General features: G+C 46.7%; 2 protein-coding genes across 2 annotated transcripts; both read left to right on the top strand.

The window, feature by feature from the left end:
* The first annotated feature begins 19,730 nt into the window (after positions 1-19,730).
* Positions 19,731-40,785, top strand: LOC308590831 (uncharacterized protein). Its single transcript, XM_081201077.1, has 9 exons — positions 19,731-19,827; positions 19,982-20,141; positions 33,633-33,774; positions 38,811-38,929; positions 39,042-39,191; positions 39,576-39,718; positions 39,872-39,986; positions 40,098-40,544; positions 40,678-40,785. The coding sequence occupies exons 2-8, from the start codon at positions 20,070-20,072 to the stop codon at positions 40,236-40,238; spliced, it is 882 nt and encodes a 293-aa protein (XP_081057203.1). The 5' UTR covers positions 19,731-19,827; positions 19,982-20,069; the 3' UTR covers positions 40,239-40,544; positions 40,678-40,785.
* An 850-nt stretch (positions 40,786-41,635) lies between these two features.
* LOC308590820 (uncharacterized protein) lies at positions 41,636-43,388 on the top strand. Its single transcript, XM_081201068.1, has 6 exons — positions 41,636-42,082; positions 42,190-42,294; positions 42,412-42,517; positions 42,773-42,835; positions 43,082-43,264; positions 43,354-43,388. The coding sequence occupies exons 1-6, from the start codon at positions 41,888-41,890 to the stop codon at positions 43,365-43,367; spliced, it is 666 nt and encodes a 221-aa protein (XP_081057194.1). The 5' UTR covers positions 41,636-41,887; the 3' UTR covers positions 43,368-43,388.
* Positions 43,389-70,831: the final 27,443 nt, after the last annotated feature.

The following is a 70,831-nucleotide window of genomic DNA, read 5'->3' as shown; positions in this document are numbered from 1 at the left end:
GCACGAAGGGTAGGCAATGAGTCAACGATGACAGCAAGGCAGTATGGCTGTGAGACATGAGAGGGGAGCCCCTCCAGGAATGAGTGGCCAAAGTTGCAAATCTCTATCGAGCAGCAGGTATGATATACACCCAAAGGAAATGGTGGTTGAACGCGCCCACATCCTTCCTGCGTAAGTGTAAGCCTGCATTGCTAATAGAATTGTTACGGCAACCTCCTTCCTAAACTAGAAAGGTGGAAATTAAGCAGAATCCGTGGCAAAAGGCAGTTTGGGGAGGCGGGTCTTAGCCCGACTCTGTGGTGGAAATGACCTTTGCGAAGCAAGTTGCTCCTTGGGAATGCAAAGCAAGGATGACTGCCTTCCGGCCTTCCCCTCCCTGCGAGAAGCCAAGTTTCAGGGAACCAGGCAGAGGGCCTGCTCAGTAGTGGCTCCCACCCTGTGGAACGCCCTCCCACCAGATGTCAAAGAGAAAAACAACTACCAGATTTTTAAAAGACATCTGAAGGCAGCCCTGTTTAGGGAAGCTGTTAATGTTTAATAGGTTATTGTATTTTAATATTCTGTTGGAAGCTGCCCAGAGTGGCTGGAGAAACTCAGCCAGATGGGTGGGGTATAAATAATAAATAATAAATTATTATTATTATTATTCCTCAATATTAGGGGGGGGGGGAGGGCTGAGTGTGATGGTGAACACAGCAGCCCAGGGTGCACCTGTAGCGTTGGAAGGCAACCAAAGGATAATAAAGCTGGATAATAAGGTCCAGCTCCTGCAGTGCAGGAATCACATACCCTCCAACTGCCCCATTGCAAGCGGGACACTCCCAGAGTCATGGAAGCATCCCAGCTTCCATTTGGATGCAGGAATGTCCCGCTTCCCCTCTCCAGCACCACTGCTGCCAAGCTCGGAGAGGAGGATGAGCCGGCCAGCCAAGCCCCTCCATGGACGCCACTGCCAGCCTCCTCCCTCGAGTAGCTCATAGCACCTCCTGGAGAGTGGGAAGAAGAAGAGAGGCAACTGCTGCCGCAGCCCAGCCCCACAGCTCCCCTGTGTTGCAAGAATCTATGTATAGGTTTTTTTTGGGGGGTTGCCCCTCCAGCAGATATGATGCACATGCAGTCCACTACCACAACCAGCACAATCGCTTTTGTGACTTTTGTGATTTGTCGCCACAAAACACTTCATCACGGTTTCTTTCTATTCAAAGGGCCTCTGCTGCACGATACCAAATTTAACAATTCACTGATAAAGGTATCTATGCACTGGCTCACTGGGGAAACTTCAGAAATTCATATAGATATGTGAGGTCAGCTACTCAGCAGCCCCTCTGCCTGAGTGATAATTCCTGGCATCCTGACACCTGAGTGCCAGACAGGTAGCCATTCCAGAAATAACAAACCCAGATGAAGACAAAAGGGTGTGATTAACTTGGCTGGGAAACAGGGAAATGTAAAGATCTCTTTTTGTTACACTTGATGGGTGTTTGGTGGAGGGCAAGGGGAACCATGGGGCAGGGTCCAGGATGCTCAGATTACTGCCACCAGACCTCCCCTTTCAGGATGTAACCGTGATGTATGAGTGATGTAGTTTGGGGGGGTGTAACAGCTAATAAAAGTTTGGGGGCTCTTTTGTTCTGGGCTTCCATCTTGTTTCACCTGGTGGCAGTCCTGTCGCGACAGTCTTTAACAGTCTTCAACCAAGCCTACTGGCTTCTGTTTTGCTCTGGTATTCCTGGCTGGTGTCCTTGTTTTTTGTCCAAGGGAGCCCTCAGATTTCTCCATTAACACCTGCTATAGATGCTGCCAGTGATGCAAGGATGACCTCCCTTCAGGGGCCGTCCTTGCCTCCCGTGTGCCCAGCAGAGGAGAGTTGCAGCCTTGTTCCTCCTGCTGCTGCTTCTCCTTGTCGCTTCCGCCCCCAGCAATTTGAGGCAGGCATCATGCCCATGTCCCAAATCCAAAGGTTAACGGTAAAAGCCTGGCAAACTGTGCTGATCTTGCCTGTTCTCCTCCACTGCCAGCAAGTAGGAAGAAACAGCAAGTAGGAAGAAGGGACCAGCATTTATTTTCTTCAAATGAAGGTGGCCCTGTGTCCTACTTTACAGAGGGCAGTCCTCTATTTGAGGGCTTCCCAGTGCAAGTCTGGTTCAAAGATGAGGAACCGTGAAAGCGGAGAGCAGCTGAGACTTGAAGTGTCCCACAAGCGGCAAAACCTAGAGGGCATCCTGGGCAGCCCACAAGTCACCTGGGGTCTTCCTCGCTAGGGGGAGATGCATTAGATTGCTATTTAGATAGTAGCAACTCTCAGAACCATAGAATCTGCATTCGTGTCGATACCGTATTGGCCTGAATACAAGCCTCACTCCCCCCCCCCCAATTCTGACTCTGAAAAGTTAAAGCGGGGCTTAAATTCGCGACCTTACAAAAGTTGGCCTTTATGATATCGCTGCTGAAACAAATATACAGTAAAACAGAACGGGTGTGAGTGCATGTGGAATTTTAAAGGGGCGGGCTACATTCAGGTGGTATTGTCTTTTTTTCTTTTCCCCCCTTGAATTTTAAAGGTGTGGCTTATATTCGCGTGCAGCTTATATTCAGGTGCGACTTATATTTGGGACAATACGGTACATCTAAATCACAGTATGCAAATACTACGCAAGAATGTCATCTTTGTTGGTAATGCCTCATAGCTCAAGCAAATCGCAACCACTAAGCCAAGAGCAAAGCACAGCTGCAAATCATGGTTGGCTCAGAGCAGCACAAACCCAATGCTCAGTTTGGATGTGATGCTAAGCTCATGCTTTGTGTCTGCTATATGCTAACAGGGAGGAGCATTTATGGCAAACAGTGAACAGTGGATCTACCATGGTGTGCAAACAAGGCCCTTCTGTTAAGGCTGAGCTAAGATCAGATCGTGAAGCTGAGGCTCCAATACTTTGGCCACCTCATGAGAAGAGAAGACTCCCTGGAAAAGACCCTGATGGTGGGAAAGATGGAGGGCACAAGGAGAAGGGGACAACAGAGGACGAGATGGTTGGATAGTGTTCTTGAAGCTACCAGCATGAGTTTGACCAAACTGTGGGAGGCAGTGGAAGACAGGAGTGCCTGGCGTGCTCTGGTCCAGGGGGTCATGAAGAGTCGGACACGACTGAACGACTAAACAACAACAAAGATCACAGACTCATAACTCATGCTCTTAACCTCCCTGCGGCACCAGCTCTGTTGCTCAATGAAGTAAATAATCCCCACTGAAAAAAAGTACCAAGATAGGGTCCTCGCAGAAGGAAAGGGGAAGGAAGAGCCATCATGCTGCAATGACTGAAGCAACAGCAAAACATACCGGATAATTTGCTGATGAAACGTCTCCTGTGTGATCTCAGTGACACAGGCCCACACAAGAGAAATCCCATCACAAGATCGTAAGAGGATTCCCGCAAGCTCAGACCAAAGGCTTACCTCAGGTGTCGTCTTCTTCTTTGGCGATCCCTCGTAGCCGAGTAAGATTGCCTTCCATAAACACGGTTTTAACAAAGAGTCCGTAAGCGACTGTGGAGGCCAATTCTGGATCCACACGTCCTTCCACAGTGGGGACATTGGTTTCCAGGTGGGAGTTGATCACGGTGTGGATTTGCCAAGCGTGCCTTCCTCTTAGCATGTTTCTCCCTTGTGTCCTGAGTTCAAGTGTCTTCAAAGTGTACAGCTATTAACCAAATGAAAAACAACAAGGCCAGTGGACCTGATAGGATACCTGCTGAAATCTTCAAAGTGGGCAGAATTGAACTTACACAACAACTTCACAAGCTCAGCGAAAAAATCTGGGAAAGAGAAGAGATCCCAGCAGACTTTAGGGGTGCCAAAATTATCAATCTCTTTAAAAAAGGGCGAGAGAACTGATTGTGGAAACTATCATGGCATCTCTCTATTAGCTGCGGCCGGCAAAATTCTTGCAAGGATCTTAGCAAACCGTCTCTTAACAATATCCAAGGTATCCCTTCCTGAATCCCAAAATGGTTTTCGGCCTTCTAGGGGGACAGTGGACATGATTTTCACAGTTTGAAGGCTTCACGAAAAATTCAGAGAGCAAAACTAACCCCTGTATATGGCGTTTATTGACCTGACTAAGGCTTTTGACACTAAATTGTAACGCCCTGTGGACTGTCCTTCTGAAAATTGGCTGCCCAGATAAATTTGTGAACATCACCCAGCTCCTCCATGATAATATGACAGCAACAATTGCAGATAACAATGGCTCTCAAAGTGAACCATTCACAGTGGGATCAGGTGTCAAACGGGGTTGTGTTATTGCCCAAGCGCTATTCATTATTTTCATTGCCATGACCTCAGGTGTGGGGAACAGCTGGTCCTCCAGATGTTGTTGGACAACAACTCCCATCAGCTTCAGCAAGCTGAGAGCAAAGGATGTAGTAGCATCCTAGCAATATCTGGAGGGGCAAAGGTTCCCCACCCAGCCCAGCGTTCTGTTCTCATCAGCCCCCTCCCCACTTGGGATTGCCAACAACAGGGATTCAGAATCACCTTGATCCTGATGGAAGCCCCCAGCGGGCAGCCATCACAACTAGTAGCCACTGATAGATTTATCGTCCATGAATCTGCCCACCCCCACAGCCCCCACTTTGAAGGAATCTAAGCCATCAGCACATCCTGCAGCAGCCAATTTTGTGAATTAACGGCGGGATGTGTGAGAGGAAGAGCTTTGGCATCCGAAAGGAGCAGACAGACTCTGAGAGGCTTCTCCATTTCCAGCAGGGGGAACCACATCACAAAGCTATTCTGTGGAAATAACGGTTAAGAAAAGATTTTATTTTTTTTATAGCAGCAGAACTCCTACTTGATTTGTTCTAGTGTTTCATTTTCATCATGCTTTACATTGAAGAATTCAGGGCTGCAAGTTTGGTTTGTGGCTGGGCAAATCTTGCCTCCAAATTGCTCGACAGGAGCTATATGGGATTCAGTGTTTTAATTTCCCAGAAATGAAGTCAATTATTCTGCTGAAAGAGCCCGGGACCTCAGAAGACTCATTCATCACCCAGCACCCCGTTTCTCACAGTGGCCGATCAGATCCCTGTGATATATAAAAGGATGTCACATAGAGGAGGGAGAAAGGTTGTTTTCTGCTGCTCCAGAGAAGCGGACACGGAGCAATGGATCCAAACAACAAGAAAGAAGATTCCACCTAAACATTAGGAAGAACTTCCTGACAGTAAGAGCTGTTTGACAGTGGAATTTGCTGCCAAGGAGTGTGGTGGAATCTCCTCCTTTGGAGGTCTTTAAGCAGAGGCTTGACAACCATATGTCAGGAGTGCTCTGATGGTGTTTCCTGCTTGGCAGGGGGTTGGACTCGATGGCCCTTGTGGTCTCTTCCAACTCTATGATTCTATGATTCTATGAGAAGCTGCATTAAAATTATTATCAATATTTGCTGCATCTCTCTCCCACCTTTTTCTCTAAGGAGCTCAAGTTGGCACACATAGTTCTCTCTCCCTCCTCATTTAATCCCCACAACAACAACCCTACAAGGTTGGTTTGAGTGACTGGCCCAGTGAGCTCCATGGCTGTGTGGGATTTGAATCCTGGTATCCCAACCACTGGCGTATATACAGGAGGGAAAGGGCTCTGCTCCCCTGATAAACCACCATTTTGCATCAGCATCTACCTCCCAAGTCACCATTTCCCACCTAATCTCAGTTGCCGGGCCTCAGGATTCTAGTAAAAATAGAATCCCAAAGTAGATCCCACAACCTCGAAGTCTGTCCTTCTTTGGCAGAGGTGAGAAGCAGACAGTCCACGATCCAAGGCTCACAATTGCTGTCGTTCAGCAGATGGTCTTATATAGGTCTCCTCTTTAAAGATCACCTCTCTTGTCCTGGTGGAAAACAGTATGTGTGGTGCTGCTGAGAAGCAGCCAGCAGGAGGAAGAACAGAGCCCAGCGGGACAGACGCCAAAACCACACGTTTGTTTGTTTGTTGCATTTATATCTTTGCTAGCTTGGCCATGTCTACAGAATGGGAGAAGGCAGGATCCCCAAGGATGTGGTCTATGGGGAGCTGGCTTCAGGCACCAGGCCTGACGCCAGACCAACTCTATGTTACAAAGATGTCTGCAAATGAGGCATGTAGGCTGGCAACAGCAGCCCTGCCGTGTGGGTATCCCTTGCAGTGCCTGGAGACAGGCTGTCAGGTCATGCATCCACAGCAGTGAACAGAGGAGGAATGACCAATGGGAGGAGTGCAGAGAAAAGACACAGCACGGTGCATCGGACACCCTCATCTGCCCCAGCTGCAACAAAACATGTCTCGTCCGTGTCGGTCTCTACAGCCACAGCAGGGGCTGCAACCTTCCAATGGTTTGGCTTCACCTCCAAAGGCACACTCCTTCATTGTCTCCCAGGACAGATGAATGCCAACCAACCAGCAGTGGCGTCGCAACAGGGGGCAGAGAGGGCAGTGCGCCCTGAGTGCCATGCCTTGGGAGGGGGTGACGACAAAAAGGCACCTCGCGGGGGCTCGTGGCGGCATGAGCAGCCATCACGCCGCTGCAGCCACATGTGGGGAAAACTCCGTTTGCTACTGTAGCCGCAAGCAGAAGATCCCGGTGCTGGTGGCAAACCGCTATGTACAGCGCATGTGTGGCGTCACATGCATGCGCCATACATAATACCGCCGCACATGCGCTGTACATAGCGGTTTGCCGCCGGCGCTACTGGAGCACCGTACAGACGGCGGTGGGATCCCTCCGTCGCCGCTACAACTGTGAACGGAGGATCCCAGCACCGTCCATACGGCACTTGAGCACGGCCGCTGGCAAACCGCTATGTACAGCGCATGTGTGGCGTTGCTATGTACGCCACGCCCTGGGTGTCACGATGCTTGCCAACCAGCATTTATAGCCCACCTTTCCTCCAAGAGCTCAATACAGCATGCCTGATTCTCTTCCTCTCCATTTTATCTCTGCAACATTTTATCTTCGCAAGGGAGGTCAAGCTGAGAAGCAGTGGCTGGCCCCCAAGGCCACCCAGGAAGCTTCCTGGCCAAGGGGAGGATTCAAACCCTGGTCTCTTCTAGGCCCTGGTTTGACACCATAACCCCTAGGCCACACTGTCACCACCTCTCTCTCTCTCTCCCCCAAGTCAAGACTCAAGAAACAAGAGCCGCAGAATCTCTCTGGGGGGCGTGGGGGGGAATAGTTAATTGCTCGTGATATTTGGATTCTGCAAACTATTATTTGAACCAGAATTATTCCTTTGGCGGCCAGCAAACCAAAACCAAAACCTTTTGGGTGCCACTTTAGCAAACATGCAATTAAATGTGGGCATGCAGCGCTGTACCCTGTTCTTGAGCATCCCTTTAATGCTCCATCTCTGGGCCACATCTGACTTGAAGCAGCCTGCAGCCTTCTATTTCTGAGCCATATTTTCAGGCCTGGGAAAAAAAGCACATCCCTTGCCTCAAAGGTCCAGGGAAGATTCCAGGAACGGGGCTTATAAAACTGCAGAAAGAGAAAGCACACACACACACACACACACACACACCACGTTTGTTCAAGTGCTGTGGTTTGCTTTAATTCAGTGCAGGCCATTTGAGAGAGATGAAATTCCACTACCTGCTTGTGGGATTATCACCCAGCTCTTCTGGGGAACCAAACAATGCCAGATCTATATATTTTGCCATAGGGGCAGAACTCGGCAACAACAACACCCCCCACACACACACACACTCTGATGGTGAGCAAACTCCCACATAAACTTTTTACAATTGCAGCCAGTCACAAAGGATTTCTGACTCAGAATGGTTCCCAAACCTTTTCAGGACCGCTTCCCCCCCCCCCCCCCGGTTCCATGAACTCATCCCAAGTGCCCCTACCCTATTAAAAACATTATTCAGAATAGTGGTTTGTATGACCCACCAAGGAAGATGATAAAATTCAAAACAGTTACAATGAGTTGCACATTTATTCAACATCAGGTTAAAACCAAGTAATTTAATTAATTCAACTCGTTAACTTGGTCCAGTGAGACCATCTTTTCAAAGTCCGATAGTCTTTTGCAGTGCTCCCCCCCCCAAAAAAAAAAAACCTGTTTAGGGGCACTCTTATTTTGACTCAAGAAACTCTCCATTTTATAGTTCAAATCAGGGGAAATAAATACAGTAAATGGACAAAAGTACAAAGATTCACAAAGTCTTTAGGGGTATGCGTCCCCCCAGAACAAAAGCACTGGTCTTTTGCATCTCCAGCACCCCCTACCATCCACTTGCCTCTTACCAACTTCTCCTAGGTAATCCCACTGCCCACTTTGGAAACCACTGATTTAAATTAATACCTTCAATTGAACGAGGCCATTACCCACCAAGGGCTTCTGAAAAGGGCCGTCAGATTTAGACAGGTTTAGGGTGGGGAGGAGGCAGTTGCCAAGCTCTTCAAGGCTGCCACTTGGAATTGCGGCTGGAAATGGTCTTTGACTCCAAGACAGTTGGCTGCCTGAGGCCGCAGAGCAAATGGTCCCCCCTGTCCTCCAGTCAAGACTGCATTTTATTGCATTTATTATCTCCATGACCGTCCTCCTCCTCCTCCTCATTGTTCTCTTCACAACAACCCTGGGAGGTGGATTAGGCTGAGCGGCTGTGACTGGTCCATGGTCGCCCAGGGAGTAACAGAACTGAATGGGGATTCGAACCTTGGTTTCCCAGGTCCTAGTGCAGCAGCCTAACCACTACACCAGCCAGGCTGTCCTGGATTTGGTGGAATATGCCTTCTTGCACCCAAGACTGGCCCAGCTAGTCTGGCATCTGAAGCAGAAAATCCCATGAGTCGTTCTCCCTGGGAGGAATAAGAATAATCAACTAAAAGGACTCAAAACCAGCTACCTCACCCCATCTAATGGCAGAGCTGACCCTGAAGCTGCTCCCTGCTGAGAGGGTCCCAGTCTTTTAAACATGGCAGGTTCTTCTCTGTGCTTCGGGCAGTTGGGTTGATTCTGCAGCCCTTTTGTATTTTGCACAATTTCGGGTGCTTCCAGACAGGTGTTCATTGTGACAACTGTGCTTCTCATGCATGCATGTTGTGGTTTCAAAATACTGTATTCCACCCTGCCCCCACATTTAATCCCGATTTACCCTTTCCATGGGAAATCTGATGAGTAAAAACAAAACAAAAAACCTGTTGCCCCATATCCATTTGTGACATCTCAACAACCTGTTTGCAAATTAATCCCTTGCTTGGAAGCCTCCCTTACTCTGCTGCTTCCACTCATTACAGAGTTGGGGAAGGGCACTGTGAAATTTTATTCAGCAGCTCTTATATCCTCTGAGACCTTGCCAGGCATCATAGCAGTACAAATCCAGTGTGGTGTAGTGGTGGAGGTGTTGGACTAGGACCTGGGAGACCAGGGTTCAAGTCCCCACTCCGCCATTAACCACACTCGGGAACCCTGGGCCAGCCACTAAATCTCTCAGCCTATTCTATTTCAAAGGGTTGTTGTGAAATGAGGGGAGAAGCTGTGCTTGCCACCTTGAGTTCCTTGCAGAAAAAGCCGGGGTGAAAAGGCAAGAATTATAATAAATATTTTATTTAAAACAAAACAAAAGAGCTAAAAACTTGTTTTCAAAGCAAACATGAATGTGAAAATGCTCAGGAAACTGAATTCTACATCCCTGCCCCAGAAAAACACCCTGTGCCCTCTCTGTTTTTTGCTGACTCGTGGTGTGCACTGAACTCTGTTCCTCGCTGCCCACAGGAATATATGGCAGGCAGCCATAACTGGAGGAAGAACAGCTGTGAAGCCACAAGGGAGAAGGGGGCAGCCAGATCTGTCCATAGACAGCCTAGCATAACTGCAGGAGACTGGCGGAGGTGTACCGGGGCTGGATCCTTACGCGAAGGAAGGAGGAGCGACCCTTTGGTTACTCGCCACCACCTCCTCCTGACAGCTACCGGTCATTAGCCGGGGTGAGGAGTGGTCTAAATTAAGGGCCGTGAAGTCATTGCACCAGAATCCTGGGCATTTACTCTGTCTGGGGAGACACAGGCCTCCAGGGCTCCCTCTGGCATCGATTCACTAACTGCCTGGCCTTATATGGCAAGATGCTGGAACAAGTCCACCCCAAGTGTGTACAACATCCCATCCTTTAGGGCTGCAGGAAGCAACACTGAGCTGAACCTGAAGGCCTGCTGTTTGGTTCCCCCCCAAGGCAGGATGCTTGTGCAACTGGAGCCAGGCTCTCACATACTGTGCCAGGTGTTGAGACCCCAAGGCAAGGTGTGTGACAGATGACAGGGGCCAGCTTCTGAAGGCCATTATGAGCAGCTATTCAGACCACCTGGCTGCAGCTTCTGGGTTCCTGCGACATCTCATGAGAGTTCCGCAAGATCTTGCCCAAACCTGGAAGTAGCAGTCGCTTCTCCTTGCCTCTTTGGTGGCAGCAGCAGTGGATGGTTAGGGCACCCCTTGCCACAGGAGAAGGGAGAAGTTGCAGCAGCTGTGGTGGCAGGGGAGGGTTTGTGCCACCCGAGGGGCTTGCCTCCATCCTCTTCCTGGGCGCTCCAGCCCAGAGTGTTGTTTGCCAGGACAAATGCATGCACAGATGTTAAATCTTGTATGCAGTCATCCACATGGCATCACAACAGACTAGGAAAATCCTTTAGATTCCAGGTTAAGCTCACAGCCTAGAGAGTTGAGATAATTTCTCCACAGTGGCTGCTGCAACTGAGGTGGCAGGGAGATTACTGGGCAACCCAGTCAGATGGGCGGGCTACAAATAATAAAATAATCATTATTATTACTGTGCTGTACTATTGTTAATAAATGATATAAATTGAGAGCGTAAGGAGTCAAACCCATCTTTCTTTGATATCCCGCTTATCGCCCTCTGATGGTGAGTTAGGCACGCCATAAATGCTGTATTCCACATTTATTGGGCCCAAGTTTCTGTGGGGGGAGGGAGTGTTTCTAACTGGAAGCAACTCCCTGCTGTGGTAAGTTTGCACATGAAAGGAATTAGTTTGTCTCCCCTGGGGAAAGCCTCCATCTGAAGTGCTGCTGTGCCCCTCAAGAGTTGCTTGTCTGGATTAGGCCATTATAGGATAAGTGATGCATCATCCACAACAACCAATTTACCCTGCAGCACAGGAATGACCAAAATGGTCAACAAACTCTGTCACCTGTGCCACGCTTAAAAAAATTATAAGGAATTACTGTCTGAGTTATTTTGTGGCAAAAAATCTACCTATGTAAACTAATTGAAGGAGCACATTCTTCCCGAGGAGGGTCCTGCATGGATAAATCCTGTTTCTGTGGGGTGGGGGCAGGAAGGATGACAGGCAAGGGGGGCACCGAAGGCAGGCGTCTCTGCCTGATTCATGGGCTCAGATTGCACATTTGGCCTGTGAGCTGCTTTTTCCAGCTAAGCCCTGGAAATGCAACCCCAACCGCCCCCCCCCCCAATCCCGCTCCTGTCTTTGGAACAATTCCTGGCTTACCTCTGGGGAGAAATAGCCGGGCTCTCTCTGCAGTCGCTGCTCACAGCAAGAACAGAGGAGCAGAGGAGCCCTGGATTTCCTTCAGGAAGCAGCGATATTCTGTGGGAAATAAATGGTCCCCTGAGTCACTTCAGTGAGGATCCTAGCGTCCTCAGAAACGCTGCTTCTGTGGGGAAGCATCTTATCTGCCGCACTTAACCTTCCTTTCCTCTCTTTCATAGAATTATGGAATCAGAAGGGACTCCAGGAATCATCTAGTCCCATCTCCTGCAAGGCAGGGATCACAGCTCAAGTATCCCTGACAGATGGCCATCATCCAACCTCTTTTCAAAAACCTCCAGTGAAGGAGGGTCCACCAGCTTCCGAGGCAGTTCGTTCCATGGTTGAACAGCTCTTACATTCAGAAAGTTCTTCCATAGGGCAGCCTCCTCTGGAGGGAAGAGCCTTGAAGTGAGACGACAGCCTGGTTGAGGGTTATGGGAGTCGAAGTCCAAAGCATGTGGAGACTGACAGGTAGGGAAAGCTGCCCAGTAACAGGTGCATGAAAGCCTCTCCCCAGGCATTCCTTAGCAGACAAATCAAGGTGGAAAGTGTTCTCTTACCAGAATAAGTGCTAAGAATACATCTTTGACCTGCAAGAAAATTCTGCCTTGTGTTCCTACAAGAAGTGTGGGATGTGAAACACAGAGCAGTCAAATACAACATTCCTAGAGTGGACATAAAAAGGGATGTCTGGACCAGCCAGTCGGAACTTCCTGTTTCCTCCTGGGCTGGGACAGACTTCCTCTGCATGTGACCAGAGGTGGGCGTGGCCTCACCTGTGCAGGTAACAAAATACCACAGGGGAGGCAGCCACCTCTCTCTCTGACTCCATTCCTCAAAGAAGGAACATCTCCTTAGCCTGAGATGCTCCCTTGGCTTCCAGCCAAGAGAGGACAAAGGAACTATCTCCTTATGGGATAGATTCCACATGTATATATTTTGTAACTTAAGTCTGCCTTCTGGGATCCATCTGTGAACAGGATGTGTGAGTAAACTATTTTATATACTTTTACACATGACTGTGTCGTGTCTATTCTTTAAGGAGGGAATAAAGGGGTTTTACCAGGAAACTTATTTTAGAGGCTTATGCAAGCCTAGCAAAGACGTTATCTGCTGTGTTTAAAAAGGGGAATGTTACTCTGCTAAATCATAGAACTTGTTAACACAAGTTGGGGAGGATATAATTAAACAATATATCTTCTCCTGCCTCCCTGAACATTCCCACAAGAAGAACCGGCAGGTCAATGGCCCATTAGCCCAGCATCCTATTCTCACAATGGCTGGCCAGATGGCTTTGAGGAGCCCGCAAGCAGGGCTCAAGAGCAACTCTCTCCTCCTGTGGTTTCCAGCCACTGGTATCTAGAAAAAGTGCTTTTATTTCTATTTTTAAAAAGTTTAGGTGTACTCTCATTATCCTACTCATATTGAAATATTGTCCCTCAATGAGGCCAGACTTAGATTCGCAAAATATTAAGGGGTGTGCGTCCCCCTGCGTCCCCCCAGGGAAAAAAGCACTGTCTAGAACAGGGGTCTGCAACCTTTAAGACAAAAAGAGCCACTTGGACCCATTTCCGAAGAAAGAAAAACTGGGAGCCGCAAAACCGGGAAGGTGACGTCAGGACGGTGCGTGACTAACACACGCACCGCCCCCATGCGACGTCACAGCCAGTACAGCGCCCGCCACAGTGGGGAGTGTCGGGGCACACAATGCGCCTCCTCCCCTCGCTAGTATCCGCCCCGGAGCCACGGCAAAGGTGTAAAAGAGCCACATGCGGCTCCGGAGCCACGGGTTGCAGACCCCTGGTCTAGAACCATTGCTGGCTCCAACTGTGAAGGCAGAGCATGGCTTTCATGGCTGGTAGCCATCAATAGCCAGGAATCAATAGCCAGGAATTGTAGCCACGAATTCTCAATTCCAGGGCCCAAATTCAAAGCACCCCCACCCCTGTGCATGTTACGTTTGGGCTGACGCTGATTCAGGGGTGAACAGAGGCTCATACCTTTCAGATGAGCTACTTGCTTCGTGTCACTCAGAAGTCTTCTGGTGTGGATTCCTGCTTGTTCCTTGCCAGCCTGTGGGGGACGGGAGATGTGTTGGGGGGGAGTGTCCAACCATGTGCCTTTCTCATGAGTTCAGTCTCCACAATTAGCAGGGTCACATTCCTGACCCCCGCGAACAAGATGACGACAGGCTGCTTGCATTTACCCCGGGACACGCGACTGAGGCAGCAAGTTGGCGTCTCCAGATGTCAATACAGCCAGCCAAAAGCTGACTCCTCGGATGGCAGCCATAACTTTGGCACGGCTGCAAAGGCTCATCAGCTGCCTGCAGGGGGAAAAGGGGTTTGAAAAAAGGATAAAACCTGCTTGTAAAATGTTTTCGGTGCGGCCTGTCTTTTGTGAACTGAATCACACAGGTGCCTCTGCCCCCCCCCCCCCCGGATGGCAGAATAAAACGCTCTTTCTCTGGATTAACCCCTTGGTGTCGTTTGGCTCCTTTTGTCTCTGCTCGGGTGCAACAATTATTCCGACTCATGGATTAATAAGGCTCTCAAAGATTGTGCCGCTGTTTGTTGCAGCACCCCTGGCTACAAGCTCCCCAGGTGAATGGTGCCTCTGGGGCTGGCCAGGGGGTGCTTCCCAGGCTACAAATAATAGAAAAAGTATTAAACTGTACATTTCAAAGAATATATATATATATCTCACCCTAGCGTTGCATGGCATTAACATAGTTCTAACCACTAGGCCACACGGACTCTCCTAGAACCTTGGGCACTGAGGCTGGGAATTCCATGCTCTCAACTGCTGTTGCCTAGCAACGGAGCTTGGGACCGTTTGAAGTTCCTCAGCCCTGGACGTTGGCAGAGGCCGGAATTCCATGCTCTCAGCTGCTGTTGCCTAGCAACGGAGCTTGGGACCGTTTGAAGTTCCTCAGCCCTGGACGTTGGCAGAGGCCGGAATTCCATGCTCTCAACTGCCGTTGCCTAGCAACGGAGCTTGGGACCGTTTGAGGTTCCTCAAACCACGTTGGCAGAGGTGGCGTGTAGTAGCCTTTGCTCTGTCACTACAGGAGAATCATAGAAGAGTTGGAAGAGACTACAAGGGCCATCGAGTCCAAACCCCTGCCAAGCAGGAAACAGGAGAGGATGGCGTCCGAAAGACCCGGGGAGGAAAGTGTAGGTTGCCATTGCCAGGGGACCTAACCCTGGGACCTACTTGTATGAACTTTATTATGGTCACAGACCAGGATATTATGACCAGGATATATATTGTATGAACTTTATTTTGGTCACAGACCAGGATATTATGGTCACAGACCAGGATAAAAAAAAAGAAAGAGCATATAAATAAAGTAGCAGTGAGGATTTTTTTTAAAAAAAACCGATAATTGTTAAAGCAAATGAGGACAAAGAAACAGGCATAGGCTAAAACTAAAAAACAGGCATAGGGAGGGCTCCCCCTGCTTCGGGCGAGTGTCTGCAAGCCTTGCGCACCCGGCAGGAGGTCCCACCGGGTGCGCGAGGCTTGGGGCGGCAGCGGACTGTTTGCGCACACCTAGAACAGTGTTTCCCAACCACTGTTCCGCTTTAAAAAAGTCAAATTTTCGATTGGAGTGCCGTCACTAGATGCCCCCTGGGGTTCCCTCCCTCCCTCCCGCTCTGCGCCTCCCTCCTCCTCCTCCTCCTCCGGGGAGGCCCTTCCTGGCTCTCGGCCAAGGCTTGGCGGCTGCCACTCACTCACTTGCTCGCCCACCCGTCCCTCCATCCCTGCACCCGGCCTCTCCCCCTCCGTCCCCGGCGCGGGGGCTGCCGGGATCCGTAGTCCCCTCGCCCTTGGGTTCCGCGCCCGCACGGGGTGCGCGAACTACGTTTCCCAGCGTGGCCTGGCGGGCCGGGCGTTTTGTTTGAAGCGCTCTTCTCCCGGCCATGGAATGAGCGCAGCGGTGGCGGCCAGGCGGGCAGGGGCTCTTCCGCGCAGACCCCGCGCAGCCTGCCTGTGCCCCCGTGGAGATCGGGCGGCAGGATGGAGCCTGGGGATCCCCGCGGAGGCGGAGCGGCGGAGGCGGAGGCTGCCCCCCAGGTAGGGCTGCGTCGGGGGTTTTTTATTTTTGCAATGCTGCATCCGCGCCAGAGGGGACGCATCGGACCGCGGGGAGACCCCTTGGCGGGCGTGCAAGGCAATGCATGCGTGCAGGCGTTGCATGGAGTGCAGTGCAATGCAATGGCAACGCGGCGCCCTGCATGCATGCATGCAACTTCCACCGGCACTCCGGACTTGGCAGGTGAGGGGGGTCCCCAGTGGGCGGCAGAGAGAGCCGGGAGGGCGAAGGGGAGCCGGGGGGAGCAGCACTGCTCCCCGAGCCGAGCCCGGGGGGAAACTTTGGCGTCGTTGCGCCGGGTGTTGGAAGCGGAGGCCGGCGGGGGCCCCTCACCTGCAAAACCTGGTTGCCTCTCATATATTTCGTGCATTGCATTCATCGCCCGCTTTCTCCTCCAAGGAGCTCCCGGGGGCGCGCGTGGTTCTCCCCGTGTTATCCTCGCAACAACAGCCCTGCGAGGTGGGTCAGGCGAGTGGCCCAAGGGAGCACCCAGGGATTGTCCTGGCCAGGTGGGGTGATTTGAACCCTGCTCTCTGCCCGGTCTTCGTCCTCATTTAGCCCCCACATGTGCATGACTGTGCATGACTGAGGTTTTCCCCCCTCGTCTTGGCTATGGTGTGAGTCTGTGCTGTTAATTAATGGGGTTCTGCCTTCGGAGAAGATGAGCCAGCCCTCAAGGAGGTGATTATGTAATTTGCTAGCAATTCATGTCCCTCCCGGCGTGACGCTGCGCGCTGACGTCACGGGGCTGTAATGGTGGTGTGCCTCGAGATTTTTTTCATGAAACAAGTGTGCCTTTGCCCAAAAAAGGTTGGGAAACACTGACCTAGAAGCTTGGGGCGCGCTGAGCTCAGCACGCCCCAAGCTCCTGGTGTAGTGCAGCGATCCGCTAGCCCTGGGAGAGCCCCGCGGCTCTCCCAGGGCTAGCGGACTGCTTGCCGGCACGCAGAAGTTTGGGGCGCGCTGACCTCAGCTCGCCCCAAGCTTCTGGATTAGCGCAGGGGTCCACTAGCCCTGGGAGAGGTGCCAGGCTCTCCCACGCTAGCGGAGACCTTGCCGGCATGCAGAAGCTTGGGGCGCGCTGAGCTCCGCACGCCCCAAGCTCCTGGTGTAGCGCAGCGCACCTGGGGGGGAAATAAAATTTTTTTCCTTTATTTCCCCCCCAAAAATCTAGGTGCGTCTTATGGGCCGGTGCGTCTTATGGGGCGAAAAATACGGTATATTTCTGAAAACAGCATACAAGCAAAAGACGTTGCTTGCGCAAAGTGGGTAGAGGAACGTTTCTCCCCAACTCTCATAACTCTGGAACTCATGGAAAGTCTGGTATATAAGAGAGTAGCAAGTTCCCGCCCTCCTAACATTAGGAGAGGAGCTGAATGTCGGAAGATTTGGGAGAGACAAAAGAGAGGAGTTCTTTGTGCAGCACGTAGTTAAACTATGGGACTCAGAAATCCATACAGCAATGCTGAAGAATTTTCATGGATTTTTAAAATTACAAAAAATAGCAACTTGCTTCAGAAATGTGGAAGAGCTGAATTTAATTTTGGAAAAATGAGAAGAATGACATAGACAGTTCTTAGACAGTTCTTTCATCCATAGCCACAACCTTCCCTGCTACAGTATTGCAGCTCTATTTAAATTAAAGCAACAATTTAAAATATCCACATAGCTATTAGCATATGCTATTTTTGTGTGATGCTCTGCCCTGGACCATCTTTCCCCAACCAGCTGTTGCATGAGGCTGGCAGGAATTGTGCTCCAAAACATCTGGAGGACACAGGTTTGGGGGAGGCTGCCTGCTGACGCACCCCTAATAGCAGAAGGCCTCTTTGCAGCGATTCTGGTCTGAACCCCAGCGATTCCGCAGCCTGGGGAGCCTTGTGGGGAACTCCTGCAAGGCTCCACACGCTGCGGATGTCTGCCTGGCGCGGGGGGTGCTCTGCTTCAGGGCGCGCCACCCGCCGAGCGGCAGGCTGCTATCCGCAGCCTAGACATCCCTGCCGGACCTCCCGTAGGGCTGCCTAGGCTGCGGATGTGTTCCTGAAGCCTGGAGAGTGAGAGGGGTCGGTGCGCACCGACCCCTCTCGCTCTCCAAGCTTCAGCAAAAGCCTGCATTCGCCCCATAGGACGCACCCAGATTTCCCCTTCATTTTTGGAGGGGGAAAAGTGCGTCCTATAGGGCGAAAAATACGGTAAGTTATTTTTGAGTCCCTTTTTAATGCATGGTCTCCCTAGCAAGCTCTCTGCAGCGCTACCATACTGCAAATAGCCAACAAAAATATTTGAATAAAATACAAGATTAAACACGGATAATGGATGGATAAAAACTGATAATTAAAACAGATAAGAACTAAAAAACAAACAAAGACACACAGTTAAAACAACTGTAAGAGCATAAGAACTAAAAGACTGGCAGTTAAAACAATTGTAAGAGGCTGCAGAGTAGAAGCCTCTGAAATAGAGGACAACTCACAACATTAGAAACTGCTGTGCAAATATGGTTAAAACAGACATTTGAAAACAATTCAAAACAATAAATTTAGAAACAATGTTGTAGTAAAGGGGCTCTGGCCACTCACCCCTCCCTCACCTGCCCTTACCCTCCACCTGGGTCAGGTTTCTGGAACGGAGGCCGGCAGCCACTTACTTTTTGACAAGACAAAACGCCACAGAAATGGTAATGCTGCCACCACTCCCTCGTCTCAGGGCACCCGGAGGCACAGTCCAAGGGAGAAGACTATGCTCCTTTGTTACAGGTTGCCCCACTCTGCAAGCTGCTTCCACAAATCTGCAGGCAGAAATTCATCAGGTATAGCGTAACCAAGTACCGTATTTTTCGCTCTATAGGACACACTTTTCCCCCTCCAAAAATGAAGGGGGAATGTGTGTGCGTCCTATGGAGTGAATGTAGGCTCCTTGGCTTCGCGGCAGCGCGCCTGAGGCCTCCAGCTTTGCTCAAGGGGCGCTGCGCCTTCTTCCTCTCTCCCTGTGAAGGAGGGGGTGCTGCACAGAGAGAGAGAAGGCTCAGCACCTCTTCAGCGATGTGCCTGTCCTGGCTTCTGCCTTAGCCCTGCGCAGCCTCTTCGGGCAGGGGGAGCCTTCATCCCGCTGCCCTGAAGAGGCTTGGCGCGGCTATCCCAGAAGCCAGAACAGCTGCACGGTATCCCAGAAGCCAGATCCCTCTTGCTGTTCTGGCTTCTGGGGTTCAGAATAATTTTTTCTTGTTTTCTGCTTCCCAAAACTAGGTGCGCCCCATGGTCCGGTGCGCCCTATGGTGCGAAAAATGCAGTAGTCAGGCGTTGAACTTAGATTTTCCCTCAGATTGGCACATAAGACAAAAGAAAGTTTCTATTTAAAAATTTTATTTTAAAAAACACAAAGTTAACATGCTTAAAAAGCAGGCACATAGAATAAAATATAGACATTGTTTAGTATAGCTAACTAAGATACTCACTTCTAAGAACAAAGACAGAGATAGGATAGTTTCAAAGTCCTTCAGTGGATCCGCATTACAAAGTCAACAGGAATCTCCATTACAAAGAGACACTGGACAGCTGCCAGCAAGGTGGTACGCGAATTGCAGGTTGCAGAGCGCGCTTTCTCAGTTGTTCTTAGGATCTTTATTCACAAATCTCACGTGGAACCAAATCTCATGTGGAACCAGCTCTGCTTCAGGGTGCCCCTCGCGCTGGGCAGCAGGCTGCTATCCGCGGCGTGGGGAGCCTTGCCGGGAACTCCTGCAAGGCTCCCCACGCTGCGGATGTCTGCCTGGCGCGGGGGGCGCTCTGCTTCAGGGCGCCCCGCCCGCCGAGCGGCAGGCTGCTATCCGCAGCCTAGACATCCCTGCCGGACCTCCCGTAGGGCTGCCTAGGCATTAGGGACTTTCTTGCATTTGATTTTATGGAAGGCTCTCTTGGAGCCTTTTTGGCTTAAGAGAGGGGTACAAATGCTCTAAATGAATAGAAGGATGAATAAGGTCTCTAAGGAAATGGAGGATAGAGATTTTCAGTTTGTTTCCCAACCTACCTCGTCGGTGCTTTCCTGATGAACACAAAAACATGAATGGGTCTGATCCATTCTTCACATTCTGACGTTCCTGTTTCTCTTTTCTCTTTTCTCATGGACAGGGAGTTGATTTTGAGGAAGAACAAAAATCGGAAATCAGTCTGGAAGATGGGGAGGATCGTCCTCCAAGGTAATCCTGTGCTAATCCCCTCCCCCATAATCTATTGCTTTTTTAAAAAAACACCCGGTCCATTATTTCTATGGTGGTGATGGTGCTTGGGGTCTTTGAAGGATGGGAGGCAATAAACCCTTTTGACAAAAGTGCTACTCCTGTCTCCCCTCAGCATCCCAACCACAGCTTCTCCAGCTGATCTTCCTCCTGAAAGCGACGAGGACCAGCTGAAGGACAGACTTGCGGATGTGGTCAGAAGGATGAAGAATGGGAGGATCCGAAGGAAGGCGCTCCAAGATCTTTCCGCCTTCCTGCAGAAGATCCAGGAATATGTGAGTTAAAAGTCTGGTAGTTTTTGTTGTTCTCTTTGACATCTGGCGGGAGGGCGTTCCACAGGGTGGGCGCCACTACCGAGAAGGCCCTCTGCCTGGTTCCCTGTAACTTGGCTTCTCGCAGTGAGGGAACCGCCAGAAGGCCCTCGGTGCTGGACCTCAGTGTCCGGATAGAACGATGGGGGTGGAGATGCTCCTTCAGATATACTGGACCAGTGCATCCCCCCCTGTGGAACATGCCCCAGCCATTTTGTTGGCTGGGACCCACTCCCCGGCAGCCCTGACCCCTCCCCTTAAGATCAAAATAAAATCTTAAAACAAAAACAAAACAAAACAAAAAACCCCAGGAAATAAAACAATACAAACAAAAAACTGTAAAAATTACAAATCCATCAAAATCAAACAAATTCCCAAGCCCAACCAAACATCTACCCCACCCCCCACATACAAAAAAGTCAAAAGGGAGACTTCTGGAACGCCGCAGCCACAGGAAGGAGCGCGAGCCTGCCCTTCGTGGGAGTCTCGAGCAACACGGAGGTCTAGAGAGGTCACGAAGGCTCCGTGAACCTCGTAACCCCAGGAGGATTATCCTGAGGGTCAAGGTACCCAGCGACGCTGTTTAAGCTCCCCTGTTTTGTCGGCGTTTAGCAGGGTTTGAGCTGTAGCACAAAGGGGATGTAACAGACTCCGTGTTGTGAAGCCTCAGGCTCCGTGTGAAAGCGGTGAGCCTCCGACAACAGTCTTAAAACTGGGAAAAAGCAAACCAGCTAAGCTGAGGGAAAGATTAACTAAAGAACCCAGCGTAAAAGGATTACAAGAGGTAAAAGGCGAAGGAATCCACTACCGGTGGTAAGAGAAAATGGAGTACAACGTAAGGCTGGGAGAGAGGGAAAAATAAAAAAAGCTGCTGCTAAGTGGCTGTAGAAGAAAGACCTCAGATACAAAGTATAAGGACTCTGAGGCAAAGTATTAAATGAAAATATCTTAAGGGACTAGAAAGAAGTGAAAGGAATTTTTCTGTTCAACTTGGCGAGATAACAGCGCTAACGACCGGGAGGAGATTGCAGGGGCGGTTTCTTGGCAATTAACCCCTTTGCATGCCGTCTGTGAACATGGTCTGAGTCAAGCTGCACATGCTTAGAGATTTTTATTATTTACTTCTCTTTGTTACTCACACCTCTCATATTGGAACAAAGGACAGAAACTGCTATTTTACTTGGGCCAGTTAAAAGAGCGAAAAACAGATCGATAGCAGGAGGAGGGAAGACACGGAGAGGCAGCGCCCTCCCAGTGACGTTTGGGAGGAAAAAAGAGATTTGTTTGTTTGGAGAAAGCAGTGAGTTTACGTACAAACACCTTACTTCCTGTTCTTCTTCACGATAAAAAGAGTTATAACTTAATATTTCGGCTGGAGAAGAGGAGGTTTACTTTACTTGTTAGATTAATTCACTGCTACAGCGGAAAGAGACTGAGAACGGAAAGCGTAATCAGGACGGCGGGTCAGGACTTTTTGATATACACAAAGCTTCTCCCCCCAGGAGATGTCCTAATTTGGGCTTGCCCCACACCCATATGCCCGTTTTTGGACTAAGCCTCACCCCACACTCTGTTTAAGTTCCAGGGGACTATTGGTCGATGAGATCCAAGCCAATGGTCTCAGCAATTTTGGCGGTTATTCCTATGTCTCTTATATAGTCCTTCTATGAACTCTGCAAGTTATTTTTCTTTGCTTTGTGCCACGTGTCGATATTTTGGTCACCCTCTTCCCCTCCCCATTGTTTGACTACCTTCATCTTGATCGCTTCTCCCTATCCTTCCAATAGGAAGTACGATACCTCCTTATTTTTTGCCCCCCCCCCAATGGCAGATAACCAGTAACTTATGAGAGCAGTTGTCGTGTGGTGCGGGGAGAGAGACAACTGGTCATGAGATCCTACGGAAGATAATAGATCTAGGACCTGGAAAGATTACAAGGCGCCACCGTGTGAGAGCGGAGGGGACTACTGTGGAAGGAATCTTCGGGAAGAAGAGAGAAAGCCAGCAGGGGGTTTCAGTGACTGCCAGGGGAGGGAGAGTTTTTCAATATGAAAAAGGGGGTGGGAACGCCATCAGAAAGGAGGCCATCCAGACAAGAAGATGGGAAGCAGGGGAGGGAAATCAAGGACTATGACAGTTTAATGGTTGAGATAAGGAAGGAATTTAAACATAATGAGCAATATATTGAAAGAAAACTATTGGAAGTACAAGATACGTTGGACAAAAGATTGGAGAGGGTGGTGGGAGAATTAACAGGAAAAGTTAAAGATCTATCGGTAAGAGCCAAGGTGCTCGAGGACTCAATGAAAAGGATGCAAAAAGACACGAAGGACAGTAAGAGGGATTTGGACAGGATTAAAGTAGAAGTTAAGGAGATAGGCAAAGTACAGGAAGAATATTCCTGTATTCTTTTGGAAGCCGCCCAGAGTGGCTGGGGAAACCCAGCCAGATGGGCGGGGTATAAATAATAAATTATTATTATTATTATTATTATTATAAGAATTGTTGGATAGTATGGCAATGACCCAGATGAGACAGAATCAAGCAAATTTGAAATTTAGAGGGATCCCAGAGGAGACAAATGAGAACATAAGATTTAAAATGGTGAAAGAGCTGGCAACCTGGTTAGATAAAAAGGAAGAAGAGATAAGTTGGCAAATATTTTTCGGATAAAAACAAAATCAGCTAAAGCCAGGGGGAAAAGATTGCCAGGAGATGTATTAGTCATGTTCAATTCGATGGATATGAGAAATGAAATACTGAAACAGAATTATAACAAAAGGTTATGTATTGGAGGAAATCCAGTTATCATATACAAAGAGATTTCTTCGAGATTTCTTCGGAGGGATGTCTACAAAAAATTAACCAATTGAAGAAAAATGGGATCCTATATAGATGGGAATTCCCGGAAGGAATTTCATTTTATTTCAAGGAAAAAAGATTCAAACTGTCCAACCCTTCAGAACTAGAAAAATTTGCAAGAAGATATGAGAAAGAACTCGGAAAGATGTGGGGGGGGGGAGGAGGAGGGTGAACGATCGGGGAGTGGGGAAGGAGGCGGAGAGAGTGGAGAAGGAGAGAGGGAGACAAATTCAGGAGAAGAAAGGGAAGGAGAAGAGATAGATGATAGAAAACAGTAGATCTAATCTAGACTTGTTATCTTATTATTTGTATACAAGTGATGGCTCTAAAAGTCTTGACCTGGAACGTGAACAGACTTAACAATAAAAATAAAAGGAATCAGATTGTGCACATTCTACTAAAAAAGAACCTTGACTTAATCTGCCTACAAGAGACTCATGTAATAAGAAAGCATAAGAGAATTTTAAGCAATAAGAGACTAGGATTGGATTTTGTGGCTTCAGATAGAGTTAAGAAACAAGGAGTGGTTCTATATATAAAGGAAAAACTTGATCCAAAATTACTGTACAAAGATGAACAAGGGAGAATGATTGTAGTACAGATTATGTTTCAAGGAGTAAAGATTGTTGTTGTCGAACTATACACACCTAACGACAGAAAAGCAGCCTTTTTCTCTGAATTAGGTAATAGGTTAACAGAGTGGATGGATCAAAAAAGGATAGTGATGGGTGACTTTAATGGGGTGGTGTCACCGAACCTGGACAGATCAACAAGAAAACAGGGTCTTTTCCAGGGAGTCTTCTCTTCTCATGAGGTGGCCAAAGTATTGGAGCCTCAGCTTCACGATCCGTCCTTCCAGTGAGCGCTCAGGGCTGATTTCCTTCAGAATGGAGAGGTTTGATCTTCTTGCAGTCCATGGGACTCTCAAGAGTCTCCTCCAGCACCATAATTCAAAAGCATCAATTCTTCGGCGATCAGCCTTCTTTATGGTCCAGCTCTCACTTCCATACATCACTACTGGGAAAACCATGGCTTTTACTATACGTACCTTTGTTGGCAAGGTGATGTCTCTGCTTTTTAAGATGTTGTCTAGGTTTGCCATCGCCTTTTTTTTTTTTTAATAAAATTTTTATTGGTTTTACAAAATTTTAGAAAACAAACAAACACTTAAAAGGACAAACATACATGTATAATTTCATCACCTATTTTCATAAACCTCTTTTCTCGGACTTCCCCATACCCCCCCTTTCTGCATCCCAATGTCCATAATTTTATAGCAACTCCCAATTGTTACTTTCCAACCTCTGTCATCTTAGTCCTCTCCGTATTCTGACCTTGTATCACTGTATCCCTTTGTTTCTGAGAACCACAACACTTTAACATTCATTAAGTTTATAATAGTCCTTAAGATAACTTTTAAATTTTCTCCATTCTTCTTCCACCGTCTCTATTCGTTGGTCGTGGATTCTGCCTGTCATCTCAGCCAATGTCATATAGTCCATCACTTTCATCTGCCATTCTTCCAGAGTGGGTAGATCTTGTGTCTTCCAATACTTCGCGATAAGTATTCTTGCTGCTGTTGTAGCATACATAAAAAAAGTTCTATCCCTCTTTGACACCAATTGGCCGACAATGCCCAGGAGAAAGGCCTCTGGTTTTTTAGGAAAAGTACATTTAAGTACCTTTTTCATTTCATTATAGATCATTTCCCAGAAAGCCTTAATCTTCGGGCATGTCCACCAAAGGTGGTAGAAAGTGCCTTCAGTCTCATTACATTTCCAACATTTGTTATCGGGCAAATGATAAATTTTTGCCAGCTTGACTGGGGTCATGTACCACCTGTAAACCATTTTCATAATATTTTCCTTTAAGGCATTACATGCCGTAAATTTGATACCGGTGTTCCATAACCATTCCCAGTCAGCTGACATAATGTTATGACCAACATCCTGTGCCCACTTAATCATAGCCGATTTGACTGTTTCGTCCTGTGTATTCCATTTCAGCAACAAGTTATACATTCTAGATAAATTCTTAGTACTGGGTTCTAACAATTCAGTTTCTAGTTTTGATTTTTCCACCTGGAAGCCAATTTTCCTGTCCTGTTTGAAAAATTCCATTATCTGATGATATTGAAACCAATTTTGTACTTTATGTTTCAATTTCTCAAGACTTTGTAATTTGAACTTATCTCCATCCTGTTCCAAAATTTCCCAATACTTCGGCCATCCGACCTCCATATTGAGTTTCTTCACTGCCTTGGCCTCCACTGGTGACACCCATCTAGGGGTTTTGTTTTCCAACAGATCTTTATATCTTATCCAAACATTGAACAATGCTTTTCTAACAATGTGATTTTTAAAGGCACTATTGATTTTGTCATACCATAGATATGCATGCCAACCAAAAGCATTATTGAAACCTTCCAGATCTAAAATGCCTGTGTTCTCGAGGAGCATCCATTCTTTCAGCCAGCAAAATGCTGCTGCCTCATAGTACAATTTCAAGTCCGGCAGGGCAAAACCCCCTCTTTCTTTAGCATCTGTCAATATTTTAAATTTGATTCTGGGCTTTTTGCCCTGCCAGACAAATTTCGAAATATCTTTCTGCCACCTCTTGAAACATTCCATCTTATCCAGAATCTGCAAGGTCTGGAACAAAAATAACATTCTAGGCAATACATTCATTTTAATCACTGCAATTCGGCCTAACATTGACAATTTCAAATTTGACCATATTTCTAGATCTTTTTTAATCTCTGACCAACATTTTTCATAATTGTCCTTGTACAAATTCACATTTTTGGATGTCAAATAAACCCCTAGGTATTTAACCTTCTTGACCACCGTCAACCCTGTCTCCTCTTGGAATTCCTCTTTTTCCATATCTGTTAAGTTTTTTCCTAAAACTTTGGTTTTTTGTTTATTCAACTTAAATCCAGCTACCTGGCCAAACAGTTGGATTATTTCTAAGACCCTTTTCGTACTAGTGTTTGGCTCTTGCAAAGTCAATACTAGGTCATCTGCAAATGCTCTTAACTTATACTGTTTAGCTCCGACCTGCACTCCTTTAACCTGCTGGTCATTCCTAATCATATTCAGCAACACCTCCAGAACTGAAATAAAGAGTAATGGGGAAATTGGGCACCCCTGTCGTGTTCCTTTTTCTATCTTAAGTTCCTCAGTTATTACATTATTTACAATCAATTTAGCTTTTTGTTCAGAATATATTGCAGCCATACCATTCTCAAAACCTTGGCCTACCCCCATCCCATGAAGATTCTTCATCATAAAGCTCCAAGAAATATTGTCAAAGGCTTTCTCCGCGTCCACGAAAATCAGTACTGCTTTAGTATTTATATTCACCTCTAGCTTTTCCAAAATGTCTATTATATTCCTTACGTTGTCAGCTAGGTGTCTTTTTGGAAGAAAGCCTGCTTGGTTCTTATGAATCTTTTCCATCAACACTTTTTTAAATCTTTTTGCCAAAATGTCTGCAAAAAATTTGTAATCCACATTAAGTAGTGATATTGGGCGGTAGTTCTTCAATTGGGTCTTTTCAGTCTCTGTCTTTGGTATGAGTGAAATATATGCTTCTTTCCACGATTCAGGTGCCCTTTTTCCCTCAAGGATCTCATTACAAACTTCTTTTAGTGGTTGAATCAACCATTCCTTCAGCGATTTGTAGTATCTGGAAGTCAGTCCATCTGGTCCTGGAGATTTGCCCAGTTGCATATTCTGAATGGCAGCCTCTATCTCTTGTTCTGTTATTCTCTGGTTCAGATCCATCTTACTTTGATGAGAGATTTTTTGTAATCCATATTTATCAAGGAATTTGTCTATATCTTCTTCGTTTTGCGGGCCTTGAGTATAAAGTTTTTTGAAATAACTCAAAAAGCAATTTCTGATTTCATTGGGTTTAGATATATTTTTTCCATCCACTTCTAGGCTTGTAACTGTATTTAATTTCTGCCTTTTCTTCAGTTGCCATGCCAGAAGTTTGCCACATTTATTTGCTGATTCGAATGTCTTTTGTTTCATTTGCTTTATCTTCCATTCAATCTCTTGGTTCATCAATTCCATATATTGTGTTTGATATAACTTAATCTCTCTTAAAATCTCCTGGGACTTTGGTTTTGTTCTTAATTTTTTCTCTCCTTCCTTTATCTTTTCCAAAATCTTTTCTTTTTTCTCATTTTGTTTTTTCCTCTTTATTGAGTTTTGTTGAATCAAGAAACCTCGCATCACCGCTTTACTTGCGTCCCAGATCACTCTTTTCTCCACGTCGGCCCTCAAATTTATTTCAAAATAGTCTTTTAAAGTTTTTTGGGCCTTCATAAGGATCTCCTTATCTCGAAAAAGGGTGTCATTCATTCTCCATCTAAATTGACCAGTTGTTGTAAGTTTCATCTCCATTCTCACAGCGTTATGGTCGGAGCAAGTTTTTGGGCAGATTTCCACCTTCTTAATCTTTGGAGCCATGCCACTAGTAATCCAAATTTGATCGATTCTGGTCCAGGTCATCATTGCTTGGGAGAAAAAGGTTCCCTCTCTCTCCAGAGGGTTCCTTGTTCTCCATATGTCTATCAAGTCCATGCTTTCCGTCATTTCAAAAAAGGTCCTAGGAAGTCTCCCTTCCTTAGTAACTGTTAGTCTTTGTGCCTTGTCCATGTTAGTGGAGACCACACCATTCATGTCTCCCATGATTATCATATTGTAATCCAAATAGTCCGTCAGGGTTTCATGAAGTCTCTTGAAGAAGTCAGATTTACCTTCATTTGGTGCATAAATTCCAACAACCAAAAGTTTTTCTCCTTGTACTTGTATCTCCACTGCCAGGTATCTCCCTTGCTCATCTTTAAACATCATTTTTGGGGCCCATTTCTCTTTCACATATATCACAACTCCTCTTTTCTTAACTTTGTCTGATGAAATAAATTCTTGTCCTAGTCTTTTATTTATGAGTAGTCTCCTGTGGGCTCTAGTTATATGAGTTTCTTGTAAGCATATCAAGTCCAGTTGTTCTCTGTTCAAAATATGAAATACTTGTCTTCTCTTCAAAGGCCCATTGAGCCCATTACAATTCCAGCTAAGGAATTGCAGAGCCATCTTGTTATTTTTCTGACACTCCTCCAACAGCTCCAAGTTGTTGCTCTTCTTCTGATGGTGGTGGTTTTTGTCCAAGCGAGAAATTCAGGATGTCTAATGCTCTCCTCTGTTCTGCAATTGGGTCCACAGTCCCCTTCTGCAGGTCCTCCTGATTTCTTCCCAAAAATTTGTCTTTGTCTTGAATTGTCTTTATTTTCACCTTCTTTCCGTTGTAATCAAAAGACAGTCCTTGTGGGAATTCCCACCTGAAGCGGATGGAGTTTTTCTTTAACAGAAGAGCTAAATCCTTGTAGAAGTTTCTTAAATCCAAGATATATTTTGGGATGTCTTTGAAGATCTGTACAGCTGAGTTTCCAATTTGCAAGGCCTTTTCAAAATGTAGCCCTAATATTTTGTCTCTTTCCTCCTTAGATCTAAATGTAATCAGGCAGTCTCTCGGGGTCTTTCTGTCCTGCTTTTTGCCCAGTCTAAAAGCTGTTGTAATTTTAAATTCGTCTTCTTCCAGATCCCAGCAGTCAACAAACTCCCGTGTCAAGTATTCCACAAGGTTGTCTCTTTCGTTCTCTGGAATCAATCTTAATTTCAAATTTCTCTCTTTTCTCTGTAGTTCCCACAAGGCCAAAGTTGCGTCATGCTCATGAACCTTCTTAGCAATCGGCTCTAAATTCTCTTGTGTCTCTCCAGCAATAGCTTTCGCTTCTTCGGCAATTTTACGTGTGGTAGAATTTTCCTCCACCAATTTGTTTATAGATTCTGTATTCTGGTTTAGTCTTACTGATATTTCTGTTAATTTTTGTGTATTTTCTGAAGTCTGTTTTGTCAGAGACTCCAGAGATTGATTTATTTTAAGCAGAGCTTCTGTCACAGCTTCCATAGAAACAGCTGTCCCTTTTTCTTGTCCTGTTGTTCCTGCAAGTCCGGCAGTTACGCCTGAAATTGAGCCTCTTTTCTTTGTCTGTTGCTGCTGCAGCTGTTGTTGTTGTTGTTGCTTGGTCTTGGCTCTTGTGACTATCTCTTCTTGTGAGCCACTCATGTCAAGGTCGTTTCCCACGGGAGCTGTTCCCCGTTGGAAAATTCCACTGTCTTAAGCCGTGCCAACCTTTACTTTACCCTCTAGGGGGAGCAAATCAAAATGGCCAAAAAATAAAATGTCCAAATACAGAGACAAAGGGGAATATCCAAAGATGTAGAGAAATTAACGCAATTAAAGCAAGTATAGCTGGAAGCTTATAGCTGCAAATTGCCACAGTTTCCCAATAGATACTGTTTCGTCTTACTCTGATGTACTGTAGCCAAACAGTATATAAACTTTGTATCACAGTGTAACTTTTACAGGAGAAAGTCAGTTCAGTGTCCTATTGTCCTAAAAGGCAGACCGTTTCATGCTCTTAAATGACTGAGGCAGCGGAGGATTTTTCTTTTAAATAAATCATGCAGTTACCAAAGTCTCTTTCACCTCCCCTCTGCCCTGCTAGCTAGAGGGGAGATCTAAGGTCCAAATGTCGGGTTTTATTAAATAAAAACAAAGTTTTAACGGATGCAGGTTTAAAGTTCCGTTGCTTTCGCTTTCATGCAGTCGGGGGGAGGCAGACTTCCTTGATTTTAACCTCCCCGCTTTCAGCCCGATTTTCAAATTTTAAAGGGTCCCAATTCTTTTTCTGCTCTTACTCACGGGAATTCAGTCCAGATTTTCTTTTCAGGAAGGAATCGGCGCTCTCCGCTTATGGCGACGTGGCTTCACTCCGCAGGCTGGGTAGCGACTCTCAGCACCGCGCTCACTCCCGATGCCGCTCCGGAGCCTTTAAAAAGGCTCTTTCACAGTACCGGGGGGCGCAAAGGTGCCCACCGAATCTCCTTGCTCTCAGGCTTCAGCGCCTGAGATTTTAGGGGTCCCCCGCTCGCCGTAGCGGGTAAGACCCGAACTTGCGGAGCAGTCCTTCTCCGGAGCTCGGAGGTAGGACCGCCATTAAGCGCTGGCACCGACCGGAAGCGCCTTTCTCCCAAGGAGCAGGCGTCTTTTAATTTCGTGACTGCTGTCACCATCTGCACTGATCATGGAGCCCAAGAAAGTAAAATCTCTCACTGCCTCCATTTCTTCCCCTTCTATTTGCCAGGAGGTGATGGGCCCAGTGGCCATGATCTTCGTTTTTTTGATGTTGAGCTTCAGACCATATTTTGCGCTCTCCTCTTTCACCCTCATTAAAAGGTTCTTTAATTCCTCTTCACTTTCTGCCATCAAGGTTGTGTCATCTGCATATCTGAGGTTGTTGATATTTCTTCCGGCAATCTTAATTCCGGCTTGGGATTCATCCAGCCCAGCCTTTCGCATGATGAATTCTGCATATAAGTTAAATAAGCAGGGAGACAATATACAGCCTTGCCGTACTCCTTTCCCAATTTGGAACCAATCAGTTGTTCCATATCCAGTTCTAACTGTAGCTTCTTGTCCCACATAGAGATTTCTCAGGAGACAGATGAGGTGATCAGGCACTCCCATTTCTTTGAGAACTTGCCATAGTTTGCTGTGGTCGACACAGTCAAAGGCTTTTGCATAGTCAATGAAGCAGAAGTAGATGTCTTTCTGGAACTCTCTAGCTTTCTCCATAATCCAGCGCATGTTTGCAATTTGGTCTCTGGTTCCTCTGCCTCTTCTAAATCCAGCTTGCACTTCTGGGAGTTCTCGGTCCACATACTGCTTGAGCCTTCCTTGTAGAATTTTAAGCATAACCTTGCTAGCATGTGAAATGAGTGGAATTGTGCGGTAGTTGGAGCATTCTTTGGCACTGCCTTTCTTTGGGATTGGGATGTAGACTGATCTTCTCCAATCCTCTGGCCACTGCTGAGTTTTCCAAACTTGCTGGCATATTGAGTGTAGCACTTTAACAGCATCATCTTTTAAAATTTTAAACAGTTTAGCTGGAATACCATCACTTCCACTGGCCTTGTTATTTGCAGTGCTTTCTAAGGCCCATTTGACTTCACTGTCCCCTCTATTATTTATAATAGTACTTGAAGTACTCACTAAGAGACTGAGAGAGGCAGCAGAAGTGAAAGGGATTAAGTTAGGGACTAAAGAACATAAGATAAAAGCTTTCGCGGATGATATTGTATTAACTCTAGAAGACCCGAAAAATAGTATGAAAGAAGCCTTGCAAAAATTTGAAGAGTTTGGAGCGGTGTCAGGCCTCAAGATTAATATAAATAAGACTAAAATGTTGACTAAAAATCTAAATAAGGAAGATATTGTAGAACTAGAACAAAAGACGGGAATTATGACAGCAAAGAAAGTGAAGTATCTTGGAGTGTGGATATCAGCGAAAAATATTAACCTATATAAGGATAATTATGAAGTCACTTGGAAGAATATTAAGAAAGATCTTGAAATATGGGAGAGATTGAGATTATCTTTTCTGGGGAGGATAGCGGTTATCAAAATGAACGTTCTCCCCAGAATGTTATTTTTGTTTCAAACCATTCCAGTATTAAAAGGTTTAAAGCAGTGTAAAGAGTGCCAAAGAGCCTTAGCGAGATATATCTGGCAAGGCAAAAGACCACAAATAAAAATGAAAATATTGGTGGATAAAAAAGAAAGAGGGGGATTCTCTCTACCGGATCTAAGTTTATACTATGAAGCGGTGTGTTTAGTGTGGTTGAAGGATTGGATAAGATTGGAAAATAGGGACATCTTGGACTTGGAAGGTTTCGATAACAGGTATGGGTGGCACGCGTACCTGTGGTACGAAAAGGTGAAAGTTCATAGAGGCTTTCTAAATCATATTTTCAGGGGACCACTATTCCAAGTATGGGAAAGAAATAAAAATATATTGGAAAGGAAGACACCTTGGTGGATTTCACCAATTGAGGTGTTAACTATAAAAAAAAAAATATGGAAGGGAAGAATGCCACCTATGAAGAACTAATTTGGAAGACAGATCAAGGGATTAAACTTAGACCATATGAAGAGATAAAAAATTTATTTACTGGATGGTTGCAATACCACCAAGTAAATGACCTGCTAAAAGAAGACAAAAAGAAAGTAGGATTTGAAGATAAAAAATCTAAATTTAATGTGGAAGTTGTAGAAGGTAAGAACAAAACACTGTCAAGGATGTACGATATTTTGCTGGAGTGGTATACTAAAGATGAGGAGGTGAAGGAGGCCATGACTAAGTGGGCGATAGACATTGGATATAACATCGACTTTGAGAGGTGGTTGGAACTATGGAACAAGAATATGAGATTTACGGCATGCACGGCACTAAAGGAAAACCTGTGGAAAATGATCTACAGGTGGTACCATACACCAGTGAAATTAGCCAGGATTTATAAGTTGAAGGATAAAAGATGCTGGAAATGTAGAGAGGTAGAAGGTGACCTCTATCATATGTGGTGGTCGTGTTGCAAAGTGAGAGGCTTTTGGGAATTGGTCTATAATGAACTTAAAAAAATCTTGAAATATACATTTCCCAAAAAGCCAGAAGCTTTTTTGTTAGGAATGGTCGGTAAAGAAATTAAAAAAGAAGATAAGATCTTGTTTCTATATGCCACGACAGCTGCAAGAATTATGTTAGCACAAAATTGGAAATTAGAAGTAATACCCAACATAAGTGAGTGGCAGGTTAAAATGATAAACTATGCTGAGCTTGACAGAATATCAGGAAGATTAAGGGACCAAGACGAACAGAAATTTCATGATAATTGGAAGAAATATTTAATGTTTATGGAATCTAAAGTTCAGGTGACACTGGCGGGGTTGAAATAACTCTAACAGCGGGAAAGGCCTATGTAAAAGAGTTAAAAAGTACACGACAATACAATCTATTCGATACTTACCAAAGGAGTGGAGGGAAGTCCAAGGCACAGTTGAGACTAAGTCAGTTATGTATTTTATTTATGATATGTGAAGTGGATATAATTTGTATAAGGTATGTGGTGGATTTGTTGTTTATGTTCTTCCTGTATATATGTGCAAATATGAAAAAAAAAATTATGAATCAAAAAAAAAAGTCAAAAGGGAAAGGAAAATTTTAAAAAATTTTAAAAAGAACTCTGCGCCTCTCCGGGTCCTCCTGGGCAGCAGCAGCAGTGACAGCAACTGTCCTTGTGAGGCTTCAGGCCCCACCCTGGGCCAGGTGGTGAGTGGCAGGAGCGGGGCCCTCAGGCAATCACCCAGGGGAAGCATTGCAACCATGCAGGGCTGTCAAGGCCTTCAGGCGGCTCCTTCTAGGCCCACCCTGACGATCAGACATCCCAGCACATACCCAATTTGGAGAACAGAGCTGGGCCATAGTGAGTAAGACGGCTGAGAAAAGAAGGAAAAAAGCAAACATCAGGAAAAGAGGGGTGGGAAGTCAAAAAGAAATGGTTTTTTTCTCTAGAGGATGCTAAATGTTTTGGAATGTTTGGAAGATTTAATAAAAATGTTATAGGGAAAATGGTGGCGGGTTGCTTCTCTTATCAGTCCCTTCTCTGGCTTTCTTCTCAGCCATCGGTAGCGCTTCCTGCATCCTCCCTTGGCCAGCTGGTGGCCATTACCTGTCTTTGTGCGCTGGATCCGGACCTGGAGTGCGGGCAGAGGGCAGCAGAGGCTCTCTGCCATCTTCTACCCATCCTGCGGCGCAACGAAGGTAAGACTGGAAGAATGCATCCCAGCAGTGGCGTAGCGTGGGTTGTCAGCACCCGGGGCAAGGCAAGTAATTTGCGCCCCCTAACCCGTGGATTTTAGCACTCAAGTGCGAGCGCGCCCTCGGATTTTTCCGGTAACACTTGACTTTATAGAATCATAGAATCGTAGAGTCGGAAGGGACCCGATGGTCATCTAGTCCAACCCCCTGTGGTGATGATGATGATGATGATACATTTTATTTATTTATTTATTTTTCAATCAAACCTTTATTAGGCATTATGCAAATAAAACCATAGGAGAGAAAATAACATGTAAAAGCCTTGGAATATATATAAAAAGGCAGCAGTTGACTACATACATATATATATATATACATATAGAATCAGTGGTTTTCCTTCTTAACCTGCTCCTTGGAGGACTGCTACCAAAAACTCGGCTACCCCCGCCGTTACCCTTTGGTCAACGTCGGATAGGCAGAATGCCACACATTCACCTTGCTGGGGTTCCAGACCACCCAAAAGAGGGGACAGCACGCGTTGACGGAGCGTACTGTACAGTGGGCAATGAAAGAGAATATGCTCTACAGTGTCCGGGACATTCATAGAGCATCTGCAGAATCTCTTGTTTCTAGGGATGTTTTGATATCTTCCCCAGACAAATGCTGAGGGAAAAACATTCAACCGGGCCAGCATAAAAGCCCTACGTTGGGCTGGGATTATTAATTTAGTGACGTAATTGGCTCTGCTATCTAAGATATTTAAATCATAGAATATGGGGGAGCAAATTTTGTTTACAGCTGCCATAATATTTTGTCTCTCGACATCCTTTAGTCTAGTTAGGATATTATGGAAGATGTGTTGCTCATTAGAATTGTACAGGGGCTCCAGCTCGATGCCTAAAGATTCAATCTTTTTTTCGAGGTACTGATACCATCTTGATTTGTAGGAGTCTTTGAGCAAATCAGCGAGCAGGCTTGATGGAGGGCAGCGAAAATGGCAGCGTAACCAGTACTTTATTGAGGTGGACCAGGCCCAGTATTCCATTGTGTGTATGCCTATTTCTGCACACATTGTTTCATATTTGATCACAGCTGGGAGTCCAAGAATACGTCTCAGAAAGCTGGAGTGAATCTTTTTTAGGTCACTGTTATATGCTTGGACCCATAGCAGGATTCCATAGAATATCTGGGCTTGCACTTTTGTTTGAAATATCTGATTGGCCGCAGGAATAAATTGATTACCTTTCTGAAAATAAAAACGGGCAACTGCTGATGAGGTGCACTTTGCCTGTTTTATGGCATTTGTGCGATGATTTGCCCACCCTAAATTGCTCTGGAATAAGATTCCCAGATACCTATAGATTTTCACTTGTTGGATTTCTTGCCCTCTTATTTTCCATTTCTCTAATTTCCAACCATTCGAGAAGACCAAAATTTTTGTCTTCTCATAATTTATAGAGAGTTTATTACATTCGCAGTAAAGGATCAGAGAAGATATAAGACGTTTCAGACCCAAGCTCGTTAATGATAGTAGGACTGTGTCGTCTGCGTATAATAAGAGAGGAACTGGTTTCTGATTAAGTTTAGGGGCATGTGATTCTATTTTTTGAAGGTGATCTGGCAAGTCTGATAAAAATAAATTAAATAGAAAGGGGGCAAGAATACACCCTTGTTTTACCCCTTTCGAGTTTGGGATGTCTGATGAAAGGTGACCTTTGGTGTTAAGTTTGACTTGACAGACATTGGAAGAGTATAGATTTTGTATTAGAATCAATAAGCGCTGATCAATTTTTAGTTCTGCGAGTTTCCTCCACAGCTTTGGGCGGTCAATTGAGTCGAATGCACCACGAAAATCTACAAAAGCAGCATATATCTTAGATTGCCTTTGGGATCTGTATTTTTCAACCAAATGCATAAGTGTAAGGCAGTGGTCTAATGTAGAGCAACCTTTGGAGAAACCTATTTGTTCTTTCCCTGGTAAATTTAGATTTTTCATCCAGGTAAGGAGTTTAGATAAAAGGTGCTTAGCGTAGATTTTCCCTATCACTGATAGTAAGCTTATCGGTCTATAATTCCTTGGTTCTTTTGGGTCGCCATTTTTAAAGATTGGGATAATTATTGATCTTAACCATATCTCAGGTATGATCCCATCTTTGTCTATGAGAGTAAACAATTGAGCTAAGGGTTCTGCCCACCAATCTATATAGGTCTTGAATAATTCTATTGGTAGACCGTCTGGCCCAGGAGATTTCCCCGATTTGAAATTTTTAACTATCTCTCTAATTTCCCCTTCTTCTACCCTTGGCCACTCCTGGAGTTTATTGATTTTGTTTTTAGTGGTCTTATTTCCTTTAAGTTCACTGTGTAGATTGTTAAATACAGATGTAAAGTATTGGGACCATTTGGATTCTGCAATTGGTGGTTGGGTTAGTTGATTTTCGGCTTTCAATCCTCCGTGTACTAGGTTCCAGAACGCTTTGTTGTTTTTACTCTGAATTGAGTCGAATAATTGTAGCCATTTTTGGGTTGCATATTTCTGTTTCTTTTCGGCCAGAATGTAATGATATTTTCTTTTTTCATCAAGATAAGAGGGCTCTAGTTTAGTGCGATTATTTTTAAATGTTTGGCGCAGTTTTCTTTTTAGCTGGAAACATTCATCGTCAAACCAGGGGCTAGCGCTATGTTTGAGTACCCAAACTTTAAGTGGAGTACTAAGCTCATTTTATTTATACCCCGTCCTCCCCAGCCAGAGCCGGGCTCAGGGCGGCTAACACCGGTAAAATTACAATAGAAACATAATGGGGGGAGGGACCAATTTAAAATACAGGTTAAAATGCAATTTGAAAAGCAGCCTCATTTTAAAAGTAGCCCACAAATCAAAACTGTAAGGGGAGGGAAGACATAAGGGTCCCACTGAGTCCAAACCAAGGCCAGGTGGAACAGCTCTGTCTTGCAGGCCCTGAGGAAAGATGCAGGACCACGCAGCTGTCCCGTGCGGGGATTGAACCTGCAACCTTGACATCCCTATTTCCATAGGGTTCGGGTTTCCGAGTGGCTAGGGAAACCAAGCTGGATGGGGAGGGGAAGCCACAAACATGAGTCTGACCAAACTGCGGGAAGCAGTGGAAGACAGGAGTGCCTGGCGTGCTCTGGTCCAGGGGGTCACGAAGAGTCAGACACGACTAAATGACTAAACAACAACAACAACAACAACAACAACAACAACAACAACAACAACAACAATGTATGAAGTTACATTGAAAGACCTACATTGGCTCCCTGTACGTTTCTGAGCACAATTCAAAGTGTTGGTGTTGACCTTTAAAGCCCTAAACAGCCTCGGCCCAGTAGACCTGAAGGAGCGTCTCCACCCCCATCATTCTGCCCGGACACTGAGGTCCAGCGCCAAGGGCCTTCTGGCGGTTCCCTCACTGCGAGAAGCCAAGTTACAGGGAACCAGGCAGAGGGCCTTCTCGGTAGTGGCACCTGCCCTGTGGAACGCCCTCCCACCAGATGTCAAAGAGAAGAACAACTACCAGACTTTTAGAAGACATCCGAAGGCAGCCCTGTTTAGGGAAGCTTTTAATGTTTGACGTATTAATATTTTTTTGGAAGCCGCCCAGAGTGGCTGGGGAAGCCCAGCCAGATGGGCAGGGTATAAATGATTTATTTTTATTTTTATTAGACACCCCCAAGCCAAGGAGATAAGCAACTCTACAACTTCAGAAGTCATCTGAAGGGAAGTTTTTTAAAATGTTTCATGTTTTATTATATTTTTATCCAAGGTGACTGGGGCAGCCCAGTCAGATGGGAAGGGTATAAATAATAAAATTATTACTATTATTATTATTATGGAATAGGGCGTCTCAATTTTCTTTGATGAAATGTTGCAAGGTATTCCGATTAATGCTTTTTATAGGATATTGGACACGGTGCGAGTTTATGGCTGCCAAGTATTGGCCTGAAAGGAAGCGCAGCCGCGTCAGGGAACTGCTGGAGGATGGAGCTTGCAAGTGTTAGAATGCAAAACGCGGACAGGTTCAGGCACGCAAGAAGGTGGGGGAAAGCGGAGGCCGGATGGCTCAGTTTAAGAGCACGGCGCTGATAAGGCCAAGGTTGCAGGTTCGATCCCTTGTAGGGGGGCAGCGGCGTATTACTGCATTGCAGTGGGTGGAACTAGATGACCCTCGGCTCCCTTCCAGCTCGACAGATTCTATGAAAGCGCATGGAGCGCGGAAGTTGCATTGCAAGTAGTACGCGGGGGGGCGCAAGGATTGCAGAGAGAGGGGGGGAGGGAGGGGGAACTGGCCCTCTGCTGGACAACTGACCCGGCCGGGCTCTGTTTCCCAGGGAAGCAGGAAGTTGAAATCCAAAGTTGCGGAAGCGGCCTGCTCCTTCTTTCACGGAGGGAAGCGTTCCTGCAGATGCGAGAGGAAGCGAGGAGGCGACGAGGTGAGGCTTTGGTGAGGTAGGGAGAGGAAAGACGGGGGAGGGAACCCAAGGAGGATTTGCACGAGAGGGAATGAAGGGGAAACGCGCCTCCCACGCGGAGCACTTTTCCCCGGGAAATGCACGGGGTGGGGTCGTGGCTGATCCGTGCTGCGCGCTCGCGTCGTGCGGCCCAAAGTGCTGCAGGATCGCCAATGCAAGACCCCCTTTTAAAACCTCCCCCTCACCCAGCTCTGGAAAAAAGGGGGAAGGGGATGGCGTCGGCGTCGGGGTGCGGAGGCTGCCCGTGCCCGGCCAGGCGTCGGTGGCGGCGTCAGCGCTGCTGCAGCGGCTGCTCCTCCTGCGAGCAGTGAGTGGAGCGCAGCCACAGCGGCGGCGGGGGGCGCGCGCGCTAGGGCGCAAGGCTGGTGGCGGCGGCGGGGAGCCGGGCGGAGGAAGGAACTTGTCCCTTCCCTCTGGACTCGCGCCCCCCGCAGATGTTGCGCCCGGTGCGGCTGGCTCCCCTGGCACCCCCCACACTATGTCACTGCATCCCAGCATGGGGTGGGGGTGAGGAAGACCCGAACTAACCCTTTGGCTTTCCTTTGCAGAGACACTGGAACGAATGTCAAGGAACCAAATGCTTCTCACCAGAGCTGAGGAGGTCCTCAAATCCACCGGAGGACCGGTTCCTGAACTGTTCATGGATAATTGTTACACTCTTGCCACGGTAAGTCGCTGTCTCTCAAGCCACGTGTTCTGGCTTCTGCAGAGGCAGCACCTGGGCTTCTGCTCCCCAGCCCTGCCCTGTGGGCATCTCTGACCTTCCTCTCTCGCTTCAGGTCTTTGGCGCCTTTCTCCCTGCGGAGGAGCTCCTGGAGGCCATGTGCTTCCTGGCCAGAGACCTGGTTGTCGAGAGCAGCTTCAACCCATCGGATATCTCCCATTTACTGCACAAATTCCTCAAGCAGTTTGGCGGCACAAAAGTGGAGGTAAGGCATCTGCAAAGGTAGGCGGGTAGAAGATTCTCTGCTTGGTGTAGGGGAGGCAACCTCCTGCCATTGGGTGGCCAGGACACATGTTAGTTGAGAGGGGCCTGGCAACGTCAGGACGAGAACCTCAGCCAAGGGTCCTGAGAAACATGGGTTCAGGGAGGGGGAAGCCTCCTCCTTCTGGGAGCAGACTGGAGAGGGGAACTGGTGCCCTGGACCTGCCTGGGTCCAACACTCCCCAGGACCCTGAGTGGTACCTTGGAAGGAAGAGGCTATGGTGGCACAGGTCAAGGGTCCCTCTTTCAATGAGGGATGGAGGGATCCGCCTGCAGACAGCCCCGCTTCCTTGTACTCTCCAAGCAACTCTCTCCTTTTCTCTGACAGGTGGAGGTGCTGCTGGAGGCCTTCTATAAGATCAGCCAGGGGCCTACAGTGGAAGGCAGAGACATGGCCGCCTTTGCTTTCTCCATCCTGTCACACCACCACCTGACGAAAGTGGTGGAATATCTCCTCCAGTTTCCCTTCAGGTATGGAGCCCTCCAGGTTGTACTGGGCTAAGGGGAAGGTTGGCAAGCTGCAGGGCTTGCTCAGAAAGCCCTTGCTGCCATTTCCTCTCTCTGGAGCATGGCAGCAAGCAGAAGACTTGAATCTGACCATTGCTTTTGTTTTTGCATTCACAGAGACTGCGAGAGAGTTTGGAAGGAGGTTTTACCAACGGCCAATCCAATACAACTGATCCATCTCATGGCCTATCAGATTACCCAAAGCCCCTCGGAGGAATCTGCCACCCAAGTGGTAAGGACCAACCACCTGCCTTCTGGCTTCCTTCTTCCCAGGGTAATATCTAGGGGTTCCCGTATTCTGCAGAAAAGCAGGGAAAGTGACTTGCACCTCTCTCTCTTCCAGCAACATCTCACCAGCCTGTTGCACGCCATCCTCAGGATGGAGGAATACAAGGTAACTGTGCGCCGGAACTTCTCACAGCTGCTGATCGCTCTCCTGAGGATGGTTTTCAACTTCCATTACAAGCAGGAATTCCTCGGGTGAGTAGTGTGTTCCAAAGAGACCAATGGAGTCCTTACCCCTTCAGCCTCGGGGGGGGGGGGTTTCATTCCAGCTTGGTTTTCCAAGGGAGGCTCTCCTTCAGGCGGCTGCTAGGGAGGAAGGATGGGGAAGGAATTTGAGTGTGTGGCAATGACCCTCCTGGTGATCATGGCCTTGCTTTGCTTCCAGAGGGGCTAAGGGAGTTCTGCACCTTCTTCTTGGCACCACTGGAGAGGAAGTAGAGACGGCCATCGTCGACCAACTTTTCTGCCGGGAGAATTTCAGCCAGGGGTTGTCTGCCATGGTGAGGTAAGAGGAAGAAGACGGTAATCTTCCCCAATGGTCTGGCAAACGGAGCTGAAGGCACGGGGTTGGACTGTGTCCCTGTTTGCTTCCTGCGGTGTCTTTCCCTTCCTTACCAAGATCTGCTTCTCCATTTCAGAGCTATCGTAAAGCAACGCTGGTGGATCCCTCCCATGGTGGATGATATCATCGCTGATCTCGAGGGCCGGGCATTTGCCAGGATGCCACAAGTTGCGGCACCTATCTACATTGAGGTGTGGGGGACTGAGGTGCAGGAGGAAATGGGTGCAGCAAGGAGGCCCTGGCTTGGTTTCGGTCGAGTGTTGGACTTTGTGTTCTTTAGCTCCCTTTGTGTCCTTGGTTCCGCAACCAGCCTTCATCAGAATTTGGACCTTGCAGTTGCCTTTACCTTCCAAATTCTGTGGGTTATGTCAAGGCTACTTTGAGCCTAAGGACTGTTGCCTGTTTTAGTGCTCCTCAGAGTAGACCCGTTGGATTTGATGTACATGGCAAACTTTGGTCCATTCACTTCAGTGGGTTTGCTCTGTGCAGAATTGCAAATGGTGGGTAAAAGGAGAACGTGCCTCAGCCTCTCATCACTGAAGGGTTTCTTTCTCTTTGGGCCTCTTTAGCTGCTCAACTGCCGTCTGGAGGTCTATCCCTATGAGGATACACTGGAGTGGCTCCTCAACTGGCTGGAACATGACTACCTGCAAGTCCGGAAGCTCAGCATCAGAGGGATATCCCGGCTTCTGGACTCTGGCATGGCAAGTGATGCTCAGAGGGAGGGAGGGAGGGAGGGAGGGAGGGGGGTGCAGATCTCGATTCCAATCATGGCCCAGCACTCTTTTGCTGGCGCACTACTGAAGAGCCTGTGCTAAAAGGCGTGAGGCATTTCAGACCTTTGAAAAGATTCTGTTTTGTGTAGGATCCTAAGCATCTGCGAGTCTTGCTGCTGGTTTCCCTCCATGATGCAAAAGCCGATGTCCTCCCAGAGTTCACAAAGCTGGTATACCATGCCTACTTCTACAAGAAGCAGGGAGAGGAAGGGCTGAAGATGCTGGCAGAAACCTGCTGCGATCTGGCTGCCCATGTGAGTATGAGGAAAAACATGACATCACACATGGTGGAGAAGGAATGCTTTGGAAGAGGAAGGGTGGGGTTTAGACTGGCATGCAGCGGAGATGTTCTGGCTTCAGGAGGCTGTTCTTCTGGAGCACCTTCTCTTGGAAGCCTGCCTGGAAAACACAGGGGGAGAGTCACTCCGCCCCCAGTCTCCCCCAGGAGGAGGATAGGGGGCTGAGCAGCCTCAAAACACCCCAGTGGGCAGGAGAAAGGAAACTGCTCTGATGAGAAACACAGTCTCTGATGTTTTCTGCCTACAGGAGGAAGACTCCGTCCGGGCATCAGCCATCCAACATCTGGGCGTGCTTCGAGGCTGGGTGAGAGACCAAAGGCTTCCCATAACATCAACAGAAGAAGAAGCCATTAACGAACTGGTTGTGGTCCTCATTCACCTCGAAGACAAGGACGAAGTGGCCAAGGTGAGGCCAAAGAGGTGGACTTATGCAGTAGGAGGGAGGGATTGTTCTCAGGAGCTTCCAAGACTATGTACTGCAATTTGTAACCCTCTTCTCTTCTTGTGTTGCAGGCCGCAAGGGGGGCTCTTTCCCATCTAGCCCCAGAAGTCAAGTGGTGGGCTCGTCCCAACAAATTTAGCCTCCACTTTGCTCTCCACCAGGCTGCCAAGCATCTGGTAAGTTCCCTCTGCTTCATTGGCAGCTTTGCCCAGGGATGTCTCTGGGAGTGCAAGGCTCTTCTGCTGCGCTCTCAAGCCTCTCTGGTGCCACTTCTCCTTTGTCTTTGCCCACAGAGCAAAACCTTCAGCAAGGACGTCCTTCGGAGTGCTGCCTTATCTTGTATGAAGCCGTCTGCCAACAGGCTGCCAGCAGTCTCCAGGGTGGCAGCTCTGCTTCTGGGTAAGTCAAGCAACGTTATTCCCTGGTAGGGATGGACAGAAACGTCTTGGTAACAATGGCAGGGAGGATGGACATGTCCCCAGGCCACCTGCTAGGTAGGCCTCCATCTGTGCCCAGTTCTTGCTCTGAGTGCTCCGTGAGCCTGGAGGCCTCTAGACGCAGCAGAGCATACCTGTCCTCCTGCCGAGCTGCCTCTGTCTCTGCTTGCTTTGCACCGAGATGACGTCCCTTTTCTTGCCCCCCCCCCCTCTCTAGGTCATCTGGCTTTCCAGGATGCCAGTTTCATCCACGATCAAGACATGGCATCCTATGACACATGTGAGTGAGACATACAGAGGGCAGGGAGGGGTGCTTCTGCTGAGAAAGGTCTTCAGGGGAAGGCAAATTCTCAGATGTATGTTCAGACAGAGGTGTCACAAGATGCACATGCAAAGAGAATTGGAATGTGACTTCACGGCTGTCTCTCACACACAAACACACCTGAAGGCTGTTTTCATATTGTTGATGGATGGCTCTTTTCCTGTGTATCTCCACCTTGCTCAACCTTTCTCCCTTTCCACTCAGGGCTGGAAGAGATGCAGCAGCACGAGGAAGAAGGGCTCAGGCGGACAGGGAGGAGCTGCCTGAAGATCATGCAGCAGGCCTATAGACATCGGATGGAAGGCTGGGTCCAGCGCTTTTTGAGGAGGCTGCTCCACTGTGTTCACAGGGAAGGTTACCCGCAGGACTTCCTGAGCTGCATGCCAGGTGAGTGAGGCATCTGGGGGGCTAGTGGGACATCTGATGGGCTGTTTGGATGGGACGTTTCTCAATGAGCCCCTTTCTCCTCCTGACAGAACATCCGGAGTAGCGCCAAGGCAATGTGGACACCTGTGCATGCCAGGTGAGTGAGGCATCTGGTGGGCTGTTTGGATGGGACGTTTCTGGTTGGATCATACCTTCCCGCTGTGTTTGGTTGGATCATACCTTCCCGCTCCCATTTAATCTGAATTATCCTTATCATTCTTTCTTTGTCGTTTATCATCAGTTTATATAACATCCCTGCTATCCCTTTCTCCGTCATTTGTCTTTTGTTCAGCACCATATCTATTTTCATTTCTGTCCTCATTGTTTCCTCTGCTCTTTCCGTTTTTATTAAATCATAAAGTCCTTGCACTTTCAGCCAATATTGTTTTCCTAATTTTTCTAAAAAAACTTTTTTTGTAATTAAATTCCCCTCTTCATCAAACATATCTTTTAATTTTTTTGGCCTTGCTATGGACCTTAGGTTGGTCGCCCTGGTTGGCTGGGGGGCCTGGTAGGAGTTTTTTCCATTTGGCACTAGGCTAATTGGTTTTTTCGCCTACCTCGTAGCAATCGTCACAACTTTTTCTTTGGTATTGGTGGGTAGGTTAGGCATTGGAATAATGGGTTGTGGTGTGTCGAAGTGCTAGGTGTGGCCATCGCCTATGCCTTCAATTTTTAGGGGTATTCCGTTAAAGGAATCTGGGGGTCGTGTGTTCTGTCCGATGCCTGCTTGGCGGGAGGCCTTGGCACGACCCTCGGTGACATCAGGGGTGAGCCTATAGTCGGATTAGCATCGACAGGTGATGAACCCCTGGTGAATAACCCACTTGTTTCGATCCAATGCCTAAGCCAATACCTTTTCAATTGCTGTAAACAATAAAGTTGTGGCCTTTTCTAGCTCATTAACCTTATATCACGTGTCCTTGTGTCTTTATTTCACCTCGCCTGGGTCGGGTCCTCGAACCACAAATGTATTTATTAAAACAATAAATATAATAAAACAATATTAAAAAATAAAAAAATGAATGTATTTATTAAATGTATTTATTAAAACACATTTCTTATAGGATGGCCTATGTATCTTCCCTTAACAAATCCATATTGATCTTCCTTAATTATTTTAGGTAGTACCTTTTCCAGTCGCCTTGCTAGGATCTTTGTAAATATCTTATAGTCTTGATTTAGTAGGCTAATTGGTCTGTATGACCCCACCGCTGTAGGGTCCTTTTATGGTTTTTCAATCACTACTATTTCCGCTAGTTTCCAAGTGTCTGGGGCTTCCCCCCCTTCTAAGATATTATTAAATACTTTTTTCAGTTCTGAGCCCAGGATATCAATTGTCTCTTTATAAAAGTCTGCCGTAATTCCATCTAATCCTGAGGATTTCTTACTTTTAAATGATTTAACTACATTCTCTATTTCTTCCAGAGAAATTTCCTCCTTCAGTCTTAATCTATCACTTTCTTCGATTTTAAACCCTAAACTTTCTCTACTTATATTTTTATTTTTTTTCTTTATATAAATATTGATAGAATTCTGCAAATTCTTTCCTTATTTCTCTAGAGCTTTGTGTAAGTATTTTCCTTCTGGTCTTAATGGCCTTCACCCTCTGTTTATCCCTTCTTTTCTTTTCTCTTATATGATCCTATTGAGGTTCTCTGAAAATCATTTTGGATCATATTATCTCTCTTCCACACCGCAACTATATCCAGCTCATCCAATTCCTGATTTAACTTTCTTAACTACTCCTGTCTCCTCTTTAGAAATTTAACCTGTTGCTGTTGTTGCAAGATTTCAATCTCTTTAATTTTTTCCTGTCTCCCCGAGTACCAATCCTTCTTAATCGCAATCTCTTTCAGTATACAATGTCCTCTCATAACAGCTTTGAAAGCGTCCCATACTATCAGGATCTCGGCTGAACCATTGTTTTCTTTAAAATACCAACCTATTTGTTTTCTAATATATTTCCTGTCAATCTCTTTTGTCATTATTAGGTTATTGTAGCACCATCTCCTACTTTGTCCATCCTCTTCCAGTCCCATCTCCACAAATAGTGAAGCATGGTCTGAAATCCATATTCCCATAGTCTTTGCCGTTCTAACACTGATTCCATTCCCTTCTTTAATTAGCTCGTAGTCAATATAAGAGAAAGTCTTATGTCTGTTGGAGAAGAAGGTAGGTTTGGTACTGGGGTTTCCCCTCTCAAAAACATCCTTTAATCCCCATTTAGATAATCTGAAAGTACTATCGTTCTTTATATTCCAATTAAAGTCTGCTGTAACGATAACTTCCCCTTCAGCATAAAGCTGCAGTCTATTCAACGTTTTCTTTTTAAATTTTTTCTGTCTTGTGTTAGGCCTGTATATATTCGCTATTATAAAAATTTTTGTGACACTTTAATTTTTAAGAATATAAATCTACCATCATTATCCTTTTTCGGGCTCAGAACCTCCGGCCTAAGATTTGCATTACATAGTATAGCGACCCCTCTAGCCTTGTTTGTCGCTTTCAATTCTGCTATTAGGTCCCATTGCTAAGAGCGTGACAAAGGTCTATTGTTTGCTTTGGGTCTATGAGTCTCCTGAAGGCATAGTATATCCACTTTCATTTTCTTTGCCAGTGTCAGTACCCTGTAGCGTTTGGTGTTTGAGGCTGGTCCGTTAGCATTTAAAGATAAAACCTTTAAAGATCTATCCATTATCCGAGCTACTGTTTATTTTTTGAATCCCTCTGTGTACATATATATTATATTTTCAATGCTGGCCCATTCAACCCCTCTCCCCCTTCCCCCCTGAGACTCAGTTAGGGATCTCCATGATCCCTGTCTCATGGTATCTTGGAGACCCACACTCCTCTCCCTTTGCTCTTGGAAAGTTTATATCAGAAAAAAGCAACATATATATATTTACAAAAGCCCATTTTAGATGTCTCTAGTATATATTATTTCTTGCTGTTTCCTTCCCCTCTCAACTTCCGTCTTCTTTTATTCTCTTGTCTCTGCACTGGAGATTCTAGAGATTCTTCACTCGGCTCTCCCTGTTGGTCTACCTGTAATTCTTCCGAACTTGAGAGTTCTTGCTCAATCTGTCCTTGTATTCCAACTCCTAAATCAGCTAGCATTTTTTTTTTGCTTCACCAGGGTTCTTAGCAGAATATTTCCTGCCGTCTTTAAAAAAACAACAGGGTAGCAGGGTAGACCCAGGTAAAGGGGATTTTATTATTGTAGAGAGCTTGTGCCAACTGCTGCATACGTTTCCGGTCTTGAAGCATTTCCTGAGAAAAATCTTGTCTCACTATGACCTTTCGCTGTTTAAACTGCAGGTCTGCTTTCTGCCGGAGTGATTTATAAATTTGATCTCTTACCTTCTCTCTTGTGAATGCCATAATTACAGCCCTGGGAAGTCCAGAGCCTCCTCATGATGTGAACACCCGGTGCACTCTCTCAATTTCATTCTGCTCAATTTCAATTCCTTGTTCTTTGAGCCATTGTAACATCTCTTTTTCCAGGTCCTTATTCCCAATATCTTCAGAAATCCCAGAGAATTTTAAATTCCTTCTGTGCTGTCTATCGTTCATTTGTGAAATTCTTTTTGTCAGAGATTCTATTTTGTTTACATTTCCATCAGCTACCTCTTTTGCAGGGGTCTGCAACCTTTAAGACAAAAAGAGCCACTTGGACCTGTTTCCGAAGGAAAAAAAACCTAGGAGCCGCAAAACCATTGCAACATTTAAAACAAATATATCTCCAGAGCTGCGATCTGACAGCGGGCGGGAAGGTGACGTCGGGACTAACGCACGCACCGCCCCCATGTGATGTCACAGCCAGTACAGCGCCCGCCACAGTAGGGAGTGTCAGGGCGCACAATGCGCCTCCTCCCCTCGCTAGTATCCACCACGGAGCCGCGGCAAAGGTGTAAAAGAGCCACATGTGGCTCCGGAGCCGCGGGTTGCAGACCCCTGGTGTAGGGAGAGCCTTTTAATGCAGCAATGGGAAGCAGCAAGATCCACAGGGACAGATCGCCTGCTCTGGGATGCTTTGATCTCCAGTTTAGATTCATTTGCTTCCCCACCTCCTCCTCCCCCCCCGGCCCAGTATTTGGGGCTCCAGTAAAGTGTATACCCCGCATCCGCACCCCATGCCCTCAGCATCAGGCAGAGACAATGTTTCGGGACAAGACAGGTTTATGGGAGCCTCCTTTGTTCAGTCTTCTCAGCTGAGCTGATGGGAGAGATACCAGTGCCTGTGGCCTACATTTCCTCCTCTCATCCCAGGACCACTCATGCATGCATCACTGGGGAAGTGAGAGAAGGAATCAAGCCAGAACAAAACACCGCAGCACTGAGTCTTATCAGCTGGTCTCCCATGGGAAAAGCATTTTTGTCTCCCTGCCAAGATTCCTAGTGAATAAATGTGCTGTCTTGCGAGGCTGGTGAGCAATCCATGAAAGAGGAGGAGGCAGGCGGAGGGGGCAAGGAAATTAGGGCTGAAAAGCATTTGCTCCCAAGAAATGTCTTCTTCAGACTTGGACTTGCCAAATGTTGCTGTTCTTGTTAGCATCCCTCTGTCTCAAGAGACACTGGAGTGCGCCTCCAGGCGTCGCCACATTAGCAGCACCAAAGTGACCTTCCTGGGCTGAGTGTCTGGAAGTCCTGGGCTGCCTAGGCGACAAGACTCCCCTCTCAGCCTCACTGATGTGGTCCAAAGCGAAGCAGAGCAAGACGTTTGGCACCAGCTTGGCTGCATGAGTTGCCGGAAGGAGGCATACAAGGCGCCATCCAACCGTCTTAGACACTCCACTCCAGGTTTTGGCAGGGTTTACTCCTTAGCCTTTTCCTGTCCCAAAAATATCCCGCGAGACAGTGGAGGTTTAGGACCAGAGTTTTCCTTCTAGAAGGGCTACCTTCCCAGGTTGATGAGGCCCACCTGCCCCCCCCCCGCTTCCCTCTACAGCAACACAGTGACATCTAATGGCGGTTGGAGGATGGATGGCGGCTAACAGATTGAGGTTGAATCCTGACAAGACAGAAGTACTGTTTTTGGGGGACAGGAGGCGGGCGGGTGTGGAGGATTCCGTGGTCCTGAATGGGGTAACTGTGCCCAGCCTGGGAGTCATTTTGGACTCACAGCTGTCCATGGAGGCACATGTCAAATCTGTGTCCAGGGCAGCTGTTTACCAGCTCCATCTGGTACGTAGGCTGAGACCCTATCTGCCTGCGGACTGCCTTGCCAGAGTGGTGCATGCTCTGGTTATCTCCCGCTTGGACTACTGCAATGCACTCTACTTGGGGCTACCTTTGAAGGTGACTCGGAAACTACAACTAATCCAGAATGCGGCACAATTCCAAGCAAGTGTTGGTGCTGACCTTTAAAGCCCTAAACGGCCTCGGTCCAGTATACCTGAAGGAGCGTCTCCACCCCCATCATTCTGCCCGGACGCTGAGGTCCAGCGCCGAGGGCCTTCTGGAGGTTCCCTCATTGCGAGAAGCAAAGCTACAGGGAACCAGGCAGAGGGCCTTCTCGGTAGTGGCGCCCGCCCTGTGGAACACCCTTCCAGCAGATGTCAAAGCGATAAACAACTACAGGTACCTGACATTCAGAAGACATCTTAAGGCAGCCCTGTTCAGGGAAGTTTTTAACGTGTGATATTTTATTGTATTTTTGGTTTCTATGGAAGCCGCCCAGAGTGGCTGGGGGGGCCCAGCCAGATGGACGGGGTATAAATAAATAAATTATTATTATTATTATTATTATTATTATTATTATTATTATTATTATTATGGCCTCTGGTCCTTCATTTCTGAGTTTGTTAGTTGGCACTACAATCGTTAATACATGCAATTTATTTGTGTGTGTGTGTGTATTTAATAAGCTGTATGTGTGGTTTAGACCACAGCGCGGGTGGCGCTGTGGTCTAAACCACAGAGCCTAGGGCTTGCCAATCAGAAGGTCGGCTGTTCGAATCCTCGCGACGGGGTGAGCTCCCGTTGCTCGGTCCCTGCTCCTGCCCACCTAGCAGTTTGAAAGCATGTCAAAGTGCAAGTGGATAATTAGGTACCGCTCCGGCGGGAAGGTAAACGGCGTTTACATGCACTGCTCTGGTTTCACCAGAAGCAGCTTAGTCATGCTGGCCACATGACCTGGAAGCTGTCTGCAGACAAACATTGGCTCCCTTAGCCAGTAAAGCGAAATGAGCGCCGTAACCCCAGAGTCATCCGCGACTGGACTTAACGGTCAGGGGCACCTTTACCTTTCATATGCTGCTTTATTGAAAAAAAAGCACCTCAAAGCGTTCAACAAAAGAAGGATAAATATCAATGAGAAAAATGAACAACAATAATGTAAGACTACTCAAAATTTAAAATAACGAAAGACTGAAAACTAGCACCAGCTTTCTCAACATTTGTTTAGGCTTGTTGAAACCAAAAACGTTCTTAGCCAACACCCAAAAGAGTACAGAGAAGGTACCTGCCTGATATCAATAGGCAGCGAGTTCTAAAGTCCAGGTACCGCCATGCTGAAAAATTGATTTCTTACCATTGCTGAATGGCTATTAGGTGGCACTCGTAACAGTTCTGCAGGCAGAGCCCACCCAGGGGGCAGGTATGGGGTTGTGTGGGTGAATTGCTGTTGAGGGCTTTGTATAATAATAGTAACACCTAGAACCTGACCAGAGGAGATCTCTGCACAAGCTGCAGCTTTGGGATCAAGTGCAAGAGAAGCCCTACCTAGAGTGCAATGCAGTAAACCTTTACTGAAGTAACCGGTGCATAAACTACTATGGCCAGGCATTTAAGGCTGCCATATTTCAAGAAGTAAAAATCCGGACACAAAAAGAATGGCCGTAGCTTTCAAACCAATTGCAGTCTTAGCACTGGATCAATTCCACGCCATGGGATTTGAGAGTAGGCATCTGATGAGATCTTGTAGCTGGCGCTTGCTTAAGCAGGTAAGACACACCAGCAAGTCTAAGCTGTGTTTCAAACTCTCGCATTTAAAGAGGGGGAATCTGAATTCCGAATTCCACCACCCACAATTTGTGTGATGAAACTTGAGTTTTTTGTGGGTGGCAAATAATTCGATTCTCCCCATAAAGTAATGGTGGAGTTTTGCTGTTGGTCTTCCCACCACAGATCAAGTCATGTCCTGAGCCCCATGGAGACCTCTTGGCAGGGCTGGCGAGTGGAGGAATGAGGAATGAGAGGAGAAGGGCAGAACGGGATCCTAGGAAGGGACCCAGCAGTCTAGGAAGCATTGACCCAGTTCCTGGGAAGGGGAGAAGCAGATTGTCAGGGGAGAGTCCTGCTCCAAGTGGAGATGCTTGACTTGACTCCAGCAGCACCTCCTGTCTCTGAAGTATTCTCCACCCTAAGATCAGACCAGACAGTGAGTTCCTATCTGCTTCTTCTCACCAGTCATTTTTGCCATTTCAGCTCATTGCCAGGATTTTACCAGGCTGGTTTGGGTACAACGTTGAATCTTAGCTTAATGTGAAGACAAGTCTAGGCAAGACTTGGGCTTGCATGCTCTCCCTCCTGTTCTGGTGGGCTGGGAGAAGATACTGGGAAGCTGCTTCTTCAATTTTAGATTAACCACATCTTGCCATGTCATCCGAACCCAACAAACTGTGCTTATTCTCCACCGCCGTCTGTTGAGAAAAGCCAATTTCAAGTCATAGTTTATGAAGCTAGCTTGTTCAACAAGCAAAGTAAGCTGACCACAGTTTAAGGCGTAGATGCAACACTAAACTATGGTGAATCTAAGTGGAAACTTCCAATCCCCTTCAGGCTCTACACTGGAGGAGGGAGGGTTGCATGAGTCCTACAATGCCTGATGGATGGAAATTTAGACCAGAGTTTGCTATATAGCAGCCCTTTCCCAAGAAGGCCTTGTGACAAGTCCTTCCTTGGCCATTGATACGGAAGAGGGGGGGGCATGTCTTCTTCACCTCCTTCTTTGCTACAATATATCCATTTATTTCCAATTGTCAATGTCAAAAGGGACTAAAATCTATAAAATTCATAGAAAATCAACGTGCCAATTTGCTCAATTTCTCTAGGACTCCATGACACCTCCCCTGTCCTCCATAATCCCTCAAGCAAGGTGTCAAGACCCTAATCCTGTCAAATCACTCTGCCAAGCCTTTCTTCAGGGCAAGGCCAGGTGGCAGACTATGTATACATGGACCATTGTCTTCTCATCAGGTACTCAGGATGTGCTTATCTGCGCATATCTCCAGCTCTGCATATTCTCCCCTCCCTCCTCCATATGTTAATCCTGTGTGACCCAACCTCTTCTTAATATATTCATGATGTAACTGGGATGTATTTTGCACTGTATTCTGGGACATGGAGGGAAATTTCAAAAGTTCATGTCACCCCTTTCTCGCTGTTCAATCTCGCCTTGAACCTGTTGCGCAATAAACTTGGATCTTCTGCAGTTTGCTCCTGTCTCCGGCTGAGCTCATTTTCTTCCGCAGGGACCCGCTGACCTAGTCCGACGAGCTGGGTGGCAGAGTAGCCCCGCACCCAGATTTTACCGTAACAGCCATGAACTCCCTAGCCAAGCCTCTGTACTTACAGGCCCATTGCAAATATTCCTCACGTGGAAGTGCTCTGAGCCCTCAAAAAACAAAAGCAAAACCCAAGCAGATATTATCAGCATCATTCTTTTCGTTTTGCTAGCTGGACTCAGAGAATTAAAAGATGGCGCAGCTGAGAAGCAGGAGGCAGGACAGAACTCAGTGCAGTCCCTCCTGCCTACTATTTGCTTGTGACTCCTTCAACAGATGCCAAAATTATAACATCTCCTGCTCTGGAGGCCTTTGGAGCAGACCTTCAACAGAAAGAACCGTGGCAGCTTGTTTTTCCTTCACCACTTTACTGCTTGGGATCCCAGCCAGAGTTCACCCCATTTATCTTCCTTGCCAAATTGACCTGGCACCTTAGATGTGAAAGTACCTTTTAAGTCGCTCCCTGATCTCTATGAATGATGGCTTTCTGCCAAAAAGGATTATCAGGACACACTTTGAAGATCCTAAGAGGCAGGAGGAGGCAGTGGGTCAAACACCACACCACCCTAGGCATCCTACCTTCAAAATTCAGCCTGAATCTTGCCAGCAATTCAGAATTAGGAGCGGGTTAGCTGTGTGTCCTTGTTTTGCACAGGGCAGGGCCCGATTTTGACTGCCCAGTCCAAGCAAAGTTTAATGATGAAGGAGATGGCGTGCAAAAGGAGATGGGGGGGGTGCATATTGGGTTGTAGTCCAGCAAAAGAGCATGCTCCTTGCATGCCAGGTTCAATCCCTGGAATCACCAGGTAGGACAGCGAGATCCCCTGCCCCAAATCCTGGAGAGATGCTGCCAGTCAGTGTAGAGACTACTAAGCTAGATGGGAATAATAGCTCTGGGAGGTGGTCCCCAGATCACCTAAATGTTGATTCCAGCCCATCCACAACCTCTTCTTCATGGATGGATGGATGGATGGATGGATGGATGGATGAATTGCATTTATATCCCACCTTTTTCTCCAAGGAACTCAAAGAGGTATGCATTATTCTCCCTGCTCCATTTAATCCTCCCAGCAACCTGGCAAGGTGGGTTAGGCCGAGAGGCAGTGACTGGCCTAGGGTTACCCCCAGTGACAGCATCATGGCTGAACAGGGATTCGAACCCTGATCTTTCCCAGGTCTTAGTCCAACACTCTAACCAAGGCATAGGCAAACTCTGGCCCTCCAGATGTTTGGGACTACAATTCCCATCATGCCCTGTTAGCTAGGGATGATGGGAATTGTAGTCCCAAACATCTGTTTGCCTATGCCTGCTCTAACCGCTACACCACGCTGGCTCTCTTGATCATCCTGAGGCTGCCATTTCCTTATCCGGCTCTGTTTCCTCTTGTGTGGCGGGGGGGGGGGGAGAGAGAAATGGAGGAGGAGGAGAGGCCTTTGAGCAGGTCTTGCACATGACTGCGGCGCCACTGGAGCCTCCTCAAACCGGTTTGGCCAGACGGGCTTTGCTGAATGGTGGTAGGAATGTTTGCACAGGGATCGCTAGGCAACACACCTGTTTGTTTGTGCAGGGGCACCCCGCCTTGGGGCTTGGCACCCACTGGCAGGTGCTTCTTGTGTGCTGCAGAGTGGTTATCTGACAAACCCGCTGCCGTGCGCTTGGCACTGCCAGGTGGTTTTGTGCCAGGGTGGGAGGGAAAGATTCCAGCGGCTTCCTTTATGTCGGCTGCAATTGTACTCATTGCAGAAGCCGCTCGCTCGGCTTGTTTTCCTTGCTGCCCCTCTAGTGTAACAAGACTCACCAGTTCCAGAATCAACCGAGAGCCCTGAAACAATGTCAAAGGTTGCTGGGGCAAAAGATCCTGCTTAAGAGAGAAATTCCCCTCCCCTGTTGTAGAAACTAGCAGGGAACTTTTGATTGTCAAATCAGAAGCTTGAAATTGCCTGGCTGGGTCAGCTCACAAACACCTATGTTTGTCCTCAGTCCCTGGAGATACACTGCACTGGAAATGGGGGTTCATCTAGCATGGCACAGCACCATCAACAGACCTCTCATCTGTGAATTTGCCAAATGTTCTCTTTCATTTGTCCACAAATAAGGCAAAATGCTCATTGGCCGCTTAATTCGCCCAGGTATGGTCCCTTGTGGAGGCTCGTATATGCATTAAATAGCCTCTTTTCTCAACATTATAGACTGAAGAGGCTATGGATAAATTATTGCTTCTCCAAACAACACACTCTTACAACTTCCAAAGCTATTTCCTTTGGTCTCAACTGTTTGTATTTACGATTCTGAATTGACACAAGATAGCCTATTATTGGTAAGAGCTATTTATTTTTTTAGAAATTCATTGGCATACGTCTGTGGCAGGTGAAGGTTTGTGCACGTTTCTTAAGTAGATATATAAAAATGTTTCATGCCATGAATTTCCTTCACCCTTATGTTTCCATTCGTAAGAATGAGTTAAAATATTTCCCCCCAAATATTGTTTGCTGGATTTTGCTGTGCTATTCTGAATAATGCCTTTTATAGGGTAGAGGGCACTGGGAATGGTTTATGGGACTAAGCAGGTGGGGTGGGGGGCTGAAAATGCTTGGGAACCACTGAACTAGATTGTAACGTCAATCAGCTCCAGGATAGCATGATGGAAGTTGTGGGTTCGAAACACCTGGAAGGCTGCTCTAAGCTAAGACATTTCGCAGCTCTGCTTCCTGACATCTCCAGGGAGCATCACACGTCATCAGCAAAAAATGTATATATCAAGCAAAATGACATAGGAAAATGTGCATATTAGGAGAAGTTTGCACTAAAATCCTGTCAAATTTTCATGAGGACTTTTTGGATTAAAAAGAAAGAAAGTTGCAAACTGATGCAGAAAAGTGGAACTTCAGGCTTGAAAAAATGAGAAACTGAAGTTGACAGATTTGTCCACCTATCTTGATGAGGCAGCCAAGCAATTAACTGGCCGGCCCTTTCCTAGTTTGGAATGATCTGGCCCTTTGTCCTCCTCCAAACCAACTTGACCAATTTCCAGAAAAGGAGCGCTGCTTGCCTCTTCTTCCCACTTACTAGAGTGACCAAGTGCCATAGCTGTCAATCTTCCTTTTTTGTGTGCAGGAAATTTCCTTATTCCAGCACCATTTCCTGCTACTTCCCACTGCTATCCTGGATTGTTCGATATCCCATAGGCTGTCCCCGGGACAGGTGAGGCTGCTGATCCCTTATTTTCAAGTTGACAGCTATGCCAAGTGCCCTATTTATAACAGAGAAACGTCCTCCGTCTTGTACAGTGGTACCTCGGGTTAAGAACTTAATTCATTCTGGAGGTCCGTTCTTAACCTGAAACTGTTCTTAACCTGAAGCACCACTTTAGCTAATGGGGACTCCTGCTGCCGCCGGAGCACAATTTCTGTTCTCATCCTGAAGCAAAGTTCTTAACCCGAGGTACTATTTCTGGGTTAGCGGAGTCTGTAACCTGAAGGGTCTGTAACCTGAAGCATCTGTAACCCAAGGTACCACTGTACTTAGACCGCTGGTCAGTCTATCTACAGCACAGCCATCATGTCTACAACTGACTGGGAGCAGCTATCCAGAATAAAGTCAGCAGCCCTTCTGGAAGATGCTTGGGGAGGGAACCTGGGGCCTTCTGTATCCCAGCAGGTGCTCAGCCATGGTGATACAGTGGCTCTTCTACAAAGCCGTAATCCTCCCTTATTTACTTGGTGGATTCAAGGAAACACAGGCAAGAATCCCAAGCCAAACCGCAAGTGTGCATTCTAGAAAGCTGAGTCCAGGGCGTGAGTCAGGCAGGGAGAATGTGCTTGGGCTGCCCAGGGGCAGCTCTAACTTGCCTGCTGAACAGTTACCTGGGAATGTGGTGGAGGAAATGCCCTCTCATTCGATAACCATGCTAATTCCAGAAGCCCTGCGAGGATCCTCCTGGAACCGCCCTGCCCTCTGAAAGTAAGCAAAATAACAGCCGCAATTCTGGGATGGATCAGCTGCGCTCATGCAATATCCATGGGCTTGTGGAGGGGAAGGCAAACAGAAAGACTTCAGCATGGAAGCAGCAGATAGAAAAATGTATGCTAATTGCTGGCATGTTAATTCTACTGAGAGATGTTTTTGCAAAACACACACACACACACACAAATTCCCACAGTGCTATAATTAACGTTGGATTAAAGGACTCAGGGACACTTTGCTGAACAATATAATAGTTTTATTTTAAGCATCTAACTTTGCAGTTGTGGGGGGAGGGAGAGGAGGGATCATTAATGGCAGAGCTAAGAAAAGAATAGAGTGACACAGCCCTTAGCCTGGAATTTGCAATTAAAAGCCACAGAATGTAGAACAGGCCTAAGTACGGTATCTCGCTCTTGCTCTCTATGCCATTGGTGCACAATTCAAAGAAATGGGAACCATCAGGGATGAAAGAGATTGACTCTCCTCCCTGAAAAAAATATATCCTGGGATCTTAAGCAATGGTCTGCAAAACAATAAGCAAATTCACTTATCTCCAGGGATGTTATTCACCGCGTCTCCAAGAGGCAGAACAAAAACGTCAGTGATTCTGTGGTGGAAAACATTCTCCCTAAATTGAGTGGCTTGGAAGGGTGTGTGTGTGGAAGCCACACAACATGCTTTGCATAGCTAACTGCCCCCCCTCCTTCTATATTTCCAGAGTTAAAACAAGAAAAAAGGGGAAAGGGGGAAAGGGAGGGAAACCACATGAAATGAAAGGAGCCAAGGAAGCATAAATGTTCAAAGGGGAGGGGAGAATTAAAAGAGACCCATTTCCCCCTTCAAAGTATCATTTTGGGGGGATCCCAAAAGATTGGCAAGAAGTATCCCAGCCTGGTTTGATATCAAAGGCATCTATGAATTATATCCCTCATCAGGTTATTCACCAAAGCCAGACTAAACGTCTTTCCTTCTGCAGTGTTGGATGGCAGGTTGAGAGGAGTTCCCTACCAGGACAGACTTTGCTCGTGTGCTCAAGGCATTGATTCCATAAAACATATTTTGCTGCACTGTGTGAAATACGAGCAGGCCAGGGCTGAACTGATACTACCCTTGCTGGTACCTTTCCCGTGAAAATCAGAGGCTCACTATGTCAGGTTCCTATTGGAAGACAGGACAAACGCTAAAATATTAGCAGTGGCGAAGTTTTAATCAGTAGTTGCAAGAACCAATGATCCCTATCTTTAAGTCTGAAAAAAGTGCTTGTTTAACCTGGAGGTAGGCTGTCTGAATTGTGCATTGCTTTGTAACAATTTGTTGGGTCTCTAGACCGTAATAAAGATTGACTGATTGATTGATTGATTGATTGATTGATTGATTGATAGATATATCCCTCGTTGCAAGGAGAGTTTCCCTCCTCCAGCTTCACTGCCCACTGAGAGCCAGTGGGCTGTGGTGGCTAGCATGTCAGACGAGGACCTGGGAGACCTGGGTTCAAATCCCCACTCAGCCATGAAGCTCCCTGGGTGACTTACTCTCAGTCACTTACTCTCAGCCTCACCTGCCTCGCAGGGTTGTCGTGGGGATTAAATGGGGAAGGGGAGAACTATGAGCTCCTTGGAGAAAAGGTTGGGATAGAAATGCAATGGCTATACAGTGGTACCTCGGGTTACAGGCGCTTCAGGTTATAGACGCTTCAGGTCACAGACTCCGCTAACCCAGAAATAGTACCTCAGGTTAAGAACTTTGCTTCAGGATGAGAACAGAAATTGCGTGGCGGCAGCGGGAGGCCCCATTAGTTAAAGTGGTGCTTCAGGTTAAGAACAGTTTCAGGTTAAGAACGGGCCTCCAGAATGAATTAAGTACTTGATCCGAGGTACCACTGTACAGCTCCGTTGGTGACAGTGTGGTGTTGATGACACCAAGGGCGCAGGTTTAATTCCCATAGGGGACGGCTGTGGATTCCTTGCATTGCAGGGGATTGGACCAGGGTTCATCTTCCAACTCTATGATTTTATGATAGAAATGCAATGGCTAAAGATATAACTAAAAACAGCCCTTCTCTCGCACAGCTCCTGCTCATTTCAATGAGGCTTGTGCAGGAGAACAACCTGGTGAGTGGTTCCAACTGTGCTGGTGGCTGACCACACTCATTTTCTTGAAGAATGTGCTTGCTTTTCCTCCTGACAGGGCAGCCATGCTTGCTCCTGACCTGTGGAGCTTACTTATGTATTGATTATTTTTTTAAAAAACAACAACACCAACTTATGAATATAATGAAATTCAGAATAAGGACAATCTGAACCCATAAATGCAGCTGGCGTAAAATCAGTCATGTCAGTAAAAGCCAGCAGAGCAGTAAATCCACAACATACAGCCAGCTCCCAACCATATAGCTGTTATGAGTTTGGGGTGTTAAAATGTTTGCCAGAACCCTCTAGATCCAGCAAGTGTTAGAATTTAATCAAGGCTTCTAATACTTGGAGTTGGCAGGGTAGCCTCCTAGTGAACTGAAAGCTTGGATGATGAGCCATTAAAGGGGATCAAGAGGTTTGATGCAAGGGGGTATACGGGTATGGCCCCCTCCCTCAATAGATAAAAGTCAGAATTTAGAGCAGAGAGTTTTGGGGAGCAGTGATGTGACCTAGAAGTAAAGCAGGAAGGTAGAGAGAGTCAGAGAGCAAAGTTTGATGTCTCTTTGAATCCAAAGATGCAGTTATGGAAGAAACATTCTTGGGGTGTTAATGCTGTGAACCCCTCCATCGTATTCTCAGGGTGTATATATATGCATAAATAAACCATATATCATAAAGACACAACAGCCTCCACTGTGCCTCATTCCCCAAAGGGAACACAAACCCTGGTAAGCGCCTGGAACCCTGGAAGTGAGCTGCAAATATATACCTCAAATTTTCCTGCAAACTGTCTTAAACTTGTTACAAAACACTGCAAATAAAAACCAACACATTGCTCTTAAACAACTCGCAATGCAGCCCTGTTGTTGTTGCTGCTGCTGCTGCTGCTGCTGCTTTAAGTTCTTACTACTATTTAATATTGTCCAAGAACTATTATCTCTTTAGTCCCAGAGAGAGATTCTGATAAGCAATTTGCTTCTCTGGCATGTTGGTATCTTCTTTCTGCTGTGAGAGGTAGCCAGATTCCCAGCAGTGAGTCATCAATTAACATAAGTACTTCATCTTCAGCTTGCATCTTCAGCTACACAGAAGCACCTTCTCTGCAAGGAAACAGATCCCCACAAAATGCAAGCCTTTTTCCAATACAAACCTCCCACCATTGCAAACACAATGCATACAAACACAATATTTAATGCACATTAAACTTGTAGCTTTACACTCCCATGGTTGAGTCTGGCCATAGCTGTCAACTTTCAGATTTGAAAACAAGGGATCAGCAGCCAGAAATAGTACCTCGGGTTAAGAACTTTGCATCAGGATGAGAACAGAAATCGTGCTCCGGCGGCACGGCGGCAGCAGGAGGCCCCATTAGCTAAAGTGGTGCTTCAGGTTAAGAACAGTTTCAGGTTAAGAATGGACCTCCAGAACGAATTAAGTACTTAACCAGAGGTACCACTGTATATTGATTTTATGAATTATTATTATTATTATTATTATTATTATTATTATTATTATTATTATTAATTTATTATTTATACCCCGCCCATCTGGCTGAGTTTCCCCAGCCACCCTGGACAGCTCCCAATCAAGTGCTAAAAACAATACAGCATTAAATATCAAAAACTTCCCTAAACAGGGCTGCCTTCAGATGTCTTTTAAAAATAGGATAGCTGCTTAATTCCTTGACATCCACAGGGCGGGCGCCACTACCGAGAAGGCCCTCTGTCTGGTTCCCTGTAACCTCACTTCTCGCAATGAGGGAACCGCCAGAAGGCCCTCGGCTCTGCATCTCAGTGTCCGGGCTGAATGATGGAGGTGGAGATGCTCCTTCAGGTATACTTCAGGTATAATTCTGTGTCCAGGGCAGCTGTTTACCAGCTCCATCTGGTACACAGGCTGAGACCCTACCTACCCGCGGACTGTCTCACCAGAGTGGTGCATGCTCTAGTTATCTCCCACTTGGACTACTGCAATGCGCTCTACGTGGGGCTACCTTTGAAGGTGACCTGGAAACTACAACTAATCCAGAATGTGGCAGCTAGACTGGTGACTGGGAGCGCCGAGACCATATAACACCGATCTTGAAAGACCTACTTTGGCTCCCAGCATGTTTCTGAGCACAATTCAAAGTGTTGGTGCTGACGTTTAAAGCCCTAAACGGCCTCAGTCCAGTATACCTGAAGGAGCGTCTCCACCTCCATCGTTCTACCCGGACACTGAGGTCCAGCTCCGAGGGCCTTCTGGCGGTTCCCTCGCTGCGAGAAGCCAAGTTACAGGGAACCAGGCCTTCTCGGTAGTGGCACCCGCCCTGTGGAACGCCCTCCCATCAGATGTCAAAGAGAAGAACAACTACCAGACTTTTAGAAGAATCTGAAGGCAGCCCTGTTTAGGGAAGCTTTTAATGTTTAACAGACCACTGTATTTTAATATTTTGTTGGAAGCCACCCAGAGTGGCTGGAGCAGCCCAGCCAGATGGGCAGGGTATAAATAATAAAATTATTATTATTATTATTATTATTATTATTATTATTATTATTATTATTATACAAGACTGAGGCCGTTTAGGGCTTTAAAGGTCAGCACCAACACTTTGAATTGTACTTGGAAACGTACTGGGAGCCAATGCAGATCTCTCAGGACTGGTGCTATGTGGTTCCGGCGGCCACTCCCAGTCACCCGTCAGAATTTTTAAAAAATGAATATAAAAATAATAATAATAAATGAAAGAGTTAGCACCAAGGGGTAGCTGCAGGCATCTGACTCTCCATCAGGGGGCGACTTGTGGCTAAGGAACAGCTGCCCTCATCCAATGGGGCAGACAAGCCACCGTCCAGTGCCAGGCCTTCTACTTTGCAGAGGGCAATCAGAGTCCAGCTTAAGGACAAAGAACTCTGAGAAGCGAGAGTGTGGGCAGCAGGTCTTAAGGTTTCCCATCCAAAGTTAGCAAAACCCGGATCAGGTTCACAAGCAGGGAGAGTGGAGGAACTTGATTCAGTTCACACTTGCAGCTGAATCGAACAAACCTGAGCTTTCTGAAACAAGATGATAACTGGAGCACAGAACCATCCTTCAGAATTTGCACTCACTTGAAGTTTGCAATGCAGTACTCCAACCAAAGGGACGTGGGTGGCGCTGTGGGTTAAACCACAGAGCTTGCCGATCAGAAGGTCGGCAGTTCAAATCCCCGTGACGGGGTGAGCTTCCATTGCTCTGTCCCTGCTCCTGCCAACCTAGCAGTTCGAAAGCACATCAAAGTGCAAGTAGATAAATAGGTACCACTCCGGCGGGAAAGGAAACGGTGTTTCCGTGCACTGCTCTGGTTCGCCAGAAGTGGCTTTGTCATGCTGGCCACATGACCCGGAAGCTGTACGCCGGCTCCCTCAGCCAATAAAGCGAGATGAGTGCCGCAACCCCAGAGTCGACCACGACTGGACCTAAGGATTGGGGGTCACTTTACCTTTTTTACTCCAACCAAAAGTGCATATATCAAGGAGGAAAGTGTATATTTCTGAAAACAGCATACAAGCAAAAGACGTTGCTTGCGCAAAGTGGGTAGAGGAACGTTTCTCCCCAACTCTCATAACGCTGGAACTCATGGAAAGTCTGGTATATAAGAGAGTAGCAAGTTCCCGCCCTCCTAACATTAGGAGAGGAGCTGAATGTCGGAAGATTTGGGAGAGACAAAAGAGAGGAGTTCTTTGTGCAGCACGTAGTTAAACTATGGGACTCAGAAATCCATACAGCAATGCTGAAGAATTTTCATGGATTTTTAAAATTACAAAAAATAGCAACTTGCTTCAGAAATGTGGAAGAGCTGAATTTAATTTTGGAAAAATGAGAAGAATGACATAGACAGTTCTTAGACAGTTCTTTCATCCATAGCCACAACCTTCCCTGCTACAGTATTGCAGCTCTATTTAAATTAAAGCAACAACTTAAAATATCCACATAGCTATTAGCATATGCTATTTTTGTGTGATGCTCTGCCCTGGACCATCCTTCCCCAACCAGCTGTTGCATGAGGCTGGCAGGAATTGCGCTCCAAAACATCTGGAGGACACAGGTTTGGGGGAGGCTGCCTGCTGACGCACCCCTAATACCAGAAGGCCTCTTTGCAGCGATTCTGGTCTCAAAGCACAGCTGCACCAGATGTGTTTTCCATATGGCTTCTGCTAAAATGTCCTTTCTGGAGCAAAATGCGGAGGTTTCCACAAACTGAAATATTTTCCTTCTGCTTCATCCTGCAGCTCTCGGAGCTCAGTGTGACCACATTTGACATCTCCCCGGGATCGCAGAAGGACTCTTGATGAGCAGATGTTTACTCATTCTTATTACTATTTATTATTTATTAAATTTGTATAGCGCCCTTTGCTGGAAGAGCACAGGTTAGTTCACAGCAAATTTAATACATGATGAGAACACAAAATACATAACGAAATGAAAACAAAAAGAAACCAAAAACTGCCCTCCAAGAAACACATACAGTGGTACCTTGGTAGTCAAACGGATTAGTTGTCAAACAAATCGGCTACTGAACGTCGATAAACCTGGAAGTGAGTGTTCCAGTTTGCGAACGTTTTTTAGAAGCTGAATGTCCAACACGGCTTCTGTAGCTTCCAATTGGCTGCAGGAAGCCGCGCCTTGGTTTTCAAACCGTTTCGGGAGTCGAACGGACTCCCAGAACAGATTAAATTCGAGAACCAAGGTACCCCGTACCATTAAATTTGATTAATTAATTTAATTATGATTAATTACTTAATTGATTAAATATATTGATCAGATAGAAAAGGGGGTTCCTTTCACCCCCTAAAGGAAGTCATTCCTGCGGAATGTGTCCTGGCCACCAAGGGCTGGATGAGATCTACTCTGCCCACCAAATGCCCTGGGCAGTGGCGTAGCGTGGGTTGTCAGCACCCGGGGCAAGGCAAGTAATTTGCGCCCCCTAACCCGTGGATTTGCGCCCCCTAACCCTAACCCCCAGATGTTGCGCCCGGTGCGGCCGGCCCCCCTGCACCCCCCACGCTACGCCACTGGCCCTGGGAGCACCCCAGAGAGAGCAAGCTGAACGAAGAAGAAGATCATTAGCAGGTTGTGTGCAGAGGACCTTTGAACCAAAGGGAAAGGATTGTCTTCATACTTCCACCAGGATCAGTGGAAGTTGGTGCTCAGTGGTTCTGGTGGGGTTGCTAGGAGGTCAGGTTGTGTGTGTGTGTGTGTGTGTGTGTGTGTGTGTGTGTGTTTGTGTGTGACCTCGAGATAGATTGCAATAGGCAACACAGTAAGCCTGTACTGTACTGCATGCAGGGATTACATTCTGGAGATCATGCCTAAAGCCAAAATTGCATATAGTAAAAACACATTGGGTGCAATGGTGGGTGGGATCACCAAAGTATTTTTCCCCAGATGCCTCTGCCCCCTCTTAAAAGAATTACCACCCCCAGTGCATGAAGTTGAATGTGTACAAATTAAATTTGTGTAAATTGCAAGTTTGCTGTATTTAAACACTTTCATATATAAAGAGAGGCAGTGGTGGGGCAGAGGTTAAAGTGTCAGATCAGGAGTTGGGTTCAAATCCCCACTCGTCACGAAGTTCACTGGGTGATTTTGAGCATCACTTACTGCCTCTCAGCCTAACCCACCTCGCAGGGTTCTTGTAGATTTTACATGAAGAGAAAGATAACCATGTATACCACTCTGAGCTCTTTAAAGGAAAAGGTGGGGGATAAATGCTAAATGAATGAAATCAATGTGCAAAATTGCATTCATTAGCAGAAATGTGCAAAAAAAGAATTGCAAATGCATTTTTTGCTGTGTTGCAAAAAAGGTGCGAACTGAATTTAAGTCCTTGAGAGAATCTGAGACTGACAAATTTGCCCATCTCTAGGACTACTACGCAGACTTTTTTGGTCTGACTCTATAAAGGGATTCTTATTTTGCACCAAATGTCTCCTGAGATCAGACCATGCTGAGAGGTCATGTGAGAATCCCCAGACACAAGTAACAGGGTGTGAAAGGCAGGGATTTCCCCCCATGACTTTCTCTCTCTATCTGGGGTGCAGATTAGTGCATTCTGTTGGACACCAGCCTCTTTGCAACACCCCTGCCAATAGTGGCCACTTTGTGGAGCCTCGCAGGCCTCTTCCCTTCCCTGCAGAGCAAATTAGCATCCCAGGGAACTAAGGTCTTTTGTTCCAATGGGCTGGAGCTGTAATTTGCTTTTAAGCTTCAAGGCTTTCCTCGACCTCTTTCCTGTCCCAGAGGGGTAGTGAGGAATAAGCAGGCCCATTCTTGATAAAGGGTTTGTCTTGGCAGGTCCCCATTTCCAAGGTGCAAGATCCTGTCCGATTACTAAGCACACGTCAAATGGAGAAGAACGGGCTCGATTGTCGGAAAAGCCAACAGCACTTTCCACTGGGGAGTGAAGAGGCAGGGAGAACCACCATCTCCAACGTGGCGCCCTCTGGATGTTGTTAGGGACTCAACTCCCCTTAGCTCCTGTCAGCTGGTCTTTGTGTGTGTCCCCCCCCCCCGACAGCATTTACTGTACAGTGGCAGCATATTGGAGACTGGCAGAAAAAAATATTTCTGTAGCGAGGATCAATGTAATTTAGAAAATTGCCTCGTTTGCAGGAAAGGCCTCCAGTTCTAAGAAAATGCATTTGGAATTGATCTTTGCTTGTTTTAGAGCATGCATAGACTGCTTGACAAAAAAATAAAAATTTCCACGTGGTGTGCAAATAAAATTAAAGATTAATGCAGCTGAAATTCACATTCCACTAGAAACAAATACCTCAGGTTAAGAACTTAATTCGTTCCGGAGGTCCGTTCTTAACCTTAAACTGTTCTTAACCTGAGTTACCACTTTAGCTAATGGGGCTTCCAGTGCCGCCATGCAATTTCTGTTCTCACTCTGAAGCAAAGTTCTTAACCCGAGGTACTACTTCCGGGTTAGTGGAGTTTGTAACCTGAAGCGTCTGTAATGTATAATGTTGCACGCTACCCCAATCTCCAAGCTCTTAACTCTGGCCTTTGTCTTTCTAACTACCAGTCAATTGAGGGAGGAGCCCCCACTTATTTGTTTTCTAGCACAAAGCCACTTCCTTTGTTACCTTAATGGCCCATAGTTAGAGGGCCATTAGCTCACCAGGAAACTAGTCTGGCTATTCCAGAATTTAATCTGTGCTGGATCCAGGAATTAGAAGGCAGCTCAGGAATACAGTCTATGCCCTGCAAACACATAACACTACCTCCCCGCTCTGCAAGAACAAGATGTACAAACATCTGCCCCCAGATGTACAAACGAACAACGTATTTTTAAAAAATGCTTCGTGTGTCCATGTCCAATCTTGCCCCTTTCTAATAGTTACTTATTGGTGTGAAGTTTTTTGGGGTTTTTTTGTAAATCTGTCCCTATTTTCATCTAAGGAATGTTGGAGGGTATGTTTCCATACCCCGGACAAACACCGACGTAGGGTGTGATCGTACTTATACATACAACCATCATAGTTAAAAAGAAACAGGATAAAAGATAAGATATATCTGAGAGAGAGGACTTTGCATTTTTCTATTTCTTTTGACTTCTCTCTTCTCTTCTCTTCTCTTCTCTTCTCTTCTCTTCTCTTCTCTTCTCTTTTCTTTTCTTTAGATTAGTTTGTTTTGGATTGCATTATGAAAAGGTTTTCAATACGTAAAACTTCAAAACAAAAAAACAAACATTAATTGTGTAGATTCTGAGTTTTATGGATATCAGTTCACTTTGATATTTACCTATTGAACTCTAATGATCTCCTCTCCTCGCAAGCAACCGTCCTGGGCCACACAGAGAGGAGAGGTCTCCTGTGCCCTGGGCTCCACCACCAGATTATCTGGTTTGCGCCTCACACAAAGAGAGCCCTAAACCTGAATCCCCCATCCCTGCCAGTCCTGGGGGCGCATTACTTTTATTTGGCCAACATCTTATTCCCCATGGCAGAAGGACCACTCTCTAGCCCTTTGTCTTGCTTCTGCACTGAGGGTCTTTGGGGCCCTGTGGATTAAGCCATGGCTCCAGGAACATCAGCCCCCGGGCACATGAAAGTGTGGGGAAATGTCCTGAATTATTTCAAATTGCAGGATTTTTATAATTCAAAATTCTGAGCATGTGGCAGATTATTGAATGCATTCAGAATTCAGTTTCAGGGTGCCTAGAAAGGTAGAGAATCCTCGTCTCCTCTTGGGCACCCCAGAAATAATAATAATAATAATAATAATAATAATAATAATAATAATAATAATAATAATAATAATATATTTATTCCCCCTCCCATCTGGCTGGGTTTCCCCAGCCACTCTGGGTGATTCCCAACAGAATTAATGATAATAATAATAAAAAGCGATTAAAACATCAGACATTAAAAGCTTTCTTAAATAAGGCTGCTTTCAGATGTCTTCTAAAAGTCACATAGTTATTTCCTTGACATCTGATGGGAGGTCATTCCACAAGGCGGGTGCCATTACCAAGAAGGCCCTCTGTCTGGTTCCCTATAACCTCGCTTCTTGCAATGAGAGAACCGCCAGAAGGCCCTCAGAGCTGGACCTCGGTGTCTGGGCAGAACGATGGGGGTGGAGACGCCAGTGGCGTAGTGTGGGGGGTGCAGGGGGCCCCGGCCGCACCGGGCGCAACATCTGGGGGTTAGGGGGCACAAATCCATGGGTTAGGGGGCGCAAATCCACGGGTTGGGGGCGCAAATTACTTGCCTTGCCCCGGGTGCTGACAACCCACGCTATGCCACTGGGAGACGCTTCTTCAGGTATACTGAAATCCTTCTGTCCTTAAAAACGATGACGACTTGATCTCAGTTGGGTGTGTGAAGATGCTACAGAGGTCACTTCTGCTTGGTGTTTGCTCTTGACATTCTGAAGATTAGCTGTGATTTCTGCATTGTGGGGGTCGGACTAGCTCACCCTTTGGGTCTCTACAATTTTACGAGACGCACAGAACGTCTCCAGGTCTAGGAAGGAGAGAGCTGCCGCTGGCACAACTCAGAAGTCCGGATATTGTGTCGGATGATCCTCTCCTGTCTGGCATTTAAAAGTGAACGGGCTTCCTTCCTGAGCGAGGTGACCCATCTGCCACCCCAAGGGGGGGGGTCTGAGAGCCCTCAATTGGTTTAGGGGGGAAAGATGCCATGTAAGCAGATGAAAAGAAGCTGTAGCCACTGGGTAAGCTGCCAGCCTTGCGTTCGGCCCATTAATTTGGCACATTGTCTGCAAGATCCTGGCTAAGACGGCCAGGCAAAGACTCTTTATATCCGCTTAGTCACCCACATGCCATCTGTCACAAGCGGCTGTGGGCTGAAAGAGCAAAGTGGGGGTGGGAAATATGCACTCGCCCCATCCTCCAGCGTGGTCCCCAAGTGGCTCTTGGAACGCTTTCTCCGTTCTGTTATTGGAATGTAGCACCTACCCCGGTTAGAAGAGCGGGTCCCTAACTTTTTTCAGCCACTGCCCACTTGGTTCCATGAACTCATCCCCAGTGACCCCTCCCCTATTCAGAATAGGGGTTTGCACAACCCACGAAGGAAGATAATAGCACAATACCATTCAAAACAGCATCAATTAATTGCTGTTTGTTTGTTTGTTTGTTTGTTATTAATGTTGCAATACATATCTGAAGGTTACGTGGGTGGCGCTGTGGGTTAAACCACAGAGCCTAGGACTTGCCAATCAGAAGGTCAGTGGTTCGAATCCCCATGACGGGGTGAGCTCCCGTTGCTCGGTCCCTCCTCCTGCCAACCTAGCAGTTCGAAAGCACACCAGCGCAAGTAGATAAATAGGTACTGCTCCAGCAGGAAGGTAAACGGCATTTCCGTATGCTGCTCTGGTTCTCCAGAAGCGGCTTAGTCATGCTGGCCACATGACCTGGAAGCTGTACGCCGGCTCCCTCGGCCAATAAATGAGATGAGCGCCGCAACCCCAGAGTCGTCTGTGACTAGACCTAATGGTCAGGGGTCCCTTTACCTTTACATATATGAAATCTTTACATAATGATACATATACATTATATTTGTAAATTCACATTTTCACATTTCATTATGTACCAACATTTATCCATTTCTTATTTCTTGCCCTGTGTCTTCCCTCCACCTGTGGATAACTTCCTTATTATTATTTTATAACTTTATTATTGAGATTGTATTTTTGTATCTTAATAATTAAACATTCAGTCTTATATATCTGCTTATCTTAACTTAACTTAACTTTGTGAAATCACTCTATGCATATTAATTAATTGCAGGTTTATTCAGCATTCGGTTTAAACTACTTAGCTTAATTCAACAAAATCAAGGGACGTGATCTTTCAGTGAGACTAGCTTTATTATTGTTATTGGTGGCTGGGGATAATGTTGTTGTTGTTGTTGCTACAGTGGTACCTGTGCCGGTTGCAAAGACAAGGCTGTTATTCTGTCCGTCAAAGTGCGCAATCGAGGCCTGGATTAATTTCAGGAGATTAACGTCATACACACATAGGGCTTGTTAACTTTCATCTGACACTGTCTGGACTGGGGTGGGGGCAAGGACAGGAGGTCCTTTGAAGGGGATTCCAGGCACCAGTTTCGTTTCGTGTTCCTTGCTCCCTTTCCTCTGGGCTGTTTTTGCAAAAGACAGGTTTGCCAGTGTCAACACAGGGGGCGGGGTTCATGCGCCAGGTCCTGGTGGAGACACTTCCCAAGCCTGGAGCCCTGCAGAGGTTTTGGACTACAACTCCCATCAGCCCCAGCTGGGACCACCATTTTGAAGGCTATGCTCACTGCCATAAGTACAGTCATACCTCAGGTTACAGACGCTTCAGGTTGCGTTTTTTCGGGTTACGAACGCGCCAAAACCCGGAAGTATCGGAACAGGTTACTTCCAGGTTTCGGCGGTCACGCATGCGCAGAACCGCTAAATTGTGCTTTGCGCATGTGCAGAAGCACCGAATCGCAACCCACACATGCACAGATGCGCTGCTGTGGGTTGCGAACGTGCATCCCGCACGGATCATGTTCACAACCTGAGCGTCTACTATAACCCTCTTTTCAAAACGAACTCTGTCCCAGTCAAATGCTGTGCCCACAAAAACATTATTATGTACTGACTGCCCATTACACCATGTGTCGAAAAACAGAATTTCTACTATTATCTTCCATTTACAGCCCACTGCTCCTCAAAGGGGTGCGCATGGTTTCCCCCAATCCCAGTTTTATCCTCCTCACAACAACCCTTTGAGGTAGGCTAGGCTGAGAGAGAGTAATTAGCCCAAGACTTCACAGCGGAGTCCCTCAAACTGGAGCTGTGTTTTCCTGACAATTGGAAGAAATGTCCCTCGGTTCATTTGTCACCTTCCACATTTGTATCCCACCCTTCCTCTTAAAAACTCAGGGCACCCAGGAAATGACTAATCCGAGGGCCAGGGGAAGGAGCGTGGAAGGAGGAATCGAGTAATTAATGGGCTGGTAGCTGGAAGAAGCAGGCCTTTTCTGCCTCTGGCTTATTGGAGAAAGGCCCATCGCAACTCTCACAGCAAGATTTCTTGCATTATCTATAATATGAATGCAGAGCACATGGCTCTGAGCCTCTAGGAACCAGACCAGGAGCGGGGAGTAACTCACTCTGCTCCCATTAGCATTAGCAACCCTTCATTGGGCTTTCATGGACCACTTTGTCTAGGCAGGGCCAGTCCAAGGGGCTTTGCTGCCTGAAGCAAAAGGCCTTGTCCCCTTCCTCTTACAAAAAATCAGCAGATTGCTGAATGTTATTTCAACACCCTCCATTGCACCCCAAGGACATAGCACCCGCACAGAGCTTTCTCCATGCACTGCCCCTCAATATTTGCTGCCTGAGGGAGCTGCCTCACTCTACCTCATGGCAGAGCCGGCTCAGAGTCTGTGCCTTCCACTGATCACCACCTCAATGGCCACTTTCAAGTAGAATCTAGCGCTGGACTTTGGCGTGGGACACTTTGGTGTGGCTCCCATCCAGTCAGGCCTCCCTGCATATCTTCCTTTGAGGGTTTAAGCCTGTGACATTTGATTTATAACAGGCATTCCCAAACTGTGACCCATAGACCACCACGGCCCCATGAGCATCATTCTGGTGGCCCACAGTATGCTCACTATGGTACTTTATTTTTATATTTATAGTACTTATACGACTAGGTTTTTTTTATTTAGAAACTATGTTCAAAATTGTGGGTCGTCTTATACATGGACACAATCTCCCCCCACTTTCTCAATTTGGAGTCCCCCAAAATAGGGGGCATCTTATACATTGGGGTGTGTTATACACAGAAAAATATGGTATATTATTATTACTGTATTATTACACTGTATTACACTGAGAGGCAGTGACTGGCTCAAGTTCACTCAGTGAATTTTATGGCTGAGCGAGAATTTGAACGCTGGTCTCCCAGGTTTGAGTTAAAAAAAAGCCACGCCCACGCCTTCTCTCCGCCCCCAGTAGTGGAGTATGCAGCTTCGCCACCGCCCCCTCCTTGAGTATTTTCACTTGTCCTTGAACTCTGGCCACGCCTCTTGCTTGGCTGGATGGTGGATAGAGAGGGGTCAGTGAATTTGTGTAGAAACTAGAATATAGTGGATGCTCGGGTTTTGAACGTGATCCGTGCAGGAGGCACGTTCGCAACCCACAGCATTCGCAACCCGCAGCACCGTGCCTGCACATGCACAGTCAGGATTCAGTGCTTCTGTGCATGTGCAAAGCGCGATTTAGTGCTTCTGCGTATGTGCGAGCGTGAGCACTGAAACCCGGAAGTAACCCATTCCAGTACTTCCAGGTTCGGAGCGGTGCACAACCCGAAATGCTTCACAACCTGAAGCATCTGTAACCTGAGGTATGACTGTACTGTCCAAAGGTAACCTGAATCTCAGCTGCCCTGCCCACCTTT

This window comes from Podarcis bocagei (genome assembly GCF_964188305.1).
Source record: "Podarcis bocagei genome assembly, chromosome: 7".
Lineage (NCBI taxonomy): Eukaryota > Metazoa > Chordata > Lepidosauria > Squamata > Lacertidae > Podarcis > Podarcis bocagei.
The sequence above is the reverse complement of the archived record's forward strand: the minus strand, read 5'-3'. Positions and strand labels throughout refer to the sequence as shown.

Excerpts from the sequence above, each read along its gene's own strand:
- LOC308590831 (XM_081201077.1), top strand. The coding sequence starts at position 20,070 with ATGAAGAATGGGAGGATCCGAAGGAAGGCGCTCCAAGATCTTTCCGCC. Across the intron at positions 20,142-33,632 it reads TGCAGAAGATCCAGGAATAT|CCATCGGTAGCGCTTCCTGC; the intron begins GTGAGTTAAAAG and ends CTTTCTTCTCAG. Across the intron at positions 38,930-39,041 it reads ATTGTTACACTCTTGCCACG|GTCTTTGGCGCCTTTCTCCC; the intron begins GTAAGTCGCTGT and ends CTCTCGCTTCAG.
- LOC308590820 (XM_081201068.1), top strand. The coding sequence starts at position 41,888 with ATGAGAAACACAGTCTCTGATGTTTTCTGCCTACAGGAGGAAGACTCC. Across the intron at positions 42,295-42,411 it reads ACCAGGCTGCCAAGCATCTG|AGCAAAACCTTCAGCAAGGA; the intron begins GTAAGTTCCCTC and ends CTTTGCCCACAG. Across the intron at positions 42,836-43,081 it reads CATGGCATCCTATGACACAT|GGCTGGAAGAGATGCAGCAG; the intron begins GTGAGTGAGACA and ends CTTTCCACTCAG.